The sequence below is a fragment of the Periophthalmus magnuspinnatus genome, chromosome 22 (assembly GCF_009829125.3).
Source record: "Periophthalmus magnuspinnatus isolate fPerMag1 chromosome 22, fPerMag1.2.pri, whole genome shotgun sequence".
Classification (NCBI taxonomy): Eukaryota; Metazoa; Chordata; class Actinopteri; order Gobiiformes; family Gobiidae; genus Periophthalmus; species Periophthalmus magnuspinnatus.
In genome coordinates this window covers 22,137,828-22,209,916 of record NC_047147.1, presented here as the reverse complement: position 1 = coordinate 22,209,916, position 72,089 = coordinate 22,137,828, and the positions used below count along the sequence as shown (strand labels likewise).

General features: G+C 40.7%; 2 protein-coding genes and 9 non-coding genes across 11 annotated transcripts; 1 reads left to right on the top strand and 10 right to left on the bottom strand.

Moving 5' to 3' along the window:
• The first annotated feature begins 31,590 nt into the window (after positions 1 to 31,590).
• On the top strand, positions 31,591 to 37,811 carry LOC117390116 (hepatitis A virus cellular receptor 1-like). The gene is made up of 3 exons (XM_055230935.1): positions 31,591 to 31,636; positions 37,455 to 37,773; positions 37,808 to 37,811. The coding sequence occupies exons 1-3, from the start codon at positions 31,603 to 31,605 to the stop codon at positions 37,809 to 37,811; spliced, it is 357 nt and encodes a 118-aa protein (XP_055086910.1). The 5' UTR covers positions 31,591 to 31,602.
• Positions 37,812 to 45,872: 8,061 nt separating this feature from the next.
• On the bottom strand, positions 45,873 to 52,773 carry ptafr (platelet-activating factor receptor). Its single transcript, XM_033988305.2, has 2 exons — positions 52,722 to 52,773; positions 45,873 to 47,909 (listed from the first exon to the last, which is right to left on the bottom strand). The coding sequence occupies exon 2, from the start codon at positions 47,898 to 47,900 to the stop codon at positions 46,749 to 46,751; it is 1,152 nt and encodes a 383-aa protein (XP_033844196.1). The 5' UTR covers positions 47,901 to 47,909; positions 52,722 to 52,773; the 3' UTR covers positions 45,873 to 46,748.
• Positions 52,774 to 55,092: 2,319 nt separating this feature from the next.
• On the bottom strand, positions 55,093 to 55,164 carry trnac-gca (transfer RNA cysteine (anticodon GCA)). Its single transcript has one exon. It is a non-coding gene; the product is annotated as a tRNA-Cys (tRNA).
• An 83-nt stretch (positions 55,165 to 55,247) lies between these two features.
• trnay-gua (transfer RNA tyrosine (anticodon GUA)) lies at positions 55,248 to 55,335 on the bottom strand. Its single transcript is given in 2 exon segments — positions 55,248 to 55,283; positions 55,298 to 55,335. It is a non-coding gene; the product is annotated as a tRNA-Tyr (tRNA).
• Positions 55,336 to 55,895: 560 nt separating this feature from the next.
• On the bottom strand, positions 55,896 to 55,967 carry trnac-gca (transfer RNA cysteine (anticodon GCA)). Its single transcript has one exon. It is a non-coding gene; the product is annotated as a tRNA-Cys (tRNA).
• A 2,097-nt stretch (positions 55,968 to 58,064) lies between these two features.
• trnac-gca (transfer RNA cysteine (anticodon GCA)) lies at positions 58,065 to 58,136 on the bottom strand. The gene has a single exon. It is a non-coding gene; the product is annotated as a tRNA-Cys (tRNA).
• A 1,691-nt stretch (positions 58,137 to 59,827) lies between these two features.
• trnac-gca (transfer RNA cysteine (anticodon GCA)) lies at positions 59,828 to 59,899 on the bottom strand. Its single transcript has one exon. It is a non-coding gene; the product is annotated as a tRNA-Cys (tRNA).
• Positions 59,900 to 59,982: 83 nt separating this feature from the next.
• Positions 59,983 to 60,069, bottom strand: trnay-gua (transfer RNA tyrosine (anticodon GUA)). The gene is given in 2 exon segments: positions 59,983 to 60,018; positions 60,033 to 60,069. It is a non-coding gene; the product is annotated as a tRNA-Tyr (tRNA).
• A 598-nt stretch (positions 60,070 to 60,667) lies between these two features.
• Positions 60,668 to 60,739, bottom strand: trnac-gca (transfer RNA cysteine (anticodon GCA)). Its single transcript has one exon. It is a non-coding gene; the product is annotated as a tRNA-Cys (tRNA).
• Positions 60,740 to 65,153: 4,414 nt separating this feature from the next.
• trnac-gca (transfer RNA cysteine (anticodon GCA)) lies at positions 65,154 to 65,225 on the bottom strand. Its single transcript has one exon. It is a non-coding gene; the product is annotated as a tRNA-Cys (tRNA).
• A 92-nt stretch (positions 65,226 to 65,317) lies between these two features.
• Positions 65,318 to 65,404, bottom strand: trnay-gua (transfer RNA tyrosine (anticodon GUA)). Its single transcript is given in 2 exon segments — positions 65,318 to 65,353; positions 65,368 to 65,404. It is a non-coding gene; the product is annotated as a tRNA-Tyr (tRNA).
• Positions 65,405 to 72,089: the final 6,685 nt, after the last annotated feature.

Sequence of the window (72,089 nt, the reverse complement as noted above, 5' to 3'; positions counted from 1 at the left end):
CCAAACCGAGATACTAATCCATGCTAAAACTCATATCGAAACTAGAGATTCATTACCCAGGATCCAGAAAGCACACTTCTTCAGCATTTATTTTAATAGATTCTTTGTCCAGACCAAGGTTTAGTTCGTTTTCATACCTGACAGTTTGGACTCCTCACTGGCGCTCTTCCTCAGTGGTCACGTGATGTTGTTGTGACGCGTCTGATCATCTGATTTAAACAGGTTTTGGTGCTTTCTTCCTACCAGTGGAGGCAGGACGACAGCGCCATCTGCAGCCCGACTTCTTCAGAACAATATCCCAGGTGTGTGAGAGTAAAAAGACCCCCTCGTCCCGGTTTAAAGTCCAGTGGGCACGTTTCCGTATTTCGATTGCCTCCTTAATCCAGAGAAGATGTTTGTTTCCCCTCTGTCCCAATGACGCTTGCTCCGTCCTGGTCCATAATGTGGTTCTCTCATTTACCGTGATCCAAAATGGCCGATTTAAGTTAAATCAGCTGACCAGACACGTCACGGCAACATCACGGGACCACTCTGAGGAAGAACGCTAGTGAAAACAAACTGTAGTAGTGAAGGAAGAGATTGGAGACCAGGTAGAAAGTTGAAAGAATGAATGAAGTTACAGACAGCAGGCATATGCGTTGTGTTTCAAGGGAGTTTTTCAATACTTAAAGCCCCAGAACGGTACTATCTATACAGTGGAAGGCAGGTCTTATAAGGACTTTACTCATTTTCCATATTGTACTTACAAGGTCATAAATGGATATAAAAAGATGTATTACAAGACCTCCTGTCAACTTGAAAATGAATACCAGTATCATGTGACTGATGCAGCTGGTTCCAATAAAGACATCTTAAAATTAGCATGTGTCGCATTCTTACAGAGAAACAAGTTCACCTCAGTGCTCAAGACACAAAGTATTCAACACAGGGTTTAAGAGTCAACTAAAAATCATGCTTTCACAAACTAAACCTTGGTCTGAACAAAGAATCTATCCAAATAAATTAGCAGAAGACGAGATGAATCTGATTAGACAAAATCAGGTTCATCCAAGATTTTAAAAGATGTGAGTCACCGGTGAATCTCCGCGAGTTCAGATGCGCGTGATTGACAGGTGCATTAGCCAATCAGGGTTCGTCTGTATCAAAACAAATATGGCCACTTACCAGGATAAAAGAAAGGAAAAAAATATTACAGGGATTTTGAACAGAATCAATGAGCAAAGCACTAAAAACTGTTAATCTGAGGTGAGAGAAATGTCATTTGGTTCTAAATGATGGGTGACCAATGAGCTGCTTCGCTTCATATACATCACTGAAATAAACAAATCTGATTGGACGGTCGTGCTTGGTTCTGGCTCGATACCAGTCTGGACCCCATAATATTAAAGAAGAAGACTTTTGTGTTGGAAATCATTGTGGTATTGAAATTACTATCAAGATCTACAACGACTTTAATATTGTAGTATCGTGACATCACTACGGCAACATGTTTCTGTGGTTTATCATTATATCTGTTATAATAGGTCTCCTTCATTTGCTTAGTCAGAGTTGTACTCTAGTAATTTAGGCTTTTTGCATAAATTACCTGAACAAAAAACTCCATTAGCGCCTTTCACCTATTCCTGTTATCTGAAAAAGACGGTACAAAATGTTGCACTGCCATTAAAAACATTGTCATAATAATCTTGTTATGGTAAAATGCCACTATTACTGTGAAAAGAAGGGGGCATCCACAGTGAATACGTTTTGTACGCACTTTGGACCAAGACTGGACCTGGACATTTCAGCTGAATTAACAATGTCAACTTTGTACCAAGTTACTATTAATTTACCAATGATATTAGAGGAACTGCATGCAAGATTTAGATTTTAAATTGCATAAAATGGACCTATCTGTGTCCCCAGATTCAAATCAAATATAACTTTTACTGATAACAACTGTATTTGATCTATTCTTAGTTACAAAAACATTAAGGCCCAAGTTGCTTATGCTATAATTTGGTGTTTTGGTTCTCGAGATGGTTATCCAATCAGAAAGCAGAAGCCTCACATGAGTCGCTCACTTCAGTTGCCAGTTCCAAAGCTGAAATCCAGTTGTTTTAAACCTAAAATGCCTCTCTCTGATCTGAATGGTCACTACATAAACCCCAGCACCTGCAGTCAATCATTAAAATCAACTTTTAGCCATGTTAGAACATTGTTACCTCATCAAAAACATATCTGGACTTTTTGGACTGAATGTTTTGTTTCATTCACGCACGTTTGAGTAATCCTTTCTCCGATGCTCAAAATGCTCAGTTCCACCTTGTGATGTGATGTAGTGGTAGTTTTCAAGTTAACAGCTACATTTTACGTTTGTTCCGTAGAGATTGGCAATTCCAGATCTACAGCTCAGTGAGTGAATTCTGGAGGTTCTGAGGTTTCACATGAGGCCTGTCCATAAACTGAGAATGAGAAAAACTTGTATATGTGTCTATCTGCAGGTTCAGGCTCTGGCAAAACATGTTAAATTGTATGTAATCTGTCTGTAAAAAACCTAATCTAACCTAATCTAAATCTGTAAAAACACAGACTACATACAGTCCCTTTAAGGCTGAAACTGCACTGATGGATTTAAAAAGAACCTCCAGCTATATCAGACCAAAAGCTGCAATAATTCGATTTACTTCCTATAACCAAAACATAAGTAAATTAATTAGCAAAAGATGAATTATGAATATGAATTACATCAAAAGAATACATTAAGCCAATAAAAGTAGGAAGTCGGTAGCTGATTTGTGAGAACCAATCAGGCAGCTGTCAGCGGGCCATGTGACTAAACCTGAGAATCTGGGTTTGCATCAGAGTTATCAGATTATTTAACAGGCTCCAACCGTGTGTTTAGCTCCGCCCCTCCCCCCGTCTGGGATCAACCTCCAGCACGGTGCACAGAAGCAAAGGTCTGTGGAATGTCAGCGAGGCAGCAGCGGTGATTTGAGCTGCAGTAGGTGGAGATGTGTTCAGCTGCTGGAAGAAGGTCAATGCTGGGTACACAGCGCCCCCCATAGGATGCAGCACTGCAGGCGCTTTTCATTGCTCTTTTCTTTCTCATTGTTCAGAGTGAATAATAAAAAATCTAGTTTCAAGAGTAAAAGTTTAAATGATTCACGAAAAAGAAAATATTTAAAGTTGAGTTTGTTTTTGTTTTTTTAAGCCAAAGAAATAGACTAAAATAAAAGCTTTTTTTCATTTTGAATTTAAAGGGATTTTTATTTTAAATTTCCTAAACCTGGCCCATCTGTGTCCCCAGATATGAGGTAAACATGTTCAAATCAAATATAGATTTTACTGACAACAAGTGTAATGCTGATTTATTCTTAATTACAAAAACTGTGATGTCCCATTTACTTATGTTGTAATTTGGTGTTTTGATTCTCAAGACGATTCTCCAATCAGAAAGCAGAATGAGCCTCACATCTGATTAGTCTCTCATTTGCGTTGCCAGTTTCAGTGAAATCCAGCTGATTTAAACGTTCGATCAATTCAAGGTGCAGAGCAATAATGATGGCATCTCTACACCAAGGTCAAATTCTTTATAATAGGGGAGCTTCAATGCATTTTAAAGCCTACATATTATCACTTGACTTCAAATTTACTTTATAAACCATGCCTTGTACCTAGGATTGTACTTTGCTTCATTCATGTTAGTTTCAGTAATCCAGACTGTCGTACCTTTTGTCATAGGTAAAAATGTGGACTTCTGTGCAGTTTTTAAGCCCATAAACCATCATTTCCGTGGTCAAATTGTGTTCACAACCAACACATAGCCCTATTAGCACAACATTCACATTGCAATCATTTTTTTTTTTATAACTAATAAGGCCATTCCCATTGTTGACAGCAGAGGGAGCTCCAATGCCTAAACGCCTCATTGGAAACAGAGGTATAGTTTATAAAGTATATTACCGTGCATATCTCATTTTAAGTGAGAACATGTGAAAGGATATGTGGATATGCAAATGAACCGTGTGTTAAGCCCCGCCCCCTCCCTCCCTGCCTGGGACCAAGTGCTATCACAAAGGTCTGTTGAAGGTCAGCGAGGCTACAATTGCGTTTTGAGGTGAAATAGGTTAAGATCTTTGCATCTGCTGGAGGAATGTCAATCCTGGGTAAACAGCGCCCCCCACAGGATGCAGCAGAGCAGTCACTTTTCAGTCTTTCTCATAGTTCAGTGAGTGAGTGAATGAATGATAATTAAGATTAAACTATAGAATATAACTACTCAACAGTTTTGCATACATAAAAAGGAGTAAAATTACTATAACTATTAAAAAAAATGTAAAATATTTAAAAAAAAAAGCATCCTTGCTATGAAAAGGCTTGCATCTCCACAAACTTGGCTCTTGTTTGTGTAATCTCTCAGTCGTCTGGGTCTGATTCTGATTTTTGAAAAGTAAAATCTGTCAACTGGACAAAAAGTTGTAGGAGTGATTTGCTGCACATTTGTCCAGTTGACAGATTTTACTTTGGACTTTTACTATAAACCTTACTCTTATCAGCTGAAGGAGGGGGACAATACGCTTCTAAGGGGGGTTAATGGTTACAGAAGAGCTATTGTGGGAGGAGGGTTTGAATAGTGCCCTAGATGAGTGACATCTAAAACCTCTTCAGGCTTGAGGGAGCAACATTATAACAAGGTAGACAGCTCCAAAAAGTGGTTTTAGCATAATACCCCCTCTTTAATGACTCTGCTAAGTATGTCTCAGGCACAGTGCACACTTAGGGTAGCACAATAGACCTAGCCTACAAAACGAAACTGTGAACAATAGCTGTTTACAGTTTCAGTGTAGTTAGTTCCTCCCTTCGGATAGATATAAGGCAGTGTCCACCGGCAATCTGACCAGAACTGAAGAAGCGGCTTGAATGAGCAGTGAAACGTCTTCCCTCCTACAGTGTTTTGTCCAGTTGACAGATTTTATATTTTTCTTTTGCTATGGATCAGACCTGGATGACTGAGGGATTACCTACAGCAGAATATACATTTGATGGAGAGCCAGCGCTGTTTCAGGATGACAGGGAGACAGGACTTTTATATTGGACCTTAAATGACATCTGCTACAGCGCCCCCCGGTGGATGGAACAAGGAAGTCACTGGTACAGGAACAGAATGAGAGTGCACTAAGCAGTGGGATATCCGGAGCTCACTGACTTCTGATAATCTGGATTACACTCCACAGGGACAGCATTAAACAGCATGGATTGGGTCACACACACACTTACACACACACACAGCCGGCTGTTGTTGAGATGACATGGTTTATGAGGCTAAGGCTGCAGGACATATGTGAACAAATGTGAACTGGAGTTATCTCTTTATCTGCAGCCTGATCCAGATGAAGCCCATTTCCCGTCACTGTTACATGAAAGTACTGCACATCATTTAAAAGGGCTCTTCTGCACCAAGAACGCTACAGTGTGTCCCCATGGCCTTGTGTCCCCTCTGAACAGGGAGCTGTGGGTGGATGTCACTGACAACATGTTCAACACTTTACAGCACTTGTTTTAATAAATGTAGGTCTTTGTGCCTCACTGCTAATGCTATTTTTTTTTTATTAAAACGTAAAATCTAATGCAACAACAACATTTTATTTTATAGTAAAGGCTACCCGATTATTTTTACGTGTAGATTATTTCAGTTTGTGGCGGGGTTTTTTAAGATTTCAAAATTAGGCTCTGAAATTAACATTAGCACCGAGACACAAAGGCCTTTCTGAGCACATTAGAGCGTCCTCCTGTGAAGTACTGGCCGTTTATTCCCGTGCAATGAAAGACAGATGATTTTAGGTTCTTAAGTAAAAGGGCTTTTTTGTACTTCATCTAGACAAAGTGATAAAAAGAGCGGTCTTTGCTGATAACCTTGCAGCTCATTCAATGCCGGGCTTTTTGGAGAGTGTATATACTGTATATTGTATGTTTGCACTGTTGAACGCTCAGGGACTGGCATCAGACTATTCAGGTCTCAGGGTCATCACTGTGTCCCATCACAGAAAGTGGAGAGCCCCACAGCCTTGCTTCCTGTGACTAAGTCTACATGCACGCCAGGAAAACTGGGTAACTGGCAAAGTCCAATTTTAACAGATTTATCAAAATGGATGTAAACCTGGGAACCACGATTGAGCTGTTGTGAATCGAATCTCAAAGATCCCAATAACACTAACTGGAGAAGCAGGTACGTAGGCCTACTTGGATACCTGCTGCATGTCACAGTGCTGTCCCCTTAGGAGCAGACTAGGAGAGGCATTCAACTGCACAAGATAAGAAACAGGCAAAGAGAGACAGGCATATATTAAACATGTGTTTGGATGTGTACTCCTAGATCAGCAGAGGGCTAACATGTGTTGTTTTATTGTTTTGGCACAGTGAGTAAGTGAAAGCAGCATCGACCAGAGCATGTGGAGAACAAAGAACATGTGAGTAACGTAGTCATGGTTCCTACATTATTGGACACACGTGAACAACCATGAACAACCCTTAGCCCAGTTCATGCCTTTTTGGTTCTTTGACTTGCATATAACTGGGACAAGACCGATCTGACTGGTTTTGGGGCAAAGACAATTGGAATTTGGTTGTTTAGCGCACACTGAGTTCTCTGTGAATGTCAGTGCATGGGAGGCAGTGATCATGAGAACTAGTGCCTGCAAGAAAACAAACTTCCCCAAAAAATGATTGTGCTGGTTTCTTTAAAGGTCCTATATTATGCAAAGTTGACTCTTGTGAGCTTTAAGTCATGTTAGAATATTGTTACCTCATCACGAACATACCTGGAGTTGTGTTTTGTTTCATTCACACATTTGAGTAACCCTTTATTATTGGTCTATCTACATCTCCAAAGCTAACAATGCTCTGATCCACCTTGTGATGTCATGTAGTGCTACCTTTTACCTTTATTTCAGTTGAGATTGGCAAATCCGGAGCACTTCCTGTAGTACCAAATGACATCACAAGGTGGAACAGAATTCAGCCGAAATATGCAGGGTTTGTGTGTTAAACAGGAGCGAATGAAACAAAACTCCAGGTCTGTTTTTGATGAGCAAATAGCATTATAACATAGATCAGAAAATAGTGTGGGCCCTTAAACTCCAGTATAAACCTCTAAATGCAGTTGGTGAAAGTGTGAGCAGTGGATGGAGGATAGACTGCAGACATACAGAGCTCCACAGTCCAGTGGCCTGGGCTGTGGGACATGTGGACCAGACAGAAGGCCTTATGGACTGGTCCTGTTCCTCTGCACGCGCACCCGACTGGCACTAATGCTAACGCTGCGGCTGGTAAACGCATTACTGTGCTGCTGCTGCCATGTGGGCCCAAAACAAATCAAGTCTCTGCTCACATCTCACACCTCCTATCCCTTCTGCTCGCACACTAACTTTCGTTCTATTCATTACGGTAGTTGATCTTTTGCATCTGTCTGCTACTTCCATCCAGCATCTTCAGTGTGTAGTTGACCTGGGAGCAGACCTATGTTCCCACAGCCCAATGGTCCCATGTCTCTTAGAATGTTTGGGGGGAAAGGGGCTCGACGTTCCTACAGCGTTGTTTTCTCACATTTAAAGATATTTTTGAAAGTACATCCATACCACCTACCATCTCTCTGGCCCTAACCTAAACCAGAATCCTACAACGAGGCTCTTATCGTAACTCTACAACAAACCTCATATAACAAGGTACTAAGCTTTACTATGGCCTTAATCAAAGACTTAAGCGTTTATATCGCACCCCTACTTTTTTTTTTCACATTTTTCAGGAAACACAAAAAAACATACCAGTAGATAACAATATATAAGCAAAACTAGATATATTGTATTCTTGTAACGTGAGCGATATGTGTATTGTCTAATGTTTTGATTTTGATTTGAATAAGCAGGCCATCAGAACTTCATGGGTTCAATAAAAGACCTACTATCCTATACTACACAATCATTTAACTGTAAAAGTCACTTAAGACCAGAAGTCTTTTGTGTGGTTTATTGGTCAGAGAATCGCACTGTATTGGGACTACATATTAGACTGCTTTAGGTTTCTAATGAATTTAAATGAGGAATTATATCTTCTTTTTAAGCCAATTTCTGCATTTTACACCACAAGGCTGGGAGCTGGTGTGGAGTTTGCGTGCGTCGGCTGAAGAATCTTGATTGAGTTTGAAGATATCTCCTGGTCTTCCTGTGCAGTCTTCAGCTGGTCTCCCTCAGCTCACTCTGTGTACAATATAATATAAGATATTTGTGAGACATTCCCACAATGCAGTGCAACAATATGACATTATTGTACATGACTGTCATATGTAAATCACACATTTACATACGATACATGAAACACACAAGTTTAATGTTAAAAAAAAAGCAATTTAATGAGTGAAATCAAGGTTCTGTCATTTGTTCCTTTGTTTTAGAAGGCAAAGGCCAAACGGTGACCCCTGTGCCAGGACGTAAGTAAAAGTGCAGATACTGGAGCAATAAAAATACTTAAAAGCAACACATTAAAAATCTACTCAAGTAAAAGTATTAAAGAACCTGTTAAAAATGTCAAGAGTAAAAAGTAAGTATTTCACACAGATTTTGAGATCTAATAAAGCTTCAAATGTAGTGATTTTGATAAAGATTTGTGCTGAATTTTGTTCAACAGAGACAACTAAATCAACATTTTTTTCTAGCTGCTTTTATTTGCATATGTTTATTTGCTCAAGCTACGAACGTGTTAAAAATAAACCATTAAGACTTTTCAGCGGGTCTCAGACAATAATAATAAATCTTTTACTTTTCAGTCCAGTTCAAAAATATAGTGGAATAGAAAGTATAGATACCTGCTCTCAAAAGTAGAAAGTATACACTGTAAAATGTGAAGTAAAAAGTACAGATACCTTAAATTCATTGTTAAGTACAGCACTTTACTACTTTTACTTAAGTTCAATCAGCCCTATGATGAGTGTCGTTGGTATGTCCATATCGGGGCGCTTCTGAAGGACCCCAGTATCTTTTGGACAGGTCACCCGGTCCCTAAACAGTCCAGAAGGAGCCTGCGATGTCTCCGTGACCCACCCTCACACAGCACGCAGCAGACATACGAGTGGGAGGAGCGGGACTCTCTGGAGCAGAACACCTCCATCTGCGCCGCTGTCCTTGTGTGCTCCTCCTTCTTTACACTGTCTCTGTGCCTTTAATCAGCACTCAGCCCCTCTTCATCCTGCCAAAGCCCAGCACCGAGGGAACGACTCCGACAAACAACAGCCTTTACCAATGCCCACGGGAGCTCATCATGTCATTTTAAACTACTGTCAGATCTGTCTGTGTATCTCCTGTTTGAGTTGTGTTTCATGGTGCTGGGGTTACTGTGATCACTTGCTTGAGTAGCCAGTTCCTTTTTGAATGCAGAAGAGCCTGGAACCAGACCAATAACCATAGTAACTTGGGACAGTCCAATCACAGCTCTTAGTTATTGTGCCCAACTTAATTCAATCCATTTCAATAGGCTGTGCGCGCAACAGAGCCTGGCAACCACACTGTTAGCGTCACTACTTCCTGTGTAGTTTTATCTTGATGAGTTTTTTTGCAGAGTTGTGGTAAAATGAATACATTTTTAAAAATCAGGTATAGGACAGGGAGATGCTGGTGGATGTCACTGACAACATGATAAAAACTACACAAATACAGATGAACGTAGCTAACTTGCTAGCTGCCGTGTTCCAAATAGGAAGTGATCATGTGCGCACTTCCTGCTCCATTGGCTCCAATTAACATTTTTCTATAAAACTGTCGCCTTTCTCCATAACTGTTGCTGTCAGGCTTCTCATTTTGGTTTTAACATGTTTGTATTAACCCGCTCTACATGATCCTGGTGTTTTTATTTCGCTATTGTGTCCGTAAATCATGATATGAACGTTAATAACAGACAAATCAGGCACTTTCTATCCCCAACGTTGCTCCCGCTAGTGTTAGCAACAGGTTTAATTGACAGCATTGCTAAGTACCGGCTCCATGCCAAACCAGAAGTGCGGACAGGAAGGGGCGTTACCTTCAACAGCCTCACTCCAGATTGGCTCTTCACCTCTATAGACTCTAGCCTCGATGAGCTTCAATTGACTGGAGCCGAACGCTGTGGGTGACGTCACACTCACTTAGTCCACTTCTTTATACAATCTTTATACAGAGCCTATTTGCATTATTGAATTGAAAACATGAAAGTGAGAGCAATAAAACGTATATAATAAGTGCAGGTGCAATAAGTTTAAAATGACAAAAGTGATAAATGGCATGTCCAAATAATAACCAAAAGATATGTTGTATTTTCTGGAGTATAAGTCGCAGTAGCCAAAAAATGCATAATAATGAAGAAAAAACATATATTGCACATACATAAGAGTATAAGTCGCACCCCCAGCCAAACTATGATTAAAAAAAAGTGCATCTTATAATCCAGAAAATACGGTACATGAATATTTAAAATCTCAAATCATGAAGAACAACAAATGCTTACTTGCCCCCAACCCCATTCTCAATTCCATTTTAGCAATAGTCATTCTTTTGCCGTACTCTTAGTTTAACAAGTCACTTTTTCCACTCACAAAATAAAGAACTGCATTTTCAAGTTTTTGCGTACATTCATAACGACACATTAACTTCAGCTCCTTCATCTACATTCTTAGCTATAATCACTTAAATATATTTCATATTTGGGCATTTTTTTCTCATACAGTTCCATATTTTGACCTCACAAACCAAAATACAAAACTTTCCCTTGTTATACAGACCCTGGCTGTTTTAAAAAGATGCAGACTCCTTGAATTATAAGTACTTTCCCTTCTATTAAAATATTTCTGAATATTTTTTGGTCGTTCTTTCCTTTTCGCATTTCACATTATGTGTGGTGTCTGGAAGCTGGTGTGAGCAATAAAACTAATTAAAACCGGCGGACAGTTACACAGTATATTCAATTGAAATAAAAAATTGCATAATAGGCTAAATAAATGTGTAATTAAAAGTTAACAAAAACTTGAAGCATGAGACTGGTGGACTTCTGCGTTATTGTTGTATTTGAGGCTTGTGGTGCATTAAGGAGCCACGTATATTTTGACCCTTTTATTGATTCATCGCACATTCTACAGGGGTCAAAATTATCATAGAAATAAGAGAATTACCGTACTTCTGGCAACACTGCTCATGACACAACCCCCTTACCCTCTACTAATCTGCTGCCTCCCCATCTACATCCTGGTCCGTCCCGGTTTCGTCGTCTTCCTGTCAGTCTGCCCCTTTCTCCTTCTGTTGAACGTTAGCTGTCTGTCACGCTAACGCCCAGGCGCGCTGACTTCTGGAGGGTAAAGGCGTGTGACCTGTTGCTGAGGTAACGAGCTGGGAAAGGGGGTTAAAAAGCACGATAAAAGCAATATTTAAAAAAAACTAAGCAGACAGAATAAATGCTTAAAACTATGTCTCAAGCCCACCCACTCATGCCCATCAGAGTAGCTTGTGTCTCTCTAATAAATAAGACAAAATATATAACCTTTTTTAGATAAATATGAGAAATACACACTGGTTTTCAGCCTTTTGTGCTATTTTTTGCGTTGCTTTTTCACTCTTAAACCGCCATGTTTGTTTTATCCCGAACAGACCATGCGTGTCTCTGATTCGTTAATCCGCCCGTCAATCACGCCCTCTTGAATCTGTGAGTTCTGGGGATATGGTTCCAGACTCGCTCGTCTTTGGAAAGTTTTTGGAAAGTCTCGTCTTTGGAAAGTTTGGCCAGGTGAGCTAATTACATGGTCACTAGTGCTTTTCTATTTCTACTCATACTGCACAATTATTGGAGGTAAGGAGGGTGAAGTGTCTTGCCCAAGGACGCAGTGACAGTATATGATGCCAGATACAATTGTGATTTTCCTTCTGAAAAATACACCTGGACTTGTATAGTTTCGTGAGTCTGAGAAAGCCTGAGTTTTTGACTATATTATAATGGTGTTCCTTCATCTTTAGCTTAATATTTTTGATCCATTCATGCATATCACGCTTTAGTGCCCAGGAATTGTCTGTTTTCCCCTACCCCCTATCTCCACCCACTGCTCTGTACTTAACTGCAGTTATTTACAAAATTCTAACTCCTGAGCCATGTCCGAATGTCCACACTATTCCCTATCCCACCATTTTTAGTGGTGTCCGAATGTCCAGTTGATGAAAAAGTAGTGCACAAATAATGGGTATCAGTGGTCACTAGACTGGTCAATGTAGACCACAATGCATTGCGAGAGTTGAAAAAACAGCAGCGGACGGAGATAGGTGTTTAACTGGACACAACACTACTGAATGAAACAGATAGAAGCGCTGATTTATCGCACTGTTAGCCACTTAGTTTAGCTTGAGCTGTTAAAAAAGTGATAATTTCCACATCTCAGGCAAAAAATTTTAAATCCAGTCCGTTTACGTCAGATCCAGTTTGACAAAAACATATATGATTATTATTAGTCCATAAATACTTTTCTGTGCCAGTACATTCTGATCATTATTTAAGACAGAAATCAGAGTTTAGACTTTTTTTCACCCAGATGCCAGAGTCACGTGACCCTAATATAGTGAGCTGCGTGTCTGAATCACTCTTTGAATGAGTGCACTATAGAGTCTGCGAAAGAGTGCAGAGCTGTGGAGTGAATGAGGGGTTAGGGGCTAGGGGGGACATTCAGACGCAAACCTGTTCAAAAGTGTAGGGTTCAAAAATGTCTCCTACCAATTTTTCAACAATACAGAATATTTAAAATACACTGGTTGCAACAGTGAAAGATTATTATGGAGAGGCTTGTCACATCTACAGGAAGTCTAAATCAATATTGCAATTTACAATGAACAAAAAGTGAAATGATGCTCCACTGTCCTGGATTGCTCTCTCTTTGCTGATGATGAATGTCTAGCTCCCTCTGCTGGCGTCACGTAAATACACCTTTTGCTTTTTCCTTATTAGTTTCGTAAAAACAACTCTCTGGCCATCAAGGTACTCATACAAAGGCAGAGCATGTGAACTGCCCAAAGACTCCACCAACCTTTGAGTTTAGCGTACACCATAATCGTTTGGAGGCCATTTTATATAATTGTGATAATTACCAACAAAGATAATCGCCATTATATCACCAGAATGTGCATGTGGTAATACAGGAAGTGCTCCACTGTATTTTAAACTCCATGCACCTTCACTATAATCATTTGGATCAATTCAGCCCTGGAATTGCCGCGCTCTACTGAACTAAACGTAAAAGGTGGCGGTTAACTTGGAAACTACATCTTCATGACATCACAAGGTGGAACAGAGCATTTTGAGCTTTGGAGATGTAGACAGACTAATAATAAAGGATTACTCAAATATGTGTGAATGAAATAAAAAGTATCCCTAGGTTTTTAATAAGGTAACAACAATAAGGTAACAACATTATAAGGTAAAAACTCACAAGAATCCATTTTATGTAATATAGGACCTTTAAATATGGAACATATTCATAATATTAAAATGATAATTATTCATATCCATAACACTTTTAAAACTGTCAGCAACTTTAATATTATCGTTAATAACAAATATTTTGATATGTGATAATGGTGACACCGAATTTCAGTATCATCCCATGCCTACGCTGCAACCTGAGTTACATCATTAGCCACTACCAGGATCAAGCTGTGCTCAAACATTTAGGACACTACAGTAAAAGAATATTTCAATTCTCTCAACTGGACAAAAAGTTGTATGAGTGAAGATGTTTGGCTGCTCATCCAAGCCGCTTCTTCAGTTCTGGTCAGATTACTGGTGGACACTAACTTATATCTATCTGAAGGGACTAGCTAACTACACTGAAACTAACACACCTAAGGCCCCCCATACCTGTTCAAAGAAGGATTGTCTTTCCTAACAAAAACAGCTTCTTTAACTCTCCTCTCAAACCATTTCTTTGGGTAAGATCTGTACCTCACTGTCTTCAAAGGAGTGGTTAGTGTCTTTGAGATGGAGATGTACAGCAGACTGGGGTCCTGAGGAGCTCTCACGCCGGTGTTGGTACATTCTCTTATGGAGTAGCTGTTTTGTTCTTCACTACACTGAATTCACTACACTTTGTCTGTGGCTCAGGGTCTTGTCCTTTGGGTGAACCCGTCTCTGTCTTAAAGTGTTTGTAGGTTTGAAATACACTGGGATTTCATGCTGTCTGAAAAGCTTTTCAGACACACCAGCTGTGTAAGTAATGGTTACACCTTTCCTTCTAGCTTCAGATTCCCTGTTTTCCTGTTTTTTTATCTCTATTGAAGGCCCATCTCGGATACCCACAAACAGAGAGGGCTTTCTCCATGTGTTGTCCCTCTGTCATTTTTCCCTTTGTGTTTGTAGGAACCACTTGAGCGCTGTGTTGTAGTGTGCGAACAAATTCAGGACACTACAGTTGGTTTTGCAAGAGTAGCTTTTGGATGCAAGACAAAGAAAGCTAAAAATATATACCTCCCTTCTCCAAACAATATCTAATGGCACTTTGTTCTCTGTTCTCCTTCCAGCTCTCTCCTCTTCTGTCAGTCCCACCACCTGTTCATCTCAACGCCTCTCCATGTTCCCTCCCAGTGCGTCGCCATCGCTCCTCCAGCCCGCAGACTCTTTACACTCCTAAATAAGCACCATCATTTGAAAGACTCATGCAAAATTTACTTGTTTTTTATACTGTTGTCCCCTCTTCAAAAACATACCTGGAGTTGTTTTTTGCTTAATCCAAAGTCATCGTCTCAGAGTACTCAAAAATGCCCTGTTTGCAGTTTGCCCAAATTATTGTGTCACAGGTAAAATTTGCATTTCTGCGCAGCTTTAAATGCCGCTTTACCAGATTTTCACTGTCTCGAAAACTCGATAAACAGAACTAGTTCATTTTAAACTGTTTACAGTGGTCCAAAGTTATTCTTCACTTACCTTTAGTTTATAACAACTCTCTTTACTCTTTAAAACCGTTAGTGACCAGAGCAGAGTTTTGCTGTAACAGTTAATTCATAGACTGTATATATAAATGGACATAGCCAACAGCTATGTGTTCTAAATCAGAAGTGAGCATGGGCGTGCTTTGTGCTCCTTCGATTTGGGCTTCAATTCACTTTACATTGGAGTTTAAATTGGTACCCCTCTGTAACTCTCTGTAGTGACCCTCGTCAGTTTGGTCTTAAAATGTTCGCATGAACCTGCTCTTCATGATGCTGGTGTTTTTATTTCTCTATTGTGTCCTTAAATCAAGATATGAACATTAATAACAGACAAACCTCTATCCCCGAGGTCACTCCCGCTCGTATTAGTAACAGGTTTGATTGACAACGTTGCTAAGCACCCACTTCGTGCTAAACCAGTACTGCGGGCAAGAAGGGGCGTTACCTTCAGCAGCCTCGCTTCAGACTGGCTCTTGGGTCGCTTTGATACTCTGGCACTCTGAGTCCCCTACCCCTTGCTCCCCATGCTAAGTGACTCTGCCTTGAGAGCACTGTCTCAACACAATCAGCATGCATCCTGGTAATGAAACTACTGCACATCCCATCACATTTGTGAAGTTGTGTTGTTGTTTTGTATCATGCTTTTGTATATTTATGGAAAATTGTCGAGTGAGAGCATGGGGGACATACGCTTGTTGGTGGAGCCTTGTACAGGATCGTACTACGGTGTGAACGGTGCGAATAGCGCCTGGAAGAGATCGCTACATTGCTCAAACATGCATGGACGACATCCAAAACCTCTTCAGACATGTTTGTGATGAGGGAACAAGGTTATAACATGGTAGAAAAAGCCAAGTTGATTTTCCATGATACCCACTTATAATTTGAAAATGTGGAAAAACTTAGCCCAAGGTGACCAAAAGCATGTTTAAAAGGGAAAACCACAAGAATGCAGAATGTGTTCTTTAAATATTTCATGATACAGAGCCAAAAGCATTTCAGCTGGCGAGATCTCTAGTGGCGTTCTGTGAGTCTAAATATCTTCCTGTCACGCTGTTTTGTTCACACACGTCTCTGCCTTCGGAGAGCAGGAAAACACCGAAGCGAAAAAACAATAAGGCTTATCACAAGTGAATTCTGACAGATAAGAAATTCATTAGGCAGAGGCTCGCTAATGACGTGACGAGATGGGATTGTGGAGAGGACAAAGAGACTGGAGGAGATGAGAAGGGCATAACACAACACAATTGTTTTGTGACCTCTGCCAGTGAAGGAGACAACAATTAAAGTTGTACTACGGAACTTTTCTAGGGGAGGTACTGCCACCTGCCTGTCTTCATGGGGATGTTATCGATTTACCAGGAACAGGGTTTTGTGTATATTATAACAACCTTAACCATGGTATAATCTCATTCTAAGCCATTTTAGGCCTAATTTAGGCTTTATAAAATCTGGGTTTAAATCTCGTGATACTCTGAAGGCCGATTCATAGTTTGTGAACAACTGAATCCATATCAGTTTTATTGCCATTATCAGTGAACAGAATTCACAAACTAGGAACTTCCTTTAGCATTATGGTGCAACATTAAACAAATAATCTGAACACAACTAAAATAAAATAAAAGTATGATAAAATAAAAATAAGGGCATGCATTAAAATAAGGTAAAAATAGACTATGACACAAATATAAAATGAACAGTATGGGCAGAACAACAGCAGTGCAAAGGCAAAATCAGTGCAAGTAGATTCATTACATTTGTTTAAAGTGACAGTAACTAGTGACAGGTGTTATAGATATAGAGTGTTCATGTGTCCAACGGCAGAGGGGAAAGAGAGGCGAGAGGTTCTCTTGCCTTCTTTCTGAGGGGAGGGGCTCATATAGTCTGTGTCCAGGGTGAGAAGGGTCAGCTGTGATCCTACCTGCTCACACCTGAGTCCTGGAAACATACAGGTCCTGGAGAGATGGGAGGCTGTAGCTGATTACTTTGTTAGTAACAGAGTACATGATGCTCTGCAACAGTCTGTCCCTGGCAGTGGCCCCAGTGTACCACACCATGATGGAGGAGGTGAAGATGACCATGTAGAACTGCACCATCATCTGGGCTGGAGCTTGGCTTTTCTCAGCTGCCCTCCACAGGAATAACATCCTCTACTGGACTTTCTTGATGAGGGAGCTGATGGGCGGCTCCTACTGGCCCAGAATGTCATGAACCTCGTTTCCATTGGTTCATTTTGGAGTGGATTGGTATGGGCTGCATGTGTCTCCACTATCTTCACTGTTATGAACTGTACCTCCCTGTTTGAGGGGACACAATGTGTACCCTGGAGGGGACAAGAGAGAATGCAGACTCAAGATGGCAAAAAGCAGACATAGACATTAAATAATAATCTCTTACCAAATGCTGACTTAATCTTGTCATAAACCACCGTATTTCCAGTTATGGCTACTTTATGTGTTGAGCCGATACGTGTCTCAGAACAAAGCACAAATGTAACAGCTGTTTCCTGTTTATCTATGCATGGCACTCGCATACAGAGATAGAAAATGCAATATTTCGAGTGTGTAATACATCTAACATGAGCCAAACTAACTGCATTACATAAAGAAAGCTTAAAACACAGTGTAGAGGTGAGGAGCTGGAGCAATGTGTTTGGGACATGGAAACACAATTCAGTTGGAGGGAGCCGCACCAAACAGACCTGCTACATGGCGGCACCAAGGGAACTGTGCTGGTGGAAAAGAAGCTATGGAGTCTACTTGGAAGTCAGATCTGTGGAAAGATGACCCCGCTCAGTAGGAATTATGTTTTCCAGGCATGTTTAGCATTTAAAACACATTTGATTGATTAAATAAGATATATATGTTTTAATGCCATACTGTGGAATATTTCATGGATACAAGCAGGTCGTATCGAGACATTTTCTTTTTTATATTCAGGAATTAAGTCGACATTGGGGAGTTTTGGCTGTCTTGATTAACCTTTCCTGTATCACTGTTTCATATTGGATTTTACAGCCTATCAATGACACATAAGGTCCATGCTAAAGTTTCATGCTAGCATAGCATCTCACCACAGATCAACAGGCTCTAAATGCACGGGAGGCCAATCCGAACGCGCCTAGATCATGTTGGTGAACACTTCTCTCTCTCTCTCTCTTTGACCATCTGCCGCCCAGCCCGGTGCCCCCTGCTGCCCCTCACTTAGGATTACAGCACTGTATTTACATGGAGCAAATCCAGCAGGCCCTCTGTGACAGGGGCCATGTGGAGGTTACACGGGCACAGATGGGAGTGCATTTGAGATGGTGCATCCACTCCCTGCTCAGCATCCACGTACAAGCATCCACAACATCTGCTCAGCTGTGGGGCGCTGGCTGCTGTTAGTATTTATGTCTGTTGGCTCTTTGGTTGCTATGATCAAATCAAAAAAAGACTTTATTTATGCCCAAGGGGAAATTCAGATTGTAGGTCTTTTTCAATCTTCATCTGCCATAAACTTCCTTATCGTACAATCTTATGGCAATCGGGAAAAAGGAGTTTTTGTTGCATTCTGTCCTGCAGCTCACTGATCTCAGACATCCACTCTCCACATCCACATCCACGCTCTCTGTTTTTCAAAAGCTGAATCAAGGGGATGGTCCATGTTGTTCAGTGTAAAATCGACCCTGTTGAGTGCCCGTTGCTCCACTACCTCAGCCAGAGTGTCTAAACTACATCCTATAGTTGAACCAGCCTTAGTAGTTATTCTAGTCTTTTTCTGAGACTGCCCCCCAACAGACTGTAGCATAAAAAGCACAGTTAGCCATTACAGCTTGATAAAACATATGCAGCAGTCTATTGTTAAAAGATTAAAAGACCTTAGCTTTCTTAGAAAATATAACCAGCTTTAGCCTTTGCTATAAACTGTATCTGTATTCGTGGACCGCTCCAGCTTGTTATCCAGATGCACCCCCAGGTATTTATAGGTGGACACTTTTTCAATATCTTCTCCATCACTTAAAGTCAATGACCATCTCTTTCATTTTGGAGGTGTTTAGAATGAGACTGTTTTGTTGGGTCCATCTATTAAAGCTCTCTAAGAACGCTACTGCTGTGTCATCAGAGTATTTTTGTATGTGGCAGGACTCAGAGGTATTATTAAAATCAGTAGTGTATAACGTGAAGAGGAATGGAGTAATAACAGTGCCTTGAGGAGCCCCTGTGCTACTAACAACAGTCCCTGAGACACAGTTCCCCTGCCTAACATATTAAGGTCTACCTGCCAGGTAATCAGAGGTCCATGTGATAAAGAATAAGTCCACCACCAGAGTCTTAAGTTTTTCACTGAGAATAGCTGGTCTGATGGTGTTGAATGCACTTGACAAATCAAAAAACATAGCCCCGGTTTATGCAGGTGATGGTGGACCCTGTGTAATAAATATAGTACAGAATCTTTAACATCGATATGTTTGTTGTAGGCAAACTGTAGGGGATCTAGAGCATGTTTAGTTTGTGATCTCAAGATTCTCATTAGCAAACTTTCAAATGTTTCTTAATATATGAGAGGTACGGGTCTATAATCATTTGGTTTAACTGGGATCCTACCTAACTGAAGACTCAGGTTAAAGAGCTTCTGCAACGGCACACAGAGTTGACCAGCACATTCTTTGAGAAGTTGTGGACAGAGGCGTTCTGGACCTGCAGGTTTTTCAGGACGCAGATTCCTCAGTTCCATCAGTACAGCTAGTTCAGACACTGGCAGTGGGGTTGATCAGCCATCTCTGAAGCAGGACTGTTAGAGGAAGGAATCTGGAGACAACGATATGGTCAGAAGAGGAGGAGGAGGCAGACACTGAGTACTGATCGATGATGGGAGTGGAGAATTTGAGGGTGGAGTCTCTGATGATGATGGAGGCAGAGAGGTTAATGGAGGAGAAGATGTCAAAGCTGCTGCGATGAAGGGAGAGTAGGAGGTAGAACAAGTTTCTGTCAAATCTTTTGAAGAACATGTTGAACTCATTGGTTCTTCCCTCATCTCCATCTATGGTTAGAGAGTTTTTTCTCTTGGAACCTGTGATGTTTATGTCCACTGGAACCAGATGACAAACACCAAAGATACCACTCCCTCGTAGATCCAGCAGATCTTTTCTTGTATAAACAATCCTGGTTGTAGTATCCATCAGAAATCATGAAGAAAAATATGAAGAATAGCAATAAATACAACAAAATGTATCAAAATGTGTCAAGAATAACGGCAAAACCTGAAGAGCCCCTAACACTTGCTGCCTGTCATTCAAATGTAATGATACTTGCAGTCAAAATTCCAAATGTGGAACTCAGCTCAAAATCTGTCCTTATAACTACTAGCCTCAATGAGCTATGGATGACCTCACACTTCCTTAGTCTACTTCTTTTTACAGTCTGGCACAGTGCACCCAACAGCAATGGCGGACCGTGGCCTCGGGATGTGGACCAGCAGCCCATATTTACAGCAATTATGAGTAGCCCTAAAGATGCCAAAGCGACCAAATACAGCCTCTCAGCCCACACAGCCTGCACCAACCTGGTTTACTACATGTAGAACACACACACTGCTGATGCGCCACAATATGTAATACTTTCACTTGCACATGTGTAATCCATCAGAGTTCCTTCTGTTATTTTAATAGATCCATGTTTGTTTGTTTTTTATATATTCATTGGACATAATAGAAATAACTTTACTAACCAAAGTTCCTAGCTTTTGTCCACTCTGTTTAATTTCTCTAGAATTCATTTGTTCCATACATACTATACATAGTCTTCTACAACAAAATGCATTAAATCAAATCTATTCTGCAAAATTGACTTTTCAGAGCTTTTAACCATGTTATAGTTGTTTACCTCACCATTTACTCACCCGAAGTTGGATTTGGATTTGATTTGTGCATGTTTGACCAATCTTTAATTGTTTCTTTCCACAACTGGTATATAACCACTGCTCTTACTGTGCTTACTGTGGTCTCCAATTTTATTTTTTTTAATCTGTGATGCGCAGGATTCGGCAGCGTTGCATCGTCATTTTGGTACAAATGAAAAAAAAAAATCTGCTACTTGCTATTCATCGAAGGTGCTGACAACTTCGCAGCTCTTTTTTGTAATGACTTTTACAGTGATGTCAGCTCCCACTGGGCACTGCAGTTTTCTAAAGCGTAAGCCAGCAGACTTGTTCCTTTTATTAAGTCTTTTTAGATCAATATTGCAATTTAAAATGTCCAAAGTGTAACGTAATGATCCACAGGTGTCATAGATTATAACTATACAGCAGACACAAGCACAATATGTCTTCTTTAAGGAAATCAGCTAGACAGTAGAACTAACCACTATGCCACTTTATACCCTTATAGACTTTTGAGGTGCTGAAATTCAGTTATGGGGCCCCAGCTGCTGCTCATATAGAGACAAATGATGTTGGAAGGCACAGAAATTGAAAATTGAAACAGTGCCATGCTCACCCTCTCTTCCCTTTTACATCAAGCACCAAAATAGAACGCTCCGGATGACACTTGAGTTTACGTCGCGGTGCTGTGTCGGCGCCGGAATGGAAATCAGGTCATGTTTTGTGTCCCCTACATTTGCATAGAGGTGCTCGTTGTGTGCTGACTGATGGCCCTTTTACCCTGCAGCAGGTAGGAAGCGGGCGACATTAGCATTTGAATTTGTATGGGCCAATGATGACAACAACCAAGCAGGACAGAACGAGCGGTTGAATTTACGGTGGGCCTGGTGGGACGTGGCATGCAGAAGATGGAGTGATGATGAGGAGGAGTGGAGGAGGAAGAAGGGCAGTTTTCAGCTTGGCACAGCGCAGCACCAGTCCAACAGCAGACTTATTTCTTATTTAATTTGTTACTATAACCGTTCAGTCATGATAGTACACAGAATTTTATGCATGGAAGAAAGAAAAATCATCATAATAATCTTTAAAAAATTTAAATAGATACTGTTTTTTTCTTTTAATTTAGGTCATGTTTCATTTCAATGAGCAATTCTGGAAATCTTAGCTCCTTTTTCAACCATTTTAATTCAGGAATAGAATATAAAGAATTACATCTATTTTCCCATCAGCACCCGTGTGTGGTCTGCTGTGAAGAGAGAGGGAGGGCTGTTTGTTGAAATGATTAAGGGATTATGTTACAGATAGAGAGGGATGTTTTTTCAAAGATTGATAAATTAGGATTAAAAATGATATACTGCCCATCAGGAGTCATGGCTGATTCAGTGATTCTATTGCAGCTAAAACAATTCAGATCTAACGCAGTTGCCTCAGATTCAGAATACACACTTCTCCAATACTTTACAAAGATGTTGAGTCTGGTCACCGGAGAATCTCCCCGAGTTCAGACGGGACAGGTGGATTAGCCAGTCATGGACATGCATGGTCTATCTGCACCATTGGCCCCTCCTCCCTCCATCGACACTAGCACAGCACAGTCATCCCAGACAATGTGAGTGAAGTGTCTTGCCCAAAGACACAACCACAGTCCTTGTCACTGGTGCCCCACTGTGGCACCTGATATTCCCAGTAGTCGATTCCACCTTTGACAAGGAGGTTTGGTCATTTCTGCAAAACTAACAAGCAAAGCACTAAACTCTGTTAATCTAAGATGACATGAATTTTATTTAATATTTTATTTATTTTTAAATGATGGGTACCAATGATCTCCTCAGTTTTACATGTGTCACTGAAAAAAAAATCTGACAATCATGTTTGGTTCTGGCTCGAGACCCGACGTAGGGCGTGGGGACCAGACTGATATCCATCTGTATTAAAAATACAGAGATATCAGCCTGGATTTACCAGACCAACAGACACCAGTCCATCTGCAGACAGGCATGTTTGTTGTAATGATAATGTGATTATGTTGCAGATTGAGAGGGATGTTTTTGACATTTATAAATTATAATTAAAAATGATATACTGTCAGTCTGGAGTCATAGCTGATTCAGTGTGTTCTATTGCAGCTAAAACAATTTAAAATAAAACAACTACAACAGCTCTAACACAGAAGAATGATGTTTAGAAATAAAATATACAAATGCTTTTGACCCACCCTTAAATGGCTTTATCAGTACATCCCTTAGCGACAGGTGTCTAAGTGGCTCACACTCTCGCCTCACAGCAGATTGTGGGTTGGACTTGCAGGCAGCCCAGGCCTTTCTGTGAGGAGTTTTTTCCCCATGTCTGGATGGGGTTTCTATAGGGACTCTGGTTACCTCCATTAACCCAAAACATGCACAACTGGTAAAAATCCTCCAGCTAAGGTAATCCTGACCAAGAGTAGCTCAAGATTTGATCATGAGCTGAAGTGGAACTAAACATTAATCATAGCAAAAGAGAGAAAAATAAACTCTGTCAAATGGATAAAATCTTGTAGGAGTGAAAATGTTTCACTGCTCATCCAAGCCACTTCTTCAGTTCTGGTCAGATTGCTGGTGGACACTGTCTTATATCTGTCTAACTGGAGGAGCTAACTACACTGAAACTCAACACACCTATTATTTACAATTTCTGTCTATTGTGCAGCACTAAGTGTACACTGTGATTGGTTCCTACTGAGCACAGTAATTCAAGCCCCTAATGAGTGATTTCATACCTATTAGCATCCTGACCAGCCTTATTGTTTGTTTGTTTTTTGTTTGATTGTTTTTTGTTTTGTTCTCTTTGTTTTGCTTTGCCTCTGAGGATTGAGTTATAGATGGGAGATAGATGACGTCTGAGGCGCCCATTCCTGTTCAAAGAAGAATTGTCTTTCATTTAAAAAAAAAAATGCTTCTAACTCCCCTCTCAAACCATTTCTTTTCTTTGGCCAAGCCTTATACCTCACTGTCTTCAAAGGAGTGGTTATTGTCTTTGAGATGGAGCTGTACAGCAGACTGGGGTCCTGAGTAGCTCTCACGACGGTGTTGGTACATTCTCTTATGAAGTGGCTGTTTACTTTCTCCAATGTAACGCACATTGCACTCTTCATGACACTGAATGGAGTAGACTACATTACTTTGTTTGTGGCTCAGGGTTTTATCTTTTATGGCTAACTTATATATGGAACAATTTGAACAAGATGCATTGGCCTGATTTCCAGACACTCCACCCACACATTGGTATCGATATGTAGATGACAACTGGACTAAAATTTAAATTCAAGATCTGGAGCCCTTTACAGCACCTATTAATGTTGTGGAGCCAAACATCAAGTTCACACGGGAAGAGGCCAAGGAGAACAAACTGGCCTTCTTAGATTGTGCAGTAACTATAGGAGACGACCAGCAACTCCAGGTAGAAGTCTTCAGGAAACCCACTCACACTGACCAATACCTGCTGTTTGATTCACATCATCCACTGCAGCACAAACTCTGACTGATTCGTACTCTACAAACTCAGAGGGAAAAGTGAAGGAGGAACAACATGTGGAGAAAGTGGGCCTTCAATAGATGTAAGAGAGCACAGGAAATCTGAACCTAGAAGGAAAGGTGTAACCATATAAGGCAGTGTCCACCAGTAATCTGACCAGAACTGAAGAAGCGGATTGGATGAGTAGCGAAACACCTTCACTCCTATAATGTTTTGTCCAGCTGACAGACTTTATTTTTCTTTCTTTTGTTATAGATCAGAGCTGGATGACTGAGAGATTACACAGATAAACATCAAATCCACTTTTTCCGCTACTACACTGTGTATATGATGTTTTAATAGCATTATCTGCTAGAAGAGATGTTAAACTCAAACCCAGAGCTTCACACAGGCTTCAATCTTTTGAGCAGGAGGTTTTGAGCAAGTGTTTCAGATCACGTGACCTCTACAGTGATGCCTCGTTTTGGTTCTGCCAATGTATTTTAATCACATGCGGTTCTAGCAGACAATGCTGTTTTCAATAATAGTTAGTGCTTCAAAACAGTCTGAGGCAGAAGTATGAAAGTGGTTCATTGATTCATGAGGTTTCAAACTCCCTATTACTAATTCTTAGGTCAATTTGTAGCTTTCTGGTCAAAAAGAGTCAAAAACTGAGCGTGTGCTGCCTCCAGGGTCCACTGCAATTTCCAGCAGTTGGTGACATCACACAGGTCTGCCTTGATTACAGCCAGGTGTTTCTAATTAAAAGCATGGCCACAGGTAAGTGTGGATCAATCAGACTGTTCCTCATATGTCTACACCCAGTCTCTTCTTTCCGTTAGCCCTCCATTCACTGCCAAATTTAGCAGCTCTATTAGAAATGTGGTCGTGGGCAGAGCTTAGGTGTTTAATCCCACTTTAAAGATGTTTGAAATGCAGAGGACAAATTTCTCTACAACAGAGGTGTCCAAACTTTTTTTCATTAAGGACCACAAAACACAGACGAAGGGCCAAAGACTGATGGGTAATACAGTGAATAATTGACATATATGCATTTATAACAGGTTAGAATGAGCCAGTCCTTTATTCAAGCTCCTCAAAAGCAAAAGCTAACAATATTGGACAGTTTACTTGTTTCTTAGTTTGGTCCTTGTTCATACACACACACACACGTACACCCCCACCCCCACACACCCACACACACACACACGTACACACACACTGGTGATTTTGTGTCAACTGGCAAGACACATGAAAGTCTAAGAAGGTCTTCAGCCCAAACATATGACCCAATTTTTCTGAAGTTATTTATTATTTTTTATTTTGATCTGCCCTTCCTTTGACCAAGCACATGTTGTGTCTGCTGCGTGTTGGCCAATAGAGTGTGAGGCAGTCAGTGAGCAGTCCATTATCTCCGGCAGAATCACCAGGATGAAACCAGCCAGGGCCGGACGGGCAGGGAAACAGCGCTGCACATGCTAGCATCTGGCATTAGCCCTGGGAGAGCCCGCCAACCGCCACCACAGCAGACGGAAGCCACTCGTCACCACGGCGACAAGCAATGCGTGACAGCACAGCACCCGAAGGATCCATCAAAGTGTGCGATGCTCCATCTCTCACACACACACACACACACACAGATATACACGCCTACACACACACACAGATATACACTCACACACACACACATAGGCGGATGTTCATATTTCTTGTGGGTCATCATGAACAAGTGTCTTTAGGAAATCACTGACACCATCTTCTCATCCCATTATAACTCTATGGTCTGCATTTATCAGGTTGTTTCAAATAGGCTACTTTTGCTTTAGCCTTTATATTTAATGTTTGTTCATTTAAAGAAGGGGGTTTTGCATTTCTATGTTCTGCTAACACATAATATTTATTGTTTTCAAAATGCTATACAGTGGTCCTTCGCTATAACGCGGTTTACCTTTCGCGGCCTCACTGTTTCGCGGATTTTCTTCTTTTTTTTGGTGCAATTTTACATGCTTTTTTACAGTTTATGAACTTGCACTGTGTTCTGCGTCCTGATTGGCTGAGGGACTGTAGACCATTGTCCATCAGTCTCCTCCGTGCCGTGTCTCCTGTACAGTACAGAATGTGTTCAGACAAATTGACATAAATGTTTGATCGCAGTGTGACTCTGAAGTGCTGTATGTTTGCAAGTTTTCACCCCGACAAAACCCACAATGTCGATGAAACGTTCTGCACCGACAAAGGCTCCCATGCTCACTTCCTATTTGAAACGTGGCAGGTAGCAGGTTAGCTATGTCTAATTATATGTAAAGTCTATGATCACAACACAATCAGCGTTCGTCCCACTAATGAAATTACTGCCCACAAGCCCATATCAACATGACAACTGAACGTGATACAAAACTGTACACAGCGACTTCACAAACCTGATGTGATGTGCAACAGTTTCATTAGCGGAATGCTCATGTGCAAAGTGTACAGACTCATAACACAATTAAAGGAAACATGGTGATTTAAATATGTTATGTGTTAGCAGTTAATACCCCATAGAAGTAAAAATACCCTCTCTTTAAATCATGAGCTGGAAAAAAATGTTGTGTCTAGTTACTTGAGTAAATGTAGACTTTTTTTTTTTTTATGTCTACTCATTCACTTTTCACTTTTTAAATGAGACAGTAGGTAGTAAAGCCCACACTGAAACAGCCTCAGAGGAGCAGATTGTGGCATTTATGGGGGAACAGCGCCTCTCAGTGGATTCAAGCAGCAACACATTGAATAAAGAGCCTTTACACCTACCTACTGGCTCATCAAAAACAGTGGGCCTTACACAGAAAGAGCAAATAGATACTGTCCGTCACTTCAGCATCAGCAGCACGTGGAGCAGCTGGGAGATATTAGTTCAACACCTAAACTCCTCCCACAACCATATGTCAAAAAGAGCTGCTAAACTGAGGGATATACGACAAAGTGAGATAGGTGGCTAAGCTGGGTTAGTCAAGCTCAAACCCTGGATTTCTTGCATCACGCAGGCAGTTCACTTCTCAGCGTGGTTACATCACTGTAGCAGCAGAAGCAGCAGAGCTAATTACTTAACATATCACTGATGAGTGTGTGGGCAGTGGCTATATGCTGTGATAAACCCGCTGCAAATCCAATCACTTAGAAACACGAGCGAGCAGAAGGAGGTTTAACTCAGGAGGCTCAAAGGCACAGCGTTTGCCAGAGGGGGGGGGGCGCTTTTTTACAAGATCGCACTCTTTGATGCTCGGAGAAAAAGTCCTTCTCCAGATTTAGAAGTTTAATATTCCATTGTATGTGTAGGCTCCTGGTTTAGGGGCTACGTTATGCTCTGTTACATGGAGCAGTGAACTAAAGTGTCCTTTTCTCAGTGTATTTATAGGCTAAACTTAATTAAACAGCATTAAACTGTTCAAATGTGCCAAAAATTAGATCTGAATCAAGTCACATTACTAGATATGACTTGATTTACTATTTGTATTTGTTTTTAAGTTTTATACTTGATATTTTATAATCAGCTGTTTTGGCAGATGAAACTGGTCACATGACGCAGCACACGCCCATTTCTCCATGAGTCTGAAGCTCAAACTTTGGCTTTACAAATCTCTTTCTAAGCAGCTTTGTGACGATAATTGTCTTTGAGCTGAGATTCAGGTTTTGAGAAGCCAGCTCACTGAAGTAAAGCCTGGATATGGCCAACCAGTTTTGTAGTATACAAAACCGAGCAGTACCTGGAGGACTAAAGAAGAGAGTGAGGGGGGAGGAGGGGCTGGATCTGGGGTTATAAGGAACCGTGTGATTGGACTAACTTTTAACACTTTTAACTCCGCCCCTGCAGCCAGGTGTTTGTGATCACACCGGGCTGTAATCTGGGCAGTCATGTGTGATGTCACCAAACACTGGAAATTGCAAAGGCCAAACTTAGATGGCAAGACAGGCAAGTTTATTTGTACAGCACAATTTTGTACACAAGGTAATTCAAAGTGCTTTACAGAATAAGAAAGACATCAAAGTCACACTGCAAACAAATAAAAACATAAATAATCACAAATAATCATCATAAAAATTACATTAAAAGAGGAACAGAGAAGAGTGTAGAGTAAAACCCTTTCAGTCGTATGCACAGCTAAACAGAACTGTTCTGAGCCTGGATTTAAACATTGTCAAAGTAGAGGCCTGTCTCACATCTTCTGGAAAACTGTTCCAGGTTTTAGCTGCATAAAACTGAAACTCTCATTCCCCACGTTTAGTCCTGACTCTGGGCACCAGCGGGAGGCCGGTCCCTGAAGTCCTCAGAGTGTGAGATGGTTCATGTGGCTCTAACATGTGGGAGATGTTCTTTGGTGCTGGTCCATGGAGAGACTTGTTCACACAGAGCTGCTTTAAAGTCTATTCTCTGAGCCACAGGAGCCAGAGACCTGAGCCACAGGACACATGTGTGAAGTACTTCCTGGCTCCAGTCAGGACCCGTGCAGCAGTGTTCTGGATGTACTGCAGCTGTGTTAAGGCTCGTCTGGAGAGGCCAATGAGCAGGACGTTACAGTAGTCTAACCTACTGGAGACAAATGCATGGATAAGTCTCTCTAAGTCTGATTTTGACAGTATACAATCTAGATCTAGGTGATTTTGACCAGAAATGCACAAATCTACCCTGTTTGCCCTAAAATTGCTTAAAATGGAACAGTAAAACTAGGAACAGTAGATAATACTATTCACACACCATATACACAGATCAGTAGCAAAAAAGTGGATTTGGTGTTTAGCTCCACTTTAACTTTTGTTTCTAAATGCCTCATAGCTGTTTACTAGTCCAGGGGCCAGACCCCAAAATTCAACATATCGATATCACTCAAGGGACATCAGTGGATATCAGTGTTTTTTGAAAATTTCCATATCTGAGGTATCTAAGGTATCTTGGGTGTGATAGACTTTTCTGAGTTTCAGCAGTATAACAGTCATCAGCTTGAATTGTACAAACCTTGAACGTTGAAAAATGCACAGGTCCAAATTTTGGTTTAAGCCATGTGCCGCCTCTCAGATTTGGATTTAAACTATTGTGTTTGGTATCATTTTAAAGAAAAATATATTGTCTTTCATTTAAGTACAATTTTGCCTCTGATGATAACTATGATAGCCATAGCTTTTCAAAGTGTCCCCAGAGAAAAAATTTTCACCATTTTACCCAAACAGGAGTGTTAGTTTCAGTGTACCGTAGTTAGCTTCTCCTTTTAGATAGATATAAGGCAGTGTCCACAATCTGACCAGAACTGAAGAAGTGGCTTGGATGAGCAACGAAACGTCTTCACTCTAATTAGTTTTGTCCAGTTGACAGAACTGAAATGAATTTTGCTATGGATCTTCCCTGGATTACACAGACATAACTGCTGGCCTCAATTGTCTTCATGACTGGAGCCAAACGTTGTGGGTGACGTCTCACTCCCGTAGGCCACTTGTTTATACACTCTGTGCTTTTGCATGGTTTTCTGCCATGGTAAAAGGCAAAAAGTGGAGCTCTGGGCTTTGGTGTTCTCCTTGATTTTGATTTTAACTTAACAGATTTCTAGCTATTTTCACCATGTAGTCATTGCAAAATTTACTGCTTTAGGTCAAACTAGCAGCATCAACTCTGTCGTTATTTTTTACTACTATTTCTAAAACACTTTGGTGCAACGTTTGATGTTTTAAATGTGCTGTATAAATTGGCCTGGCTAATCAGCCTTGATTAATTTAAATCAAGATTTGCTGGAAAGCGGCAGAACTTAGATTCTGTGGCAAAATTTCTATGCCTCAAGTGTCTTTTAAACGTGAAAACTCTTCTCTTATATGTTGAACAGTTGTGATTCTGTTCGACCTTATCCCTTGTGTTTGGTAAATGGCCGTGTCCAGCATTTACTGGCCAGAGGTGATTTTTGAACCATTCTGTTAATTGCATTGCTTTGTGTTATTTGTGCCTCTAGAATGAAAAATTAATTCAAATATGTTTTAATATTTTATTATGAATAGAAGATTAGTCCTGCTGTACCTGGCAATATGATTGGTATTTGTGTGTAGAAACTGTTGTAGTAGAACCATTTCCTCTGTCTGTGCACAACTTTTTTCCCACATTTTGTAAGCACTCCTCAATAAAACTGATGGCTGGTCGATGACTCCTTCCTGGGGTGAACCAAGCATCCTTGAAAATGGAATGAAAAATTAAAAATAATAAAAATATTCAATAAAAATAGTAGTGGTAACAAAACAATAGACAAAAAAAAATCGAAAAAAAGTTGATGGCATCCAAAATAACATCACTGGACAAATGAATTCAGGTGTGCTGGTGTCACGTATCCTACCTGCGCCCAAAGCAGACAAACCTGACTATCGCATGGTGCAAGATCTCAGGCACCTGACCACATTTTTTTTACTGTAATTGATCTGGCTAATGCATTTTTCTGTCTGTCTGTCGGGGTTACAAACACAGCTACCTCATGAGCACGTTTGGTTAACAGCACCTGCCACTAACCTTGACCCAGGTTGAACTCACTGACAAACTTAGCAGAGTCTACATGATCAACACAATCATCCATTTTTGAGAGGGGAAGAGAATCTGACTTTGTAACAGCATTGACTTTTCTAAAATCAAAACAAAAATTAATTTTCAAGCATGTATGGTCAATGGTCACATTTTTATAAAGCGCTTTTCCACCTTCAAGCCACTTAAAGCACTTTACATCAAGGAATCACTCACCCATTTACACATACATTCATACACTAATGTACACAGGCACAGGGGTCCAGGTGGGTGAAGTGTCTTGCCCAATAACACAATGACAGTAGCTGAAATTGGACCGCCAACCTGTGGCTCAGTGGATCTGACCACTTAAGCAATGATACATATGATAAGAGTGGGATTCAAACCACCAACCTTTGGATCAGTTGCCTGGTACAACAATATAACATGGTTAAAAGCTCCAGAAAGTCCATTTTGCATAATATGTGTTCTTTAAATTAGTCACACAATTAGTTACATTTATAGTTGTTTACAAGTAGTCTGTTCATTTTTTATTTTTTTTTTTATCAGAAGTACAATTACCCAAAGCACTGACTCATTTCAAGTTGAGAACAATGTGATGGCTATAAATACCTGCCAAACTTTCCTCAAACGTCCTGATTCAATTGTTTGATATGATTGTTCTGTATTTCGATTAGTTCCTCTGGCTCTCAGGACTTCCCCTATGCTCCTCTTCCTCCTCCTCACCTGAGCACTCACCTCACACCAGTGTAGTCTCCTCTGAGCAACACCATGCTTTGGAATATTATTCTCTTGGCGTCTATTGGTAAGGCTCATTTATTATTAGAACGACTTTATATGTATTTACATGTACCACCTGTGGGCTTGTCACAACATATCGAAACCCAGACACTGGTCTATACGAAAACTAGTACTGAAACTATATACTGATATGAACACGTATCAAGTAGAGCGGGCCTGTTCAAGATGTGACCCTTGTTGTCCTTGTTTAACTCAGCTTTGGACCTGTTTCAGACCCAGGTGGTATTAGTCTAGAACTAATTTAATACTGGTTCAGAACTGCATTGCCAATTTTGTAATGTTGGTGAAGCCTCAGTTTCACTTAAATCTATTATAGCAGCTGTCGTCAAATCAGTATTATTAAAACAGATATAGGGTGAGGGATATTTTTTGCAACCCCGAATTTTGTAGAATAGTCCTGGATTGGAGGCTGGCAGTTTAATAAACTACTAAATACCACTACTACTACTACTAAAATTAACCATTAACTTTAATCACTGATGTTAAAATACTGCTGCAGTCAGGACATTGCCCTACTCTTATAAACACAAACGTTGCCTCTGGTTAAGTATTTACATCATAGTGTAGATTTTAACATGCTGTCTGTAAGGTGAGGTGGGAGGCTGGGGAAAGAACATCGATTATGGGGAAAAAACAATCATGTCTGTGGCTGGATGGGGTTCTGTGGTGGAGAGGAAGAAAATAAACAGATGAGACAAATAGATTATAAAGGTAATACTGTTGGATATGAATATTGCCTGTATACACACACATCCATTCATAGATACACACGGACCTAGAAAATAAAACCTAAATAAAATAATTTTTAAAATTAAATAAAAGTTAATTGCAACAAAACAGAAAATATAAATTAATATTCTAAAAACTATAAATAAAATGGATTTAAAATAAAAATAAATAAAAATAAAATCAATAATAAAAATAAAGAAATACTAATTTTTGCCTTCTTAGATTTTTCATGAATTATTTTTCTGTATTTTGTTTTTATCCCCTTCCATTTTTGCTATGTTTACTTGCTTCAACAACTTTGTTTGTGTAGTAAATAATAAGCAAATGTGAGCTCCTACCTGTCACAAATGTCCCTTGACCCATCGATTGGGGGAGGGGCAATCAAGGAGTTAACAATTTGAGATAGTACTAATAAATATAAGTGTTGCAACAACACCACCCCAAATCTAGTTTGGGGACTAAACCCTACATATAAGGCACACAGGTAAGTGTATCAAGATGAAAGAACCAGGTTCCATTTCATTTACATCATGTTTATTTTACATATTAAAAGGAAACACTGTTTTAATTTCATTAACAATGACTACAATATATATATATATATATATATATATATATATATATATATATATATATATATATATATATATATATATATATATATATATATATATATATATATAAAATCCGATTTCACCACACACTTATTCAATTCATTAAAAGTTTACAGAGCCCAAACACACCGGCTGCCAGACCATGTACAGGGCGAAATACTGCTCGATGCTCAGGTGCACCCGCCCGAGCTCAGCCCAGGACAGCACCACTAAAGGTGATCTCACAGTGGGCCGACTTAAACTAAGTTGAGCAGAGCAAAACAAAAGGTGAAGTAAAACCAAAGACAGACAAGGCGAAAGACAAAACAGAATGACAAAGCAAAGGTAGGGCAAGGCGAAAACTTAGCAAAAAGGCACAAAGGCGAATGAATGAATGAATGGGGAATTAGCATTAGTCCTACAGCTCAATTTAACTGAACTCAACTAAGGAGGGACACATACCGCTGGTCGAGTAGGGTAAGCACACAATCCCAGGGTTGATGGCTGTGAGTCCACTTTACGCAGCTCACTTTCTGAAGTTTGCAATAAGACGCAAGATGTCTCATGTCATCCTTGGCACAATGCCTGCTACACAAACTAATAGCTAGAGGATGTATGCTTTGAGTTGAAATTACATTTGGGATGCGTTTACTTTTTGTATTCATGACAAGGTACAGATGCGTAAGAATTTAGGGATTTTATGAATGAAGAGGTCCCACAGGGCATTACCTGTCACTGCAGATGAGGGCACACAGCGACGTGCACTTGGCCCAAGGTGCAATGTAACGGCCAAGCACAGGAACTACATGAAACATGGACTTTAGTTTGAACAAGTTTGTGAATGGACAGGAGTAGTGGGTATTAATTACATGTCGCCAAAGACGAGGGCGTACGTGAACGCACTACGAAGTTCAGCGTGTAGGACTTTACCTGGGCATGGAGGACAGAGCTGCCTACACAGGGACCTGGAAATGCGTATGGGCAAAAGGGGGAGCAATGAGAAAGGGAGTGCTTATATAGTCCATCAGACCACACCGTGGGAAAACCAGGTAAGCGCACCTGCTGCAGGGGCTTCTACAGCATCCTGGACAGTGGCTCTCACACTCACTGGTCCACGGCCTCCTTCCTTATGGCTTGCATACAGTCTCAGCATGATAGATTTGGGATGGAATCCGCAATGCATGGTCAGGAGCTTTCTGGTCTTTATGTCTGTGGTCTGTATCTCCTCTTTTGGCCAGTGCATGGTTCCTGCTGGGTATCTGATTACTGGCAGGGCGTAGCTGTTTATTGCCTTGGTCTTGTTCTTGCCATTGAGCTGACTCTTTAGGACTTGCCTTACTCGTCTCAGGTACTTGGCCATGGCTGCTTTCCTTGTTTCCTCTTCAAGGTTGCCATTTGCTTGTGGGATACTGTCAAGAAAACTCTGTTCTCGACGCGCTGTTTACCCAAAAAGACTCAGGACAAGTGTTAGACTTTTCTTCTGCTCTGATCTATATGGACCAGTGGACTCACTCTGCCACTGCATCCAACAGATCAGTGTGTGGATGCAAAACAACTTTCTTCTGCTAAACTCAGACAAGACTGAAGTTATCATCTTTGGCCCACAGAAACATAGAGAAAGTGTCAGCAGTCACCTCCAGTCTCTCTCTCTAAAACCTTCAAATCAGGCTAGAAATCTAGGGGTAATAATGGACTCAGACTTGAACTTTAACAGCCACATCAAATCAATAACATCTGCAGCTTTTTACCACCTAAAAAACATTGCAAAAATCAAAGGTATACTGTCAAAGCCAGACTTAGAGAGACTTATCCATGCATTTGTCTCCAGTAGGTTAGACTACTGTAACGGCCTGCTCACTGGCCTCTCCAAACGAGCCTTAACACAGCTGCAGTACATCCAGAATGCTGCTGCTCGGGTCCTGACTAGAACCAGGAAGTATGAGCACATAAGTCCTGTGCTCAGGTCTCTGCACTGGCTTCCTGTAGCTCAAAGAATAGACTTTAAAGCAGCTCTGCTTGTGTATAAGTCTCTCCATGGCCTAAGTCCAAAGTATATCTCCGACATGTTAGTGCCATATGAACCATCTCGCAATTTGAGGACTTCAGGGATCGGCCTACTGCTGGTGCCCAGAGTCAGGACTAAACATGGGGAATCAGCGTTTAGATTTTATGCAGCTAAAACTTGGAACAGTCTTCCTGAAGATGTGAGACAGGCCTCTACTTTGACAATGTTTAAATCCAGACTCAAAACAGTTCTGTTTAGCTGTGCATATGACTGACAGGTTTTTATTCTGCACTCTTCTCTTTTAATGTTAATTTTATGATGATTATTTGTGATTATTTATGTTTGATTTGTGTGATTTTAATGTCTTTCTTATTCTGTAAAGCACTTTGAATTACCTTGTGTACGAATTGTGCTATACAAATAAACTTGCCTTGCCTTGCCTTGCCTGATCAGAGGGGAGAGAGCACACACGAGAAGCTATGCAGACTGCCTCCACGAGGTCTTTGCTGTGCCTTCTCCGCCCTCTCTTTGTCACAGCAGCCTTTTATTTGGACACATTTACTCAACCCAGCAGTTTTCCCATCATGCTTATCAGGAGAACAACACTCTGTTTCCTTCCCACAAAGACATGACTTTTCTTATCTTTCAGTTCAGGTTACACAGATTTTGACATTTCACCCGCACCCTCGTTTCCTGTTTCTCAGTTCAATTACTTTTCAATTTAGTTATACATTTCAATTACACAGGCTTGTAGTTTCCATGACACCATGTTAGTCACAAGCATACAATATCAACATACAGTTCATTAATGATAAAAATATAAGCATAATTTTATTCACAGATATCAAGGTACTTGTAACCGTCCTCAGTGTCTGCTATTATTCCTTCTATTTGTCACCGGCTACACTTCTCAAACCCGAATGACCTTCCATTGTCTGTGCTGTAGATCCTGGTGGTGTGGATCAATGAGTCGATGTCTCTCTCATTCTTAGCGTACAGCTTGATTTCATCCATGTAGAGGAGATGACTGATGGTGACTCCATTCCTGAGTTGGCATCCACAGCCAGTGTTGTTGATGTTTGGCTGAGGGGATTCAGACCTATGCAGAACAGCAGTGGGGACAGTGTGTCTCCTTGGTATATGCCACATTTGATGGTCACGTGCAAGTGGCTTGCCACTGGCCTCAAAGGTGGTTTTCCACAACCTCATCGAGTTTGCAATGAAGATTCTAAGAGTCCTGTTGATGTTGTACAGCTCCAGCATTCAGTGATCTATGTGTGTGGCATTGAGTCGTAGGCTTTCTTGTAATCAATCCAGGTAGTGCACATGTTGGTCTGATGGGTGCTGCAGTCTCAGGCGGCTGTTCGGTCTACCAGAAGGTGGTGTTTGGCTTCTCTGGTATCTTTGGCGATGCCCTTCTGTGCTGTGCTCATGTATTGTGCCCACTTATCTTAGCTGTGATGATGCCTGAAATGAGCTTCCTTGATGTGGACAGACAGGCCGATAGTTGGATGGGACTGGACCCTTTGAGGGATCCTTTTGGATCCGTTAGCCATTCAGGGTGAGTCCCATCCCTTAGCAGCTGGTTCATTTGTGGTGCCAGGTGCTCATGAGGGTGTTCATAAGCGTGGATCATGTCAGGGCCTGGCGCAGTCAGAATTTTCATACCTGAGACTCTTTTCTGGATGTCTGCCTCTGTGATGGTGACTGGATTCTGCTCAGAGAGGCTGCTTCTCTCAGAGCCACCAGCCACTGTATATCATTGTTATGTGATGCCTCCTTCTCCCATATATCTTTCCAGTACTGTTGGGTTTCCAGCCTTGGTGGGACTGTTCTGATGTTATTAGACTGCCATCGAGCATACACTTTTGCCAGTTGTGTTGTGAACAGACAGTTTATTCGTCTGACTTCATTATTTTGTGTGTACCTCTTAGGTGGCTGGCCAAGGCTTGAAGCCTTTGTTTGTCAGTTTCCAGTGCTTCAGGTATGGGCATCTGGCTGTACCTCTTGGGTACTTGTTTTTTTATTGCACCTCTCTGGGCCTCTGACAGTTGGCCCTCTGACAGTTTCCGCGCTGCCTTGATTTTAGCCTCTACCCATTATTTTCATGGTGGATATTGTTTCTCATGACTCCCATGGTTGCTCTTATGAGCAATCTTTAATCACTTATTTTCAAGAGGCCTTATCGGTGATCAAACCCTTGTCGACTTTTATGGTGACATTTGCTCCATAGTTAGCTGACTTGTTTATTTTCTTAAGTTGTTGTAGATGAATATTGTGATTTAAAATGTCCAAATTATAACATAATGATGGGTATCATAGATAATTATATTGCAAACACCAGCACAGTATGTCTTCTTTAATGCTTTATTTTTTTTTGGGGGGGTGGCTGTTTTGTTTTTGTAAATTAGTAACAAAAACAAAACAAAAAATCTGAATAGATTATATTGTAAAAGCTTCTTTTGTAACAATGACTTTTTTGTATTTGTTTACAGCTTTCCAGACCACAGAGGCACTCTCTACACCCACATCCATGACGTCATCTACCCGACGTCTTCTACCCACCACAACTACCCCACCCCCCACCACTACTATCCGAAACCGCCAGCTCACCACCAACCTTCTCACCACCACCACCGTCTCCACCACCTTCTCCGACATTACCACCTCTCCTCTTCCGCTGCGCCTGAAACTCCAGGCGGCCCCGGACTACCCAGTGACAGAGGGGCAGGTTGTGGTACTGCAGTGTCTGGTCCATAGCGGCTCAGTTGTGGGTTTGATTTCCTGGCAGTGGGTTCGATATAGCGACAATTTGCACCTAAAGTTAGAGCCGAGCAGCGGAGCGGAGCTGAGGTTGACCAATCCACAGCAGAGCGGTTCTTACAGTTGCTCTGCCATGAATTCCTCTGACGTGTTAATTTACAGTGAGTGGCGCATGGTGATGATAGTGTCCGTACAGAAAGCTGGTAGGTTTGTTGTACTTTCAAGTATTAAATAATATTTGTTTTGTTTGTCTGGTTAAATAATGCCATTCAGTTTGTCTTAAAAGCTACTGCAACATCAGTGCTAAGTTAGGACTAAACCAGAAGTAAAGTGCATACTAAGTCAGGAAAAATGTACTATCTTCTAAAGAAAGTCTAAAGCCTGGTGTCCACTGGAGCACTTTTTTTTTTTTAACATATTAACATATTAACATAAGAACAAGAATCAGAATCAGAATCCTTTTATTGCCATTGGGCAGGAACTTATTTTGGTGATAAAGTGCAACATAAAACATAAAACACACTGAATAAATACAAATACAAATAAGGCAATGCACGAAGTAAAAAAAAAAGATATGCTTAAAAATCAAATAAAAATACTTAAAGGTAGAAAATATATACAACAACAGCATCAGAACAACAGTGCAAACATGAAAGAAGCACAAATGCACAGTGGGAGATGGTGCTTATGATCAGTCATGGAAAAGTTCAGAGAGAATATCAGGCTCCAAGCTCAGAATGGTAACGTCTCTGCAAATGTACCAGTTAGCAAAGGTCAATGCTACATGTTAGACGTTTCACTCTCAGAATTAAGACTCAGGATTTTGCACAATGACTCAAGATTTTCCCCACGATCTGAAATCTTTCATCACAGCCTGACAAAATCATACCGTGGACTCCCGACTTAAAAGCTCCTAAACTTGTGACCAACCCTGGATTAACAAAACAAAACAAGGCTGAGGCAGGATTACACTGAGAGTAAAAATAATGAAAATGAATGTCACCATGACCACAGACATTGGAGTCCCAAGAAGAACTTCATCTGTGTAACACTGCTGTCTTCTCTCGTTTCTTTGCAGTGGGTGGCCTGGGCATGGCTGGATTCGCCTTCTCTCTTCTGGCCTTGATTCTGGTCTTGGGGCTATTATTTTGGTTGGGCTGGCAGAAGTTTAGCACCACATCCACCTCTCTAAACAACTCCACAGGTAACCAAACCAGGGCTCAGCGTCCAAGGCAATATGTGATGTCATTGCCTGGTTGGGAATAATGCTCAAGTTCATCACTTTCAGATGTATGAAAACTTCTACAAACCACTAGCATTATGACTGAATGCAAAAATAACATATATGATTGTGTTCAGTTCACGGCCTCAAAATTGTGCAACTCACCTCTAGTTGGACACTTTTGCCTCTTACATATTGTTAAGAACAGACTTGTGTATTTTAAACAGTTTGCAGTGGTCCACAGTTATGCATTCTGAGTATACTGCAATTATGAGTTAGTAAGCACTCTTCACAACTTTCAGAGAGCGGTAAAGCTAACAACAACTAGCATGCTAAAGTGCACGTCCTGATTCTTGGACAATACAGCTCTTTATAACTATACGCAGACAGTACACAGCAGACTTATTTTGACCTCAAGAGCTGCTAATGCAACTATCTGTACTGTGGCAAGACGCATTTTGCTCAAATACATGGAAATACATCAAATTTCACTGAGAAAAAATATTATAATATGTGTTTGTGTAGAGTAAACATACAGTCACCTTTGTAGCTTCATGGAGACTGGAGTAGCTTTTAAGTAAATATCAGCTATCTGGGATTTAGTTTGATACAATATGAGATAATTCTGTACGTTGGCCACTATCTACTGTATATTCGCACTGATATTGTCCTTACCTAAGATTTATTTTTTAACCATAAAGCAAAAAAAAAAAAAAAAAAATCACTTTTGCATAGAAAATATCCAAACTTGACCTAAACCTATACAATTCTTGTTCTATTTCAGGTCTCGGCCACAGAACCAAAGACACGTAAGTCTCCAGTGTCATGCTACCCTTTTATTATTTTCATTATTATCTAAAGCTGCACTATGCCACTTTTCTGATGAAGGGATCACCACCTGTTTGTCTCCATGGTGATGTCATTGCTTTGCGTAGAATTTGCAACAGTTGGGCGAGTAACTTATCTTTATTCGTAGAGACAAGCAAGGTCAGATCTGTGGAGAGGTGAGCCCAAAAGATTAGTAAGAATGCATGTTTTTAAAGCTATTTTGGACCATGAAAGATAAATTATTTGAGTTATAGTGTTGTTTCATCAAAAACATGTACACGTTTTTTGAGTAATTTAGTGATATCTGCCGGGCCCTATTAGAGCCCCCCTTGCGGTTAGTAGTACGATCCTGTACAAGCCTTTATATTTCTTTTCATTGAATAGGGAAATGTCGCCCAATCCTGATGATGTGTATATGAACTTCAGTGGCCCCAACGAGGACTACTCCAACCTGGACCCAAGCACCAAGACCGCCGATGGGCTATATTCCAACTTCGAATAAACTTCTAAAGTACGGGCAAAAGGAAATATTATCTGAGTCTAGAAGTGATCAAGAACAGCAGAGGGCAGCATTGCACTTCTAATAAAAGATGCATATATTCAAATAAAAGATACATTTAAGACTGAATTTTATGTCCGAGCAAATCTGAGCAGGAACCAAAGATCGTTGAGGCACAGTTGTGACAGGGATCCTTCCTCTGGATGCAGAAACTGGGAGGTTTTCTCAAGCCCCTGAAGAAGAAAGACTTTGTGGTTTCTGTGAGTTGGGAGAGGTGGAAAGTGAAGCTCATTTTTTGTTGTATTGTCCATTTTATCATGAATTTAGAAATCCTTTATTCACCTGATGCCCTGATTTGTTCTGGTGTGATGACGATAAGATGAAATGGTTGTTTCTAATGTTTATAAGTTGGCATAATTTCTCTGTAAGGCCTGGAAGAAGCAGTAAATTAGTTTGTTAAAATGAGTCTTTGGTGTTTGTAACACACGTCTTGGCAACTGATCAGTCCTGGAATTGCCCATCTCTACTGAACTAAAGGTAAAATGAGCTGTTAACTTCAAAATGACCACTACATGACATCACAAGGTGGAACAGAGCATTTTGAGCTTTGGAGATATAAACAGACTAATAATAAAGTGTTACTCAAACATGTGAATGAAACAAAACACAACTCCAGGTTTGTTTTTGGACACTGGACACCGCTGTGATGCTGCAGGACACAGAGGACACAGAGGAGGGACACTTTTGTCCTGAGGGCTACCACTACCTCAAACTGCCTTGACACTGGACCTGATGACTCTACCTTTTGAGCTGCACTGAGACTTTACTTTGAGCTTTTCTGTTATTGATGTATTTTACTGCTCAACATGTTTAAACTGCCCCTCAAGGACAAATAATGTGATTTTGATTTGATTTGATCAGTCTATATCTGTGCAATCCCTCAGTTGTTTAGGTCTGATCCATAGTAAAAGCCAAAAGTAAAATCTGTCAACTGGACTAAAGATTGTAGGAGTGAAGACGTTTTGCAGCTCATCCAAGCCGCTTGTTCACTCCTACAGCTTTTTGTCCAGTTGACAGATTTTACTTTTAGCTTTTACTAATGATAGCCTGCAGGAATCTAAAAACTATGGTGGCATTAAAACTGTTAAGATGTGCAGTGAAGGCAAGTTGAGCAAGACTAGACTTAAAGTGGAACAAAACACAAAACTCCGTCCACACCCACATTTTAAATAGAGCTGATAAACTGGGTGTGGGACTTTTGGATTTGGGTTTTTTAGGGAATTATGACACAACACTGACCCCCACCCGGATTCCAGAGGTAACGTTCTCATTCTTTTTTTTCATTTTTTTTTTTCCATAGACTTTCCGTTAATCAACTATGTCATAATTAAAGACCATGAGAGCGAGAATTTTATTTCAAATCTCTTTCTGAAACTTTACACACTGCAAAGTTATTAAAGAATTTCACAGAATCTTACAAAACACAACTGGACTTCAAACAGCTGCATTATCAATATTAGTTATTTCAATGCAAGTCTTTGTCCACACTTTACCAATTAAACTATTGCATAATTATAATTAAATTTAGACGTGGCTATTGAAAGCAGTGAACGTGAAGTAAAAGTGCATAAGGACAAAGTACGAAGCAGTAATGAAAGAATGATTTAACTTAGTACAAACTGCAGCTGTAAAGAAATTAATAACAACATAGAAAGAAGTATTTTAAAGTGAAAAGACACTAAAGACACATATTTGAATTTTTCTACAGGTCTATGGGAAAAATTAATGGAAAATTTACTTCAAAACTGACTTCAGAGTGTCGGAACTTGGGTGCCACATAAACTAGTATTTCAGATTTTACATAATATATCCGTGTGTCCTTTTTAAACCATTTTGAAAGTGAAATTGTAAAATTATCTACAGGGCCAAAATTGTTGTAAAGCTGAGTTCCACGTATGAAAACTGCAGTGTCCAATGGGAGGAGGCGTCGCCGTAAACATCATCACAACATTATAATGGATAGCTGCATATAGTAGATTTTTTTTTCTTCATTTGGACCAAAATGACAACGGAACCCTGCTGAATCTTACGTGTATCTCCAATTAAGGAAATACAATTGGAGAACAAAGTACGGAGCAGTGGGTGTATATGGTGTCTTGAAAATAAGCGATTTGGAGTGCACAAATCAGTCCAAATACAACTTCTAGAGGGGAAATGAGAAGGGGAAATAACTATAAGATGGTTAAAAGCTCTGAAAACATTTAGCATAATAGGTCTGATTTAAGCTTAAAACCAAAGTAAAGATTCTGTGTACATAAAGAAGTCACTGACCATTAGCATAGACAGTACAGCTCTGATATAGCGTGTTGTATGTAAGTTCATAGAGTGTGAATGTGCTTCCTGTGATTGGCCAATGACATATGGAGAATGAGGAAGTAGTTCCACTCATTTGTTCCTCATTTGAGTTTTAAGAATGTCCAAAAATGCTGTGTCTAGAGGTCATTAGTCTAATTTAGGTAAAGTTAAAGTTCAATTGTAATGTTGTATTGTGTTGTTGTATATCGTCAGGGCAACGGTCGCTTAGTTGCCATAGAGCTTTGAATGAAAAGTTGGAGGGTCAAATCCCACTGTCAGCCTAAACGTCATTGGTAGGGGAGTCAGATGTTGTTACCCACAAGTTGGAAGTTTAACCCCAGCTCCCACAGATGAATACTGCGCTTGTGTCCTAGTAATGTGCTTGGACGCACATGCATATGAGTGATTCCTTGATGTAAAGCTCTTACAATATACCTATATAAATAAGATGTAATTTGTCTTTAGCATAAGAACTGTACAAAAACTTCATTACTAGTGCAACAAATAATACTGCTGCTACTACTACTGCTGCTGCTTTGGTTACTGTTGAAATACCTCTATTGCAACTGTTTATATCTACGGCTAAAAGTAAAAAAAATAAAATAAAATAAAAACGTAATACTATTATCATTCTTGTGCTAATATGCTGTTTAATATGAGGTATACTTCTGAGATCAGTGTTTCCCAAGCAGTGGTACATGGGCCCTTACACTTACAATCAAATGTTTTGATACTCTTTTCTTATATAATGTTTTTTTTTTATATTGGCAAGGCAAGTTTATTTGTATAGCACAATTCGTGCACAAAGTCATTCAAAGTGCTTTACAGAATAAGAAAAAAACATTAAAATCACAATACAAAACATAAGTAATCACAAATTACCATTAAAACAGAAGTGCAGAATAAAACCCTTTCAGTCGTATACACAGCTAAACAGAACTGTTTTGAGCCTGGATTTAAACATTGTCAGAGTAGAGGCCTGTCTCACATCTTCAGGAAGACTGTTCCAGGTTTTAGCTGCATAAAACTGAAACACCCCATGTTTAGGGACTTCAGGGACCAGCCTCCTCCAGCAGGAGGCTGGTCCCTGAAGTCCTCAGAGTGTGAGATGGTTCATATGGCAGTAACATGTGGGAGATGTTCTTTGGTGCTGGTCCATGGAGAGACTTGTTCACAAGCAGAGCATAGGACACATGTGTGAAGGGTTAGAGTTAGGTACTTCCTGGTTCTAGTCAGGATAGCAGTGTTCTGGATGTACTGCAGCTGTCTCGTTTGGAGAGGCCAGTGAGCAGGACGTCACAGTAGTCTAACTCTCTATAAGTCTGGTTTTGAAAGTATACCTTTGATTTTTGCAATGTTTTAGATGGCAAGAAGCTGCAAATGTTATTGATTTGATGTGGCTGTTGAAGTTCAAGTCTGAGTCCATTATTACCCCTACATTTCTAGTCTGATTTGACTGTGACTGCTGACACTTTCTCTATGTTTCTGTGGGCCAATAATCTGTGTGGGTTCACAACTAATTACATTGGAGACTCTCACTGAAGGCAACAAAACTATGATTTAAGCTGCAGAGGCTGCACTAGCACTGACTAATGATGCAAGTGCTGGGATTTAGGTAGTGACCATTTAGATCAGAGAGAGTCATTTCAGGTTTAAACCAACTGGATCTCAGCATTGAACCTGTTAACCCAAATGAGAAACTCATGAGGCTCATTTCTGATTGGATAACCTTCTTGAGAACCATAACACCAAATTACAAATTACAAATGTAATTAAGAATAAATCAGCCTTATAATTGTGGTAAGTATAAGCCATTTATGATTTGAACATGTTTAGTTCTTATCTGGGGATGCAGTTAGGTCATGTTTATGGAATTTGAAATCAAAATCTTACACAAATCTGCCAAGCATCTGTGGTTTACTGAGGCAAGCCCTCAAACCAAAAAGGACATAACTAGAGTACATAATGTGGACAATCCCACATTTCACAATGACCTGTCAGCTCTGATAACCTCACGCCCAGGTGTCTCACACACATGCTATTTGCTCCGGTGTGTTCGGAAACCCCCTGTCCTCCTTTGTCCTGGGGATAAAGTCAAACATGTGAAATTGTGTCATTTTATATGAATATTTTCAAAGTTTAGCAGAGTTTGCATCACCACGGTTACAACACTTCTGCTTCTTCAGTTTGTCACATACATAATGCTATGCTGAAATAACACAACAGTATACACACATTTAACATATGTGAGATAATGTTGTAAAGTTTGGTATCTGTAGGTGATACTTTAAGAGGTGATCTTTACATCCCTATGAGAGAAAAATGCATTTGGATAAAACGGCCTTTGAAGATGCAGTTTCCCACATAAAAGGACACTGCTTAATGCAATACTGTGGAACCTTCCAGGCAAAGCAATAACATCAAGCTGAAAATTACATTGTGCATTTTTAACATTTTTGAACCCTGAGTCAGATGTTTTTCAAGAACTTCAAGGACAGAGGTGTGGGTTGAGCGAGAGGGAGATAACAGAACAAAGCCACAAATATGTGAATCAGTCAAAATACTGAGTTTTAAGAAAATGGTTCGTTGTTGAGCACAATAATTAAAAAATGACTCTAATATGTCCTTTTGGTGATAGAGTATCCAAAATTTGTACTCAGGTAAAAGTAATGTTACTTCAAAATAATATTGCTCAAGTAGAAGTACAAATTTGTGGTCCAAGAAATTAGGCAAGTAAGTAAGAAAACATTTGGTAAACCTCCTGCTTAAGTAAGAGTGACTTAAAGATGCACTGTGTAACTTTTCTCGTGGAGGGTCCGCCATCTGCTTATGTCCATGGAGATGTTATTGCTTTGCCTGGGATATTCCATTAAACAAATATATCTTGTATGACAGGTGTTGTTTTTTTTTTTCTCTATGGCAAAAACATGCATTATTACTGTGAGTGGGTCCACTTCTCCACAGATCTGACCTGTAACTTGACCTGGTGGCGATGTTGTTGATGAAGTTACACAGTGCACCTTTACAGAGTGACTTATATCTGATGTATAAATTCATTAGTGATTCACTGCACCTGGTGTTGAACTCACGTAGCCACAGCTGCCCTGGGGTAGCCTGATGAAAGTCAGGCTGCCCATCTGTGCCATCGTCCCCTCTGACCTCCAATCGCTCACACGTCACTTTCATAAACAGGACAGATGGTCTTGCACAAAAGCACGCACTGAATGAACATTTTATTGAAAAAGGTTGTATATGTAAATTGCTACATGATACATTGTGTTATAAAAAATACAAACACATTCAAAATTACAGTAATAAATACAAATTTCAATACAAAATCCTTGTGAAACTGGGGCACACAGCGTTTTTTGTTTTTTTTCTTTTGTAAGTGAGATATTGTGTTTTCCCCTAAAGACAAAATTCACTGTCACTGCAATGTGTAAAAACAGAGTGCTAAAGATACATACTTCCTCTTGCGAAGTGGGAAAATAACCCCAGCTTTAAGTCTTCTTCTTCAACAATACTAGAAACAATACTAACAACAATTCAAAAGGTGCTGTTTTGTTTTACACATGAAACGCAATTGACACTTTGCAATGACATCCTGCGTGAGGGGACTGCACGTATGTCTATGGCGGAATGTTACGCCGTTGCTGTGGTGACACAATGCACACGTTAGCAAACACAGTCTTATACGTTTTTAGATTTAAAACTCAAGGAGGAAAACACCCCTCCAGTCGATGACATCAGCTGCAAAGTACCAATAAGACACAATAATCTAACAAAGAGTTTTTCAACAGTGAATTTTTACATTTTTGTTCTTTACATTATTATAACGAAACAGATATGAACATTTATAACAGTCCCATTCACAACGTTGCTCTATGGGCGACGTCACACTCACTTAGTCCACTTGTTTATTTGGCTTGCCCCAGTACAAATAGGGTCAAAATACTTCCACTGTGTGCTGTCTGCATCTTATAGACTCATCGTGGTGAATAATTAGGATGCTCAGAATGCATAAGGTAAGTGAGGAATAACCATTTAAAATGAATTAGTTGTTTTTCACATTTAAAGTCTTTAAGGCAGGCCATGGCAGTTTATTCACAAATAATGTCCGCTTCATCTCTCCATCTCCTGAAGCTGTACCTGATGTTTGCTGTCCATGGAGAGCTGTGAGGTGCTCGTGTTGGAGCAACCTTCTCCTTTGACAAACCTTCTCAAATTTTCCATGATAAACCTTCGGAACTTCCTGGTCGCAAAATAGTACACCACCGGATCCAGGATACAGTTCAACCCCATCAGAATCAAAGTCACCTGATGCGTGTCGTTGAGGATCTGCAACGTGTTCCCTGACCAATCCACGTGCCCCCAGCCGTCTTGAATCTGCAACACCGCCAACACCCAGGGACCTTGGACAACATGATGCGGCAGGAAGCATAGAATGAACACGCCGACGACCGCTAGCAACATTTGCGTAGCCCTCCGTTTGACACCTCTTGCGCGTTTCACATTGGACAAAGTTCTGGTAGACTTCCTGGATAGGATTGTAGCGGATCGTATTTGCGATTGCGGCGGGTTTTGCGTGAGGAGGTTTTGCACGATCAGCAGGTTGCAAACGATGACCAGGACAAACATCACGAAAAACATACCGATGATGCCGAAATGCGTAGCGGCAACGGTTTTCTTCTGCGAGTCCGTTTGGTCCTGGTAGCCTTCGAAACAACGCGTCTTCCCATTGGAATCCATGTTGGTTCCAGGTGACAGCAGATACGGAATGGACATGCCGACTATCGCTAGCCAGATCAGGACGCAAATTACAATCCCGCGACATCTGCGATCCGAAGATACGGCATCGAGTGGTCGCGCGACGGCCCAGTACCGGTTGACACTTATCGCTCCCAAGAAAAGAATGGAAGAATAGGTGTTGATGAAGAACAGAGATCCAGTTAAGCGGCACATGAAGTCGGAATATATCCAATCGCCATGACGACTGTAGTAATCGACCCAAAACGGCAGCGCGCTCACGAACAGGAGGTCGGCGATGGTAAGGTTGGTCATGTAGATGCGGATTTCGCCCATGGCTTTAGCTTCGCGGAGGCAGCGGATGACGAAGAGGACATAGATGTTAGCGAGGAGGCCCAGGATGAAGATGAGGCCATAGACGGGAGGGAAGAGGACGTAGCGGAACTCCGAGTCCAGAAAGGAGGAGTCGTTGGCAGGCAGGGGGGTGAGCGCGGTCGGCTCTGTGGGGCCGAGGGTGGAGGGCAGCATCGTGGCTTACTGTGAAAACAAAAGAGGATGTGTTTAAAAGAAGAGCACTGGGTTTAAAATAGAAGTGGTTTGTTCATGTTTGTCAGAAACGGGTAGCACTCAGTTACTTTTACTTGAGGAACCTATTACATAATACTTTTTTGTTTTTTCTGCTTGTATGTTTGTTCATCTCCTCATGTAAAAAGCCTGTTTAGGTATCTTGAAAAGCACTATACAAGTGTTATGTATTATTATTATTATTATTATTATGTACTTTTCTGGCTGCATACTCTTACTCCTCCTTGAGCAATGTTTTTATTGAAGTAACAGTATTCTTACTTGAGTCAAAGTTGAGTTCCTCTTCCCAATTTGAGTAATTTTACCAGTGCCTTGAGCTTTATGCTGACAGTAAGAAATTATTTTAATATTTGTGTTTCTTGCAGCATTGCTTCAGATACGAAAATAACAGATTTTGAGCATTATTTAAAGTTTTGTCCTTCAAATTACATTAACTTTAAATTATAAATCAGATGTTACATTCCAACAGTTACTCTTTAAGTTACTTTTACTCAAGTAGTATTTTTCTCAAATATTTTTTTACTCCTCCGTGAATAATTTCAACTTTATACTTCTACTTGAGTAATATTATTTTGAAGTAACACTATTCTTACTCTTACTTATGTACAATTTTGGCTACTTTGGCCACCTCTGCTGATAAACACAAATGCAAATTTAAAGGTGAAGGGGTACCCCACCTGCTTACAGATGTTTTTATTGCTGAAAATACAGTTATTGTTATACATATACTAGTTTTTTGTTTTTTTTTTAAATGTATTTGTTTTATAATAGCCCACTTTGAAACTTTAGGATCCACACACTGCTGTTACTCATGTACTTTTCCTGTAGTCCTGCAGCAGTTTCATCATTGTGTGAAACATAAATGCTCTCCCACTGGGGTGTAGACTCTCATTTGACCTGGAGGAGTGCCTCCTCCTGTTTGTTTCGGTAATGTCGGTAAGGAATCTTTATGTGGCTATAATATTCCACATTATGACATAAAACGTATCTGTCAGCATTGGAGATAGTGTAGTTTTAACCTTCTATCTCTGTGGATTCATGCAGGTAACCAGAAACCTTTAATTTTCATATTGCACCTGTCATAACAGTACAAGTCTTGTCTTGTGAGCATACTTTGATTGTAATTTCACTTGTGTTATAATGTGACTCAGCATATCTTGACTTCCAGGATTCAGCAGTGACACATGTATGCTCCACCCACAAACACACACATGCAAACACACACGCACACACACACACACATCCTGGGGTGTGGGAACTTCAGATGAGGTAAGGCCATGGAAGTGACGAAGGATTGGCCAACTGCATCCTCCAAAGCACATGTGTGAAAGATGTAAGGTTTAGACATGGTCCTTGTGACATACACAGAAGACAAGTGTTTTGTATTTGAGAACTATGTGCACATTTACATGGACATACAATCAGATAACTACAATAATCAGACAGTTGGATGTGATTATTGGTGTTTAGATTATCACAAACACTATGCTAAAGATTAAAGGTCATTGATTGACTGGATCAACCAAAGACCTTTAATCTTTGGTATTTTCTCTTTCAGTTTTGTCTTTGCCTCATTAGTTTGGCCTTTATGCATTATTTCCTTTGTCTAAACCTGTACAGACGTGAACAGTCAGTGAGAAATCAGATTACTCTCATCAGATGGAACTGGTTAGATTGAATTTCAATTTAATTCAATTTCATTTATATAGCACATTGAAATACAACTTCAGCTTCTTAAAGTGCTTCACATAAAAAGTCATATAAAGATAATCTATATCCAGCAGATAGTTTACAGCTCATGTCTCACACACTTTGTTTCAACCTTTCGACCTTTCAAGGCACTAGAAGGAGTTTACATCAAGGAACCACTCATCCATTCACACACACATCACACATTCATACACCAGTGTACACAGACACTGAGGGCGAGGCAGGTTAAGTGTCTTGCCCAAGTACACATCAACACTACTCATCTGTGGGAGCTGGAATTGTACCGCCAACCTGTGAGTCAGTGGCTGCTCTACCAAACAACAACATCCAAACTCATTATTGATACGGACTTTGCTTCTTAAAGGGGCACTGTGTAACTTTTCTGAATGGCTTTCCACCATTTGCTTTGTCTGGAATGTTCCACACTATGGCATTAAACTTGTATAACACGTGAAATGAGTTGTCTAAGATATAACATGCACTTTAAATTCAGCTTTGGTACATGGGACATTTTATTGTTGACTCTTGGATCTTCCTGTTTTGGTGTAAGAGTAAACGTACACCAAATCTGATCTTTTCACCAACACCAAAACTGAACAGGCTCGTCTGAAATGTGAAGCTGAGGTGTCTTGCTCAATGGCACAACACACATATGCAACATTTATGAATGAGTTGGAATTTTTTTCTTTCTAATTTGTATGCATGTTTGTACTCGTTAACCCTGAACCATCCCAAGAATCACAACAGAAGCAGAGCAAGCAACACGTGTGAGAGTTTTGTGAACAAAAAACGTATTTGGCATCATAACAGTGAAGTTTATATCGATTATTCATAATTCCAAAGGGGAAATACTCTCCCACTCTCAGTTTGAACCATTTTAAACACCTCTGAGCCACGGTCGTCTTTCTCACTGATTATTTTGTAGTTAAAATGAATTCTCGCATTGGCTTCTGTCATATAAAGATATAGGAAAAGAGCCAGTCTTTTCAACGGCTCTTTAATATGAACGGATCCACTGTTACTGCGCACTTCACTGACAGACGACACTAATTTAAAAAAAGGATTAAGAATTAGGATTAAATTTGCTGTATTTTACAAATTTGCATCTTTAAATTGTTAAGATTGTTGAAGGTTATAAAAAGTCATAAAAGTCTCAGTCATGAAGTTGAAAGTAAAAGTCAGTGTTCAAAGTCTACAGCTGTGAATCGTTAAAATGCATTATTTCAAAGCATGTAAAAGCAGATATGCATTCATGGAATAGAATTACTTCAATTCAGAATTTTAATCCTGACCTGTTTGTTTTTTTGTTTTTTTCTTTAGATTTTGTTATTATAGTTCTGATATAGTAATCAGTTGTTATTATTATTATTATTATTATTATTATTATTATTATTATTATTATTATTATTATTATTATTATTATTATTATTATTATATTTTATTTTATTTTGAATTTTTTTACTTTTATTGCCACAAATAAATAGACAATTCACAACAAAACTGTCCTGAGAATGAGCTTTCACATGGCTATACATAACTGCATTTTTTTTCAAGATATAATAAAACAGATGTTACGGCATAAGTGTTCTATTCGAGAAAGTCAATAACTTCCTTTAAAAAAAAAATTGCACTTTTAGTTGTAGTTGAGCAGTTAACAGTTCCGTCATATAAACATGTCTGATTTTCGATATCCACTGATCCATGGAAGGTGGTTCAGGTTTCAGTCAGTGGGTCGTGATAATTTTTCTTGCCGTCACCAGGAGAAAATGCAACACTAAACACTGATCATGAGAGAGACCAAAAAGATCAGTGGGGCCAAGGAGAAGTCAGCTGTTAATGTATTCAGCCGAGTTCTAAAGAATCTTAATCTTCTTTAAACTCCTTCCAGATTTGACTTTTCACTCCTCTATGACAACCACAGAAAGTGCTCATCATCCAATCATTTGTGTTATCTTATCATTTGGCAGGATAACAGCAGTAAAACTATTAAAATAGTACTTAACAGACAGATTTCAAATTTTGCTTCTGGGCAGAGCATTGCACAGAATCTTTAAGCTAACCGTAAAGAGTGTTTGAATAGGCCCCAGGAGACATCGCTAACATACTCAAACATGCATGGATGACATCTACAACCTCTTCAGGCACGTTTTTGATGAGGGAACAACATAAAATATAACATGAGAGAAAGCAAAAATTATTGATTTTGCCCCCTCTTTAAATAAAGCCTCAGATAGTATAGGTGTTTAAGTATTACAGGACATTAATGAGGATGTTTTTCATTTATTTATTTATTTTTTTTTATTTATTTATTTATTTATTTTTTCAGTTGTTGAGCCTATTCTAATACAATCCCAGTCCCAGCTTTATAATATAATTTCTTAACAGTAAATACTAGTACAGTTCTAGATTTTAATAAGCCGTTGTCATGGTAACAACATTAAAAATATTAAAATAGTACTTCACAGACATATTTAAAATAGTTTGAAAAGTTAAAAAAATAAAATAAAAATCTACTGTGAAAAATCATTTGAGACATCAAATAGGATTTTTTTGTATACATATTATAAATATTAAAAAAATATATAACATGTAATAATATAACATATTTAAAATATTTTGATTGAAAATAAATAAATACAATTCTCAAAACCAGTTCAATTAAATCCAAGTTATTTTGCCCATTGGGTTCAACTTTCTGTTACATGCAACATTTTGAGGATTTTGGCCCATTCAAAAGATGGTCTAATATTCTGTAATGCTGTTTTATGTGACACTTGGTTGCTATGCCGACAAGTGGAGGTTTTAAAGGTTCAATTGCTCAGTTCCTGGTCTGTTTTGGAGACTGGCTCTAGGAGTTCAAACTGCTGTTGTTCTGCTCTTGTTTTGACGTGTTGCAGCCTACAGTAGCCCTTGTGTTCACTAAATAAACATCTACAAGAAATTCAGTGTGGATCCTTACACCAGAACGCTACAATATTTTAAATTGTCAATCACTATAGAAACAACACCCAATTGAATCATTTCCCTGTAAATCAACCCAAGCCAGTGTCTTACCTGTGCAGTGTTGTCTCTTCTGTCACGGTACAGATTAGACTGAACACAAAACTCACTCCAGATTGTGTGAAGTAGTGGGCGGAGTCAGCATAAGGAGGAGGAGTAAAGAAAAAAAAACCTAGATTGCTCAACTCTCACACTTCTCCCCATGCCTCAGACACTACGGCAATCCTGGGAATTCACAGCATAAAACATCATTCCCTTTTATGATAATATGATCATGTGGGAGTTATGAAGGATTACAGGAAGTGAGAACAAAAGACAGGGGTGTTTTACCTCTACGGGGGATTCACTGCTAACACAAAACATATTTAGATGACCATGTTACTTTTTATTATTAACTTGTTTTATAGTTTCACTTTCACTTCACTCTGGGTCACCCCCTCTCTTTGTTCCCTATGTTAAGTCGCTCCCCCTGCCGAGCGCTATCACAACACAATCAGCATGCATCTCGCTAATGAAATTACTGCACATCAAATCAGGTCAGCTTGTTGTGTAGAATTTTGTATCATGTTTTTGTATATTCATGGGGAATTGTTGTGTGGGAGCATGGATGACTTAGACTTGTGGGCGGAGCTTTCCACAAAATCTTACAGCTAACTATAGGGAGGGATCGAACACGGCCCAGGAGAGATTGCATTGATGATGTCTAAAACCTCTTCAGACATGTCAGACATGTTTTATATATATATATATATATATATATATATATATATATATATATATATATATATATATATATATATATATATATATATATATATATATATATATATATATTCCAGTCAGTTTGGTCACCCATTCAAGACAATTATATTCTCCACCCATCCCCTTCATATTTTGTCCATACATGCAAATATGTCTCTATGAAACAGTTAAATCCATGTTGCTACTATAGGTGAGTGCATGTTTGGTTTGACCATGACCAGTTTTTCATTTGAGCTTTAAAAGAACTGTACATGGGACATTACCGGGAGACAATTCCACAGGTTCCCACCTTGGACAGATAATACATTCTGACCAAAGGTGGTCCGTCTGTGGGGGATTAGCAGGTCACCTCTGGTGTTGGCTCTTTGCTAGATTGTCTTTATATTTAATGTACTCCTTTAAAGTTGGTGGTGCAAGGGAGTGTAGGACCTTATAAATTAGACAAGCTCTTTTGTGGTTGACCATGTTGTTAAAGTCCAAGAGTCTATGTTTTTTCAGAATGTGACAGTGATAGTGGGAAATGGGTTTTTTATCAAGTATTTTTAGACTTCTTTTATAGAGGTTTTCAAAGTTTTAAGTGTTGTGGGACAGGCAAGAGACCAAGTAGTTAAACAATAGTCTATGTGGGAGATGATCATAGAGTAGAAGCAGGTTTTAGCAGCAGTCATGTTTAAGTTATTTCGGATGTGGCGAGAATTCTGATTATTGAACTTAATTACCTGGGAGACTTTTTTTACTCCAAGGTATTTAAATTCTGAGACCAGATCAAGCTCGACACCGTTAAGAAAGACATTGGGTTGCTTTAGTTCAGTGTGATGTTTTGAAAAGTACATACAGACCGTTTTAGTGGTGTTTAACAAGAGGACACGAATCCTTAAGCCAGTCATGCACCAACAATAAGGCAGGTGTGAGGTCATCAGCAGCTTGCTGAACGTTTTGGTTTGAGTGTATATGACTGCATCATCCGCATACATCTGTGAAAATACATTTGGACAAGCATTTAGTAAGTTATTGATAAAGAGAGAAAATAAAACTGGCCCAAGCATCGACCCCTGTGTGACTCCAACATCACTGTCTAAACTTGAAGACTTCACACCATCAACTACCACATACTGTTTCCTGTGGGACAGATGTAAACCATTAAAGAGCTTGGCTGGAGATGTTAAACTGAGTCAACATGGAAAGCAAGATCTGGTGGTTTACGGAGTCGAAGGCTTTCTTTAAGTCTAAGAAGACAGCCCCAACACAGGGACTCCTATCCAGCAAGCTCTTAATATTTTCTGTTAACACACACAGGGCAGTGTCTGTGGAGTGATGGGTAGAAAAGCCAAACTGTAATGGATGTAAGGAGGGTTTGGTGTTTTCTAGGTGAGCAGTGAGAAGCTTGTCTACCCATTTCTCAGCTATTTTCGATATAACAGGAAGGATGCTTATAGATCGATAATTAGCCATGTTTGTTTTAGCACCTGAATTGGTGTTACTGGTGTTATCATGAATTTTGCTAAATCTGCCCTTATGTGTGACGCATTTGCAAAGTTGTACATTACCTTCCAAAGGTACGTTTCAGATGTATTTAGCGCCAAGTATTTTAATGCATTTATAAAGCTTCAAGTCTCTACGAGAAGGAACAATAAAGTTAAGTCCAACAAACTGAGGAGCAGCCAGGGGGCATCTGGATTTGAACCAGAGAGCTCTTGATCTGCAGTCAAATGCTCTACCACTGAGCTATACCCCCTTACTTTAAACTAAATAATAGATAAACTGTGAGCCATTATGAATGCTGTTCTAGCATTTGAACACTTGACCCCACCTAAAAGCTACTTCAAGCCGGATTTGAACCAGCAACCTAAGGATTTCTGCTGTTTAATCTACAGTCCCCTGCTCTACCAACTAAGCTATCGAATGCACAATGTTGGGTTTTCGAGCTCTAGAAAACCTCTGGCAAGAGAAAGGAGGATCTGGTAAATGTCAGTTTCCTCAATATGTCAACCCTGTGTTTAGTTTGTATTGTCGCTGCTGTGTTTTATGGGTTCTCAGACTTTTCTTGAGCTGCTGTGGTGTGATTCAGATCAAGGTGCATTTTTGTATTTTCAAAGTTGTATATCACATTCCAAATGTGATATACAACTGTGATATCCAACTTCTTGATCTGCAGTCAAATGCTCTACCACTGAGCTATACCCCCTTTGAAAAACTAAATAGTAGATAAACTGTGAGCCATCATGAATGTTCTAGCATATGAACGCTTGACCTGTGTGACGCCACCAAAAAGATCTTTCGAGCTAGATACAAACCACCAACCTAAGGATTCCAGCTGTTTAGAACACAGTCCTCCACTCTACCAACTGAGCTATTGAGGGCACAAAGTTGGGTTTTTGAGCTCTGGATAAATCTCTGGCAAGAGAAAGGAGGATCTGGTAAATGCCATCGCTGAGTTGCAGACAGCAGAGAAACTGAGGAGCAGCCAGGGGGCACCCAGATTTGAACTGGAGACCTCTTGATCTGCAGTCAAATGCTCTACCACTGAGCTATACCCCCTAACTTAATAGTGTTTTATGAATTATCAGAGACTTTTCTTGAGCTGGTGTGGTGGGATTTAGATCAAGGTGCAAAGCAAAGGAAGGATTCTGTCTTTTCTGGGGATTCTCGAGATGATTAAAATAATTTATCCTGTGATTTGTCCTGTTTTTTAGCTCTCTTAGATCTATTGAAGGCCCATTTTGGATATCCACAAGCAGAGAGGGCTTTCTCCACATTTTGCTCCTCTTTCACTTTTCCCTCTGTGTTAGTAGGCACCACTTGAGCTCTGTGGTGTAGTGTTCCGGATCACTCCGAGTTTGTGCTGCAGTGGATGGTGTGAGTCAAACAGCAGGTATTGGTCCATATGTATAGGCTTCCTGTAAACTTCTACCTGGAGTCGCCTGGCCTCTCCTATTGTTACTGCACAAACTAAAAAGGCCAGTTTGTTCTCCTTGGCTTCTTCCCATGTGAACTTGACAAAACTCCGAGCCATAAACAAAATAATGTAGTCTACTCCATTCAGTGAGGAGTGCAGTGAGTGTTACATTGGAGAAACTAAACAGCTACTCCATAAGAGGATGTAACAACACCGGTGGGAGAGTTCCTCTGGACCCCAGTCTGCTGTACAGCTCCATCTCAAAGACAATAACCACTCCTTTGAAGATAGTAAAGTTCCCATCTGAGCCAGAGAAAAGAAATGGTTTGAGAGAGGAGTTAAAGAAGCTTTTTTTGTTAGGAAAGAGAATCCTTCCTTAAACAGAAATGGGGGCCTGAGACATAATCTCTCCCCATCTACAACTCCATCCTCATACCCAGAACAATGAGAAGAATAGCGGGGTCGTTAAGGGCTGAATAGGGTAGTTTCAGCTGAAACTGGAGACAATAGCTGTTTACAGTTTCAGTGTAGTTAGCCCCTCCCCTCAGATAGAGCTAAAGGCAGTGGCCACCAGCAATCTGACCAGAACTGAAGAAGCGGCTTGGATGAGCAGCAAAAAGTCTTCACTCCTACAAGATTTGTCCAGTTGACAGATTTAACTTCATTGTTTGCTATGGATCAGACCTGGACAACTGAGGGTATACACCAGGGGTCACCAACCCTGTGCCCGCGGGCGCCATGTCGCCCCCAAGCCCCACATGAGTCGCCCGCAGACCAGTTCTAAAAATAGCACAACTCACTGCATCTAAAATTTAATTTTATTCTGTTGCTATTTTTTTAATCACCCTTGCGTTTATATAGATTTAAAAATGACAATATCTTAAACATATGTTCATTATACGTGAAGTATAGATAGATAAGTTAAGGTGAACTTTGACCTACTCACTTCAAAGGTCAGTATTGTGCGCGTGACAAAACCAGTGCTCCGCTCGCGAGCGCTGTGAGGATGCGCTGAATGCAGTTTCTTACTCCATGGTAGAAAATAAAGAGATCACTTTCACAACGATTTAAGACTGTAAAAGAAACCTGCGCGTATCTCATCTGCGGAGCGACTGTGGCGACGGCAAAGCGGCACAATGTGGAGGGACACTTCACTATGTCTCACAAACGCAGCTTTGGGTAAACACCAGGCTTTTTCCACGACACCGGTGAAAAAGTCACACAACGCAACCGAAATTTATTTAAAAATATGTACGCTTATTTTTCTTTAACATTACATAATTGATAACTTTATGAAACATGGTGCAATGTATATTATTTATGTTTTGTTAAAAAGGTTTGTCAATGGATAGTGAAAATGGGATACTTTTCCTATGAGATGTAGTGATGTAAGTGTCATCTGGAAATTTAACAATTACTAAGATTAGTAAAGTTAAAGTGCTGAATACTGATATCTGTTTCCCTCCTTGCTCATCGTTGATAATTATTTTGAGAAATCATTAATGTGATCAGTGTCTTGCAACGTGATCAGTGTGTTCACATAGATGATTATCATTTATCATTGTTAATAATTTATAACTAAAGACAAACTGAGCAAATGTGTTATTTCAGAAGAGCGTCTCAAACTGGTAGCCCTTCGTATGACTCAGTGCCCATAAAGTAGCTCTCAGGTTAAAAAAGGTTGGTGACCCCTGGTATACACAGACAAAGCTTGTAGTCCAACTAAGTGTGGACCAGCCAGGGGGCATCTGGATTTGAACCAGAGACCTCTTGATCTGCAGTCAAATGCTCTACCACTGAGCTATACCCCCTTACAGGAACCTAAATAGTAGATGAACTGTGAGCCATTATGAATGCTGTTCTAGCATTTGAACGCTTGACCCCACCTAAAAGCTCCTTGGTGGTATTATTCACCAAGTATTTTAATGCAGTGGTCCCCAACCACCGGGCTGTGGACCGGTACCTGTCCGTGGATCAATTGTTACCAGGCCACCGGCCGTCCAAGAAATAATTAATTATTTCCATTGCATTTATTATCTGAGTCTGAACAATCGTTTATTTTGAAAACACAACCCAACAACTTAACCACTTAGCATTCCGACGGCCCGCCTGCGACTGGATATAAAGATCTGTGCGTAAAATTACGCGCGCGTATTGCGTAATTTTACGCAGCAGTTTTAAACATGACGAAACGGACAAAACAAAGGAAGTACGAGACCGAGGACACTGTGGATGTTTGTACAAGTTAAACTAGAGGCATCTCGGACCTGGAGCGGTTCGTGAAGATCTCATGGTGGACTCAGGAGCAGAGGACCTTATGTTTTGATGGACTGGATGTTCCTGATCGGTAAGCGTGGTTTATTCTGCTATTAACTTAATTATGAGTCAAATGTGTATCATGTGTAATCATTAGCATTAGCTAATGCCAAACTGCGCCCCCCGACCACGCACACACCACTTGGGTGAAGTGTCTTGCCTAAGGACACAATGACAGAAATTGGTCCGAGTGGGACTCGAAAGCTCTAACCACTGAGCCACTGTTGCAGAAGGACTGTGTCACTGTACAATCATGTACAGTGTGTTCTTAGTTTCCAGTGTGTGTTTGTTTACATTTTGAAGTGTGTGTGTGTTTGTTCACTGTTTGCAGTGTGTGGTTTGTAAATATATATTTATTTTGACCCATACCACTTGTTTTGACTGTATTTTATATACAAATATAAATTTTGTATTGTGTTTTGATATGATATATAAATGTACAGTAATAGAGCAGCTGGGTGTGCAGATACAGATTCCTCTCAGTGTGAGTTTTCAGTAGAGCCTTGTTGATGTCTGTGGGTTGAAACATTCAAAAGTTGTTGCACTTTTTCCAAACGTTCTCCAAATGTCTTCATTCATAGGTTCATAGGTTTGGAGAGGCCTGGACTTACTCATGATAAAATGATTGTAAAACTCTAACTTTTATAGGTATTGACCTCAAATTTGAAATGTAAGTGGTCAACAATCTTGTCAGTTGAGATATAGTGTATTTTTGTCCCCAGCTCCTACTGTAGCTTTCTACACCTTCATTTTCACAAAAAATTTTTGGTGAGGATGAGAAAAAATCTTTTTTATGTGTGTTCCAAAGTGTATAAATGCTCAGCAGACAAACTTACAGTGATTCTGACACCTGTGGGTAAAATTATACGGTGTTACCTTTACAAAGACCCCAAACTAGTGCAGTTACTGCTGAGGGTTCAATAATAGTGATTATTTTAATTTGGAGAGGTCAGAACAAAGGCAATTTCACCAAAATGACCCGGAATACGAAGGGGTTTTTAACCCACAAATTAGCAAAATGAGTAAACGGGGGTTTTCTTTCCCCCGGTCAATGGTAAAATTTTCAAGCGTTGGCCGGTCCACGGTGATAAAAAGGTTGGGGACCACTGTTTTAATGCATTTATAAAGCCTCAAGGTTCTACGAGAAGGAACAATAAAGTAAAATCCAACACACTGAGGAGCAGCCAGGGGGCATCCGGATTTGAACCGGAGACCTCTTGATCTGCAGTCAAATGCTCTACCACTGAGCTATACCCCCTCACATGAAACAAAATAGTAGATAGACTGTGAGCCATCATGAATGTTGTTCTAGCATATGAACGTTTGACCTCACCTAAAAGTTCCTTCGAGCCGGATTTGAACCAGCGACCTAAGGATTTCAGCTGTTCAGTCTACAGTCCTCCGCTCTACCAACTGAGCTATCGAAGGTACGATGTTGGGTTTTCGAGCTCTAGATAAACCTCTGGCAAGAGAAAGGAGGATCTGGTAAATGTCAGTGTTCTCAATACATCAACCCTGTGTTTAGTTTGTATTGTCTCTGCTGTGTTTTATGGGTTCTCAGACTTTTCTTGAGCTGCTGTGGTGTGATTCAGATCAAGGTGCATTTTTGTATTTGCAAAGTTGTATATTACATTCCAAATGTGATATACAACTTCTTGATCTGCAGTCAAATTCTCTACCGCTGAGCTATACCCTCTTCCAAAAAACTAAATAGTAGTTTAGTTTGTATTGTCTCTGCTGTGTTTTATGAGTTATCAGAGACTTCTTGAGCTGGTGTGGTGGGATTTAGATCAAGGTGCAAAGCAAAGGAAGGATTCTGTCTTTTCTGGGAATTCTCGAGATGATTCAAGTTATTTATCATTTTTCTAAATATGCTCTTATGTGTGATGTATTGCAAAGTTGTATATTACCTTCCAAAGGTACGCTTCAGATGTATTTAGCACCAAGTATTTTAATGCATTTATAAAGCCTCAAGGTTCTATGAGAAGGAACAATAAAGTTAAGTCCAACAAACTGAGGAGCAGTCAGGGGGCATCTGGATTTGAACCAGAGACCTCTTGATCTGCAGTCAAATGCTCTACCACTGAGCTATTCCCCCTAACGTGAAGTTGAATAGTAGACAGACTGTGAGCCATTATGAATGCTGTTCCAGCATTTGAACACTTGACCTGTTTAACCCCACCTAAGAAAGGAGGATCTGGTAAATGTCAGTGTTCTCAATATATCAACCCTGTGTTTAGTTTGTATTGTCTCTGCTGTGTTTTATGGGTTCTCACAGACTTTTCTTGAACTGCTGTGGTGGGATTCAGAGCAAGTATTTTAATGCATTTATAAAGCCTCAAGGTTCTACGAGAAGGAACAATAAAGTTCAGTCCAAAAAACTGAGGTTCATAGTCCAAAGTTCATAGTCCAACAAACCCCCTTCCACCAAGCTAAATAGTAGATGAACTCTGAGCCATCATGAATGTTGTTCTAGCATTTGAACGCTTGACCTGTCTGAAAAAGATCCTTCGAGCCGGATTTGAACCAGCGACCTAAGGATTTCAGCTCTTGAGTCTACAGTTTGTTTGTTTTTTTGTTGTTTTTTTTTACTTTTATTATCAAAAATATAATTTCATAAAATCACAGTACAAAATACATTGGGGCAAGTGGGGGAGAGGACGGGGGGATGGAAACACACATGGTGGAAAATGGGAAACATACAAGAAATAATAAATAAATGTGTACATGTACATCACAAGACAGGCGACACTGGGGCAAGTAGGGAGGGTGCGGGGTTGGATAGGACACATGGGGGGCGGGGCGGACTGGGACATGATTTGAGAAATAATTGAATAAACAATCTTTGCGCATTTTGGTTTCAGTCTTTCAGGACCTGAGGTGGGGTGGGGGATGGGGTGAGTGATCAAAAGTGAAAGTCCAAATGTCCTTGGGGGGTGACGAGGGTGTTGCGGGGGAGCAGGGTCTTGTTAAAATGGTGGGGGATGGCTATGTGAAGGTGTTGGAGGTGGGTGGTAAGGTGGTTCGTGAACAGGGTCCAGTGGGGGGCGGTGCGCTGATCGTACAGGTGGAGGTTTCTGACGAAGAAGATGGTGTACCGGGCTATGGACATGATGAGTTTGACGAGGGGGAGGTTGGGTCTGGATGGCTGATCAGGTGGACGGTCGGGCGGGCGGTGATGGTGGCGATGTTCTGGAGGACGTGGGTCTGGGGTGCGGTGATCCGGGGTGCGGTGATCCAGGGTGCGGTGATCCGGGATGCGGTGATCCGGGGTGCGGTGATCCGGGATGCGGTGATCCGGGGTGCGGTGATCCGGGGTGCGGTGATCCGGGGTGCGGTGATCCGAGGTGCGGTGATCCGGGGTGCGGTGATCCGGGGTGCGGTGATCTGGGGTGTGGTAATCTGGGGTGCGCTGGTCCGATGGGTGGTCTGGGGTGTGGTGATCTGGGGTGCGCTGGTCCGGTGGGTGTCCCGGAGTGTGATGGGTGAGCACCTGGCCTGCCGCACGATGGTCCGGGCGATGGTCAGCTGAAGCGGCTGGAGCGACGACAGCTGGGCTGTGGTGGGCTCCGGCGATGAGCTGACGGTCGGCCGCGGCGCCGGGGCGGTGGTCGGCTCCAGGGCGCCCCCTTCCGGCCCCGAACAGGAGAGACCAGTGCTCTTGGTCGTCCCCTCCCAGGGCCGCTGGCGGTGGGAGACTCCAGTCCAGCCTCCGGGCGAGGAGGTCCTGGACCCGGACCCAGAAGCGGCGGGCGGCACCACATTTGCAAAAAAGATGTATGAGAGTCTCAGGGGATTCCCCGCACACTGGGCAGTCTCTGCCATACACCGTGGGGCTGATGGCGTGTAACTGTATGCACGTGTAAATCAGTCTGTGTTTCAATTTAATTCAAAGTTACTGACTATATGTGGTAAACCATTCGAATGTGTAGGCCCAGATGGATGTGATGTCGTGCGAGGGGAATGTCTGTGACCATTTGTGTTCTGCCGCGGGACGTCTGAAGACTCCAGGGATCAGCACTCTGTAACATGCTCGGGTGTTCATCTCGGTCAGCTTCTTCCACACGGTCCCGCCCGCCCAAACGTCAAAGTCGAAGCCGGCGGCGGGGGAGTTGACTCCTCCCGTCCCCGGCCCGGGGGTGCTCCCCCTGAGGGCCGGCGCACCGCGGAGCAGAGCGCCTTCCCCCAGGAGGGACCCCCATTTGACTCCAACGTTCAGGCGGACGGGCTCGACAGGAGGTCCGGGTTGAACCGCAGGGGGATGCTGGACAGCTGCCCGGCCGTGGCCGGCGCGGCGATCGCCAAGGGCCTCAGCGCCCACCACGCCGCCCACGCCTCCCGTTTGAATGGGGGCAGGCTGTCCAGCATCGAGGGCGGCAGCATCTGGCAGAGCCTGTACACTCCCTGGCTGCCCCCCAAGCCCATGGCTTGGCCGAAAAAGGGTTTCCAGGGGGCATGACAGTGGGGGTCCAGGAACCTGCGGACAAGTTTCAGTCTGAGGCTGTTCTTTTTGGTGACCAGGTCCACAAGCCCTAGACCCCCTCTGTCGTAGCCCCCCACGATGGTGTCGTGGGCCACCAGCGCTCTCTCCCTCTTCCAGATGAAGCGGCTGAGGGCCACGCTCAGTCGGTTGGCGACGTCACCCGGCAGGTGGAGCACCGTTAGCGCATGCACCAGCGTGGACACACAGAGGGCATTGACGACCAGCACTTTTCCCTTTACAGTGAGCGTCCTGAGGTTCCAGAGCGAGATGGTCCGCCTGATCTTCAGCAGGGATTTCTCCCACTGCTTCTCGGCGCAGACCACCTCGTCCTTCCCCATCAGGACGCCCAGTACTCGGTACTGGTCATCGGCCCTCCGCATGTCCATGCTGAGGCGCGCTGGGGCGACGTCGCCGCAGAACGACACCGATGTTTTTGACCAGTTCACCTCCCCGCCCGAGGCTAGGCAGTAGACGCCTAGCTCGTGGAGAGCCGCTTCCAGGCTCTCCACATCTCGGATGAAGAGGTTGGTGTCGTCTGCGTACTGAATGACCCTCAGCTCGCCTCCAGAGGGAGAAACGATGCCATGGGCGTGGGGGTTCTTCTTGATGAGTGCGGCTAGGGGCTCCGCCACGATGCTGTACAGAAGAGAGGAGAGGGGACAGCCCTGCCTCACCGATCTGCTTAATGAGAAGGTGTCAGTCAGCGAACCATTGCACTTCACTCTCGACCGGGCATTTTGGTAGAGGAGTTGGATCCATGCAATGAAAGTGTCGCCAAACCTGAACCTCCGCAAGACGTCCCACAGGAATGAGTGTTCCACCCTGTCGAACGCCTTGCGGAAGTCCACGCTGACATGTACCCCCCCCCTGTGTGGTGCATGTGTCTGATGAGGTACTTGTTGGTGAGGATGTTGTCAGCAATGTCCCGGTGCGGAATACTATATGACTGGGCCGGACTGATGACGAACGCGATGACTAATGGCGGTTGGCGAGAATTTTGGTGAGTATCTTGTAGTCGGTGTTGAGCAATGAAATGGGTCTGTAGTTTTCTAAATCCAATTTACTGTCCTTTTTGTGTAGTAATGTAATGACGCCAGTGCAGAATGATGCAGAAACGCGGTTCTCAGATTGCATCTGCGTGTATAGTGACTGCAGTGTGGGCGCGATGCAGTGAGCGAAAGTCTTATAAAACTCACTCGTGAGGCCATCCTGACCGGAACTCTTGTTATTGTTTGTGTGTATGTGTCTTGTATGTTCCCCATTTTCCACCATGTGTGTTTCCATCCCTCCGCCCCCCCCACTTGCCCCAATGTACTTTGTACTGTGATTTTATGAAATGATATTTTTGATAATAAAAGTAAAGAAAAAAAGTACAACATTGTTTTTTTTTTTAGTTCTCGATAAATCTCTGGCAAGAGAAAGGAGGATCTGGTAAATGTCAATGCTGAGGAGCAGACAGCAGACAAATTGAGGAGGAGCTAGGGGGCATTCAGATTTGAACTGGAGACCTCTTGATCTGCAGTCAAATGCTCTACCACTGAGCTATACCCCCTTCTACGAACTGAAATAGTAGATAAACTGTGAGCGATTATGAATACTCTTTTTGCATTTGAATGCCTGATCTGTTTGACACCACCTAAAAGATCCTTCGAGCCGGATTTGAACCAGCGACCTAAGGATTTCAGCTCTTGAGTCTACAGTTCTCCGCTCTACCAAAAGAAATGTTGACGGCTAGAAATTTGGTCTTTGAGCTCTGGATAAATCTCTGGCAAGAGAAAGGATGATCTGGTAAATGTCAGTGTTGGTGCCAAATCTAGCATTGCTTCTCAATATATCAACCCTGTGTTTAGTTTGTATTGTCTCTGCTGTGTTTTATACCCTTATGTGTGATGTATTGCAAAGTTGTATATTACCTTCCAAAGGTATGTTTCAGATGTATTTATCACCAAGTATTTTAATGCATTTATAAAGCCTCAAGGTTCTACGAGAAGGAACAATAAAGTTAAGTCCACCAAACTGAGAAGCAGCCAGGGGGCATCTGGATTTGAACCAGAGACCTCTTGATCTGCAGTCAAATGCTCTACCACTGAGCTATACCCCCTTCCATGAAACTAAATAATAGATACACCATGAGCCATTAAGAATGCTGTTCTTGCATTTGAACGCTTGACCTGTTTGACCCCACCTAAAACATCCTTCGAGCCGGATTTGAACCAGCGACCTAAGGATTTCAGCTGTTTAGTCTACAGTCCTCCGCTCTACCAACTGAGCTATCGAAGGCACAACGGCTGGACATCCTGATGAGGAAAGAAGAGGTGGTCTGCGCCGAGAAGCAGTTGGAGAAATCCCTACTGAAGATCGGGCAGACCATCTCGCTCTGGAACCTCAGGGCGCTCACTGCAAAAGGGAAGGTGTTGGTCGTCAGCGCCCTCTGCATGTCCACGCTGGTGTACGCGCTAACAGTGCTCCACCTGCCGGGCGACGTCGCAAACAGACTGAGAGGGACCGTTGGCCGCTTCATTTGGACAATGCGTGTGTGAGTGGTTCTTTGAGTGTCTTGAAGATGGAAAAGCGCTATATAAAAATTTGACTGTTTATCTTTTGTTTTGTTTTTTTTTTATTATGATTTTTTTTTTTTACACAGAAAATGCAGTTTTAGAAAATGCATGGTGTGAATTTATATTAGGTTAATTTTTAGATAGTTTACTTTAGTTTAGTTATGCAGATTAATCAGTCTGGTCACCACTCCCTCCGTCGTGTCTCGAGTCAGGCTTAAACATGACCGTCCAATCAGATTTGCTTATTTTAGTGACGCATACAAATACATACGAACATGATACAAAGGAGCTCAGTCGTCACCAATCATTTAGAAATAAAATAAAATCAAACCAATCTAACCTACCTCAGATGAACAGAGTTTAGTGGTTCGCTCATTGATTCTGCAGAAATCCGCCATGTTTTCAGTCCCATGTGTTATTTTTTTTTGTTGTTTCTTTTTCCCTCATAAGCATCCATATTTGTTTTCATATGGACAGATCATGTGTGTCCCTGATTGGCTAATCCACCTGTCAATCACATCCATCTGAACACGGGGAAATTCACCGGTGACCACACTCACATCCTCACAAAGTATTGAAGGAGTCTTCTGTAACTTAGGCAACTACCGTAAATTTCGGATTATAAGCCGCTACTTTTTTTCCACGCTTTGAACCCTGCGGCTTGTACAGCAGTGCGGCTTATTTATGGATTTTTTACTGGATAACGGCCCCTGGGTTTTATTTTCACGGACAAGCCTTCTACACGTGGCAGATAAATATGGCAAAAACAACTTAAGTGCATTAAAAAAATACAACTCACCAAACCGCTGCATCAGAGGGAGCCCTGCGCTGATTATGTGATTATGTCTACTCTGCTCCGCAGTTTCTTTCAAAAACTCTAAAGGCGTATCGTTTAATCCCAGGTGCTTATTCTCCATGTGCCAAAGCAGTTTTGAAGGTTTCATTGCCTTATTTGCTTTTCCCGTATGTTACGTAGAGCGGACTGTGCGCGTGAGTCACCTGCAGCGACAAACCCAGGTTTTAAGTAGGCATTGTCTGTTAAATTTATCTTTCTTTTTCTTGGAGGTGTAGTCTCCTCTTCTGGCTCCTCAGTTGTCCTTTTCCCCTTTGTTAAAAGCTCTCCAAAGACTTTTGTTTTGGCTCATTTTCACTCGCTTGTGGCTCTACTTTTGTGCGTCGTGTCTGATGTGTTATACGTGATACGTCACCGCGGAGACAAGAGCAGATAATAAACTTGCTACTACATCAAATAGATTTCTGTGGCGATTTCCAGCAGGATTTTCATGATACATCTATGGACGAGCTTATTAGTGTGTCATTAGGGACGGGCCAAAGTTGCTCCTGACCCCTGTGCGCACAACGTCTGAAAATCAGGGCTCTTTACGCAGGACTGTGAGCTGTGTCTGTGTCTGTGTCTGTGTCTGTGTCTGTGAGACGTGAGACGTGAGCGGTGTTTGTTTTGAACATTGTTCCGCGAGTGTGACGCTTATTTTGAGCAACGAAAAATAAGAAAATATAATTTTATTTTAAGATCATAATAATCTTCCAATTTAAACTACAACAAAAAAGAACTAACACAAATAAAATACACTTCAGCCACGCAGAGCCGCAGTATAAGGCTGAAAGAGGCGCATACGGCTCCGGAGCCGCGGGTTGCAGACTCCTGAAATAGAGCCACTGCACGTAAGCTCGACATCAATGAATCCAACTTGGTCAATGTAAAAGACGACAAAAGTTTTCAGAGGAAATAAAAGCAGATTTTCCGTTTTGGTGCAGTTTTATTTTCTAAACCTGCAGATGTGTTCATCCCGTGTTGTTGTCGTGTTGGTTCCAATTTTCAGGCACAGTTTAAAAAAAAGCGTGTCAGTGCACCGTCTTTCTGTGTAAATATCTCATGTTACAATATGAAAACCTGCGGCTTTTATTCAGGTGCGGCTTATATATGTACAAAATTGATTTTCTCTTCAAATTTAGCTGGTGCGGCTTTTAATCAGGTGCGCTCTGTAGTCCGAAATTTACGGTATATAAACTATCAACTGAAGCTAAAACTGTGTCTTTGACTCAGATTTTGGATTAATTACGTTTCTCTGCTTGTGGGTTCTGTAGTTTTGTCAGACCATGCAGCGTGGGCCTGAACAATGTCTTAAACTGGACTGGACCATTCAGGCTCACAGCTTCTGAGCCCAAATACTAAATATAGATCACTTGCTATATATTGTTTGTGTAATGTTTTGTTATTTATCTGCATATTCTGTTTTATTATAGTGAACAAAAACTCAAATACTGTCTTTGGCCTCTACTTTAATCACATCACCGGCTCCTTTAAAAGTGGGTCTACCATTCCTGGATTGGGTTGAGTACTCATTGTAAGGTACAGTGGTAGTAGAAGTAGTCTATTGAAATTTACATTGGACTAAAAGTATGGTAATGTGACTAAAAGGTACTCAAAAGCACGTATAAGTACTGCTCTCAAAATGTTAAAGTATCTCCTCACTAAAAGAGTGAGTGACCGATATATTGGGCTAATATTTGTACTTGTTGACCTCCAGCGCAGGTCAATATTTAGTCTTGGTATTTTTGATGCCCAAAGAGTACGCATAAAGCTTTATTTAAACTTCAGTGTGACCACACTGCTCTCTCATGAAAAGGTAGTAAATGTAAGTAACATAATTAGCCAAAAATCATCAAAAATCTGCCCTACCAATGGCTTATAAACAATGCCAATCCAGAAATATCGGCAGAGTTTATAAGCCATTGATTTCTCTGGATTCTAAACAATTTATATCAGCATCGGCAATAAGCAGAAAAAAAGAAAGAATTTATTCGTCGATGTGTACAAACTACCTACTATAAATGTGTGCGCTCTATGGGTCCTCTTTATTTGAGGGAGTTACTTCAACTCTATACTCCACCCAGTGCCCTGAGGTCAGCTGACCAGTCTCTGCTCTTGTGCCCAAAGCCAGAGGTGACACAGCCTTCTTTGTGGCAGTGCCCAGACTATGGAACAGCGCCCTCTGTCTTTAACACAGTTTAAGACAAGACTGAAAACCCACCTCTTCTCTTAGACACCTCTTCTCTTAGACAGGATATATTGGTGTTTTTTTGTTCTTTTCTTATGTATCGTGCTTATCTGTGTATTTATTTTTGTTGACTATTATGTGAAGAACTTTGGTCAGCTTAGTTGTTTTTAAATGTGCTATAGAAATCATAAATTGCATGAAATGATCTAAAAATCGTTGTCCAGTGTAAACACAAGAGGGCAGTAGAGGATAATAAATCCTTCTTCAACATGACCACAGTCTGACCATATCTGCAGGTCAGACTGTGGTTATCTCCATGGAGAGCAGCAGGTACCACCAGACCTTATAACAGGTCAGATCTGTGGAATGGTGACGCTATATACAGCATGTTTTTTTCCTAGGTATGTCATAGCAATAGAACACATGTGATTGAATAAATGCAAGATAGATAAGTAAGTTTAGTGTCGTATTGTGGAACATTTCAGGATAAGCAATATAACTTTTCTTCCACTGAGATACAGTTTTGCAACAGTTTTCCAACCACTGCATTACTGTAATTTAAACACAAGATGGCAGCAGAGGTTAAGGATCATGGTCTATGTAGTTTTCTCTGATATTCATTATGCTGCAAGGTACAAATCACCTAATATGTATTGTAAAGTTCCATTATTACATTAAATTGCATGATATAGGCCAGTATTGTTATTATTATTTTTTTATATATATAGATGCAATAGTTATTAAATCAAATAGTAAAAATCCAACTGCGTGTTAGGGATTTTTGTAAAACTCCACACAGAACCATTTAGGGTCGTTTCTGTTGTGAGGTGAGGGGAGCACAAGGAGTCAGGGGACTGTAGGGAGAGGAGGGTTTTGGTCTTCAGTCTGTCACCATGGTTACTGTAGAGGTTAGTGATGTAACTGCAGTTTAGGAAATGTTGTGACTCTCATTGTTTGTTACAGAGTTTGTACAGACCTGACCCAAATCTTAAACCATAAACAGTTTGATAGATTAGGGATTTACTTATTTAGTTGATTAATTATGTCCAAAATTTGTATAAGTTGACTTATCATTTTATTTACATTACAAGGATTTATATCAGACAACAGCAGAAAGCAAAAGTTAGTTAGTGAGTGAGTGAGCTGAAGATTTGGTATTTCTTGGTATTTTGGTGTCTAAAAAGGCACATTAAAAGGCAGGGTTTTTTATATAAATACACTGTTTCTGAGTACTTTCTTCTACATAAATAGTAGTTTTTGCATGAACTCTCCCTGCAGGTGTAGTCTTGTGAGTGCAGTTTGGGTCAGTTACCTGGACAAACGTAACAGTTTTAAGAGCTTTTGCCACGCCCTCTTTTTAGTCGACTAATCGATGGACAGCACATGTGTCTTTAGTCCAGCAAGAATGTTTTTAGTCGACTATTGGTCTAATCCAGATACTAAATTATCTGAATGAATTAGTATTCCTCAGTATTCATGAGTATTCCTTAGTATTCCTCATCATTCCTCAGTATTCCTCAGTATTCTTTAGTATTCCTCAGTATTCTTCAGCATTCCTCAGTATTCCTCAGTATTCCTTAGTATTTCTCAGTATTCCTCAGTATTACTTAGTATTCCTCAGTATTCCTTAGTATTCCTCAGTATTCCTTAAAATTCCTCAGTATTCCTCAGTATTCTTCAGTATTCCTCAGTATTCCTTAAAATTCCTCAGTATTCTTCAGCATTCCTCAGTATTCCTCAGTATTCCTTAGTATTTCTCAGTATTCCTCAGTATTACTTAGTATTCCTCAGTATTCCTTAGTATTCCTCAGTATTCCTTAAAATTCCTCAGTATTCCTCAGTATTCTTCAGTATTCCTCAGTATTCCTTAAAATTCCTCAGTATTCTTCAGTATTCCTCAGTATTCTTTAATATTCCCCAGTATTCCTTACCATCGAGTTTATGTTTGAAATGATTGTATTGTGAGATCACAGCTGGTCAGTCCATGTAGTTAGCAGACCTGAATAGCTGAAGATTCGACTCTCTTCTATGAGTAATCAGCTCTTTTGATTCACACCAAAGAATCGATTCTCTGAGCCGTGGATTGAGGTTATGACTCGTATTAAAGTGTAGTGAACAGTGGCCTAGATCCTGATCCTCACATCTGCTCTGAGCTCAGCTGTAATCCCCCTCATGTAAACCGCACATCCACAGATAATCTGCTACTCTCTCAAATATTTTCTCTCATAAAAAACTACATTTATTTGGGTTTATTTACTTGCAGCAATTAGTGTTGTCACGATATCCTGATTTAGTTGGAATATGACCTGTTCACATCTTGTCTTTCCCTTATAACAGATCGATCTTTTGTTTATACAATTAGAGACATTTTTATTGTCAAAAACATACTTCATTTAGTGGAGTCAATGCTTGTCTCCATGGAGATGCTAAATTTAATACCATTCAGTGGAATATTGATACTTTGCAGCTGATGTCGTCAACATTCCCTGGAGGTGTGATGCTAACTGTAGGCTCTGCTCTGTCTGAAGCTCAGCCAGACTTTAATGTGAGCTTTATTTTAACACAATCTGAACAAAAAGAACTGGTTTAATTGGAACGACAACAGTGAGCCGCATTATGCCATTAAACATAACCCTCTCAAACATTAACATTAGTCACACTAGCTAGCATTAGCCATCTGTTTTTCAGTTAGTCACTCATGTTAGTCATCAAACACCTAAACAGGACCAGGGACGCTCGTATTGATCACAGGGCCTGAAAATGTGTTGTGTAAGTCCATTTTGTATTTTTTCTTGGGTTTTCTTAAAACTTTTTGACAGTGTTAGCTAATGATTGCATTGTGTATCCACGGAATCTGCTGAACATTCCACCATAGACATCCATGTAGAACATTCCCAGCATGATGTCACGGCAAAAAAATCCAGGCACAAAGAACGTCTCTGTGGAGAATAAAGGATTTTGGACCCTCCACTTAAAAACCTAGTGCCCCTTTAAGATGGTGCTTTTTTTGCTTACAGATTAAGTTCATTGCACATATTTTTATTATTTTTTTAATTAAAAGTGAAGTCGTACTTAACTGTACTGCATTCACAACTGAGCCTGTGTTGCCAGAGCCTTAATCTGCAGATAGGGGACACATACATCAGTATTACAGTTGTTATCAGTAAAAGTTATACTTGATTTGAACATGTTTACTTCATATCTGGGGACACGTTAGGTCATGTTTATGAAATTTAAAATCTAAATCTTACATACGATTCCTTTAAGTCTGCCCATCCTGGTCTGAAGGCTGCCACTCTTACTTGTCTTATTACTGTGAAATATGAAGCACTCATATACTGCACAAACAGATTATCTCCCATGCTCATATGTGCTGCTGACCGCCTG

Coding starts and splice junctions, on each gene's coding strand:
- ptafr (XM_033988305.2), bottom strand. CDS start 47,900: ATGCTGCCCTCCACCCTCGGCCCCACAGAGCCGACCGCGCTCACCCCC.
- LOC117390116 (XM_055230935.1), top strand. CDS start 31,603: ATGCTTTGGAATATTATTCTCTTGGCGTCTATTG. Junction 31,637..37,454: donor TATTCTCTTGGCGTCTATTG/GTAAGGCTCATT, acceptor ATTTGTTTACAG/CTTTCCAGACCACAGAGGCA.